The sequence below is a fragment of the Triticum dicoccoides genome, chromosome 4B (genome assembly GCF_002162155.2).
Source record: "Triticum dicoccoides isolate Atlit2015 ecotype Zavitan chromosome 4B, WEW_v2.0, whole genome shotgun sequence".
Lineage (NCBI taxonomy): Eukaryota > Viridiplantae > Streptophyta > Magnoliopsida > Poales > Poaceae > Triticum > Triticum dicoccoides.
In genome coordinates, this window is record NC_041387.1 from 26,706,019 (window position 1) to 26,763,864 (window position 57,846).

General features: G+C 45.1%; 3 protein-coding genes across 6 annotated transcripts; 1 reads left to right on the top strand and 2 right to left on the bottom strand.

The window, feature by feature from the left end:
• Positions 1 to 33,842: 33,842 nt before the first annotated feature.
• On the bottom strand, positions 33,843 to 38,467 carry LOC119294746 (linoleate 9S-lipoxygenase 1). Its single transcript, XM_037573000.1, has 7 exons — positions 38,147 to 38,467; positions 37,511 to 37,803; positions 36,255 to 36,899; positions 35,854 to 35,961; positions 35,440 to 35,750; positions 35,079 to 35,342; positions 33,843 to 34,851 (listed from the first exon to the last, which is right to left on the bottom strand). The coding sequence occupies exons 1-7, from the start codon at positions 38,337 to 38,339 to the stop codon at positions 34,080 to 34,082; spliced, it is 2,586 nt and encodes an 861-aa protein (XP_037428897.1). The 5' UTR covers positions 38,340 to 38,467; the 3' UTR covers positions 33,843 to 34,079.
• Positions 38,468 to 39,568: 1,101 nt separating this feature from the next.
• LOC119294747 (F-box protein At1g55000-like) lies at positions 39,569 to 41,610 on the bottom strand. Its single transcript, XM_037573002.1, has 2 exons — positions 41,081 to 41,610; positions 39,569 to 40,182 (listed from the first exon to the last, which is right to left on the bottom strand). Exons 1-2 carry the CDS (start codon positions 41,546 to 41,548, stop codon positions 39,808 to 39,810), a joined length of 843 nt encoding a protein of 280 aa, XP_037428899.1. The 5' UTR covers positions 41,549 to 41,610; the 3' UTR covers positions 39,569 to 39,807.
• A 280-nt stretch (positions 41,611 to 41,890) lies between these two features.
• LOC119294748 (protein ETHYLENE-INSENSITIVE 2-like) lies at positions 41,891 to 47,879 on the top strand. Of its 4 annotated transcripts, none has more exons than XM_037573004.1 (8): positions 41,891 to 43,120; positions 43,245 to 43,723; positions 43,791 to 43,877; positions 44,048 to 44,161; positions 44,262 to 44,474; positions 45,335 to 45,514; positions 45,620 to 47,015; positions 47,272 to 47,879. In XM_037573004.1, the coding sequence occupies exons 2-7, from the start codon at positions 43,472 to 43,474 to the stop codon at positions 46,994 to 46,996; spliced, it is 2,223 nt and encodes a 740-aa protein (XP_037428901.1). In that variant the 5' UTR covers positions 41,891 to 43,120; positions 43,245 to 43,471; the 3' UTR covers positions 46,997 to 47,015; positions 47,272 to 47,879. The 4 variants fall into 4 exon arrangements, with proteins under 4 accessions (XP_037428901.1, XP_037428903.1, XP_037428900.1 ...); XM_037573006.1 differs by lacking the exon at positions 47,272 to 47,879 and having other exon boundaries at positions 45,620 to 46,281; positions 46,374 to 46,502; XM_037573003.1 differs by having other exon boundaries at positions 45,620 to 47,879.
• The last annotated feature ends 9,967 nt before the right edge of the window (positions 47,880 to 57,846 follow it).

The following is a 57,846-nucleotide window of genomic DNA, read 5'->3' on the forward strand; positions in this document are numbered from 1 at the left end:
GGGGGGTAGGCGGAAGCGCGGCGGCGCGGGGATAGGCGGGGGAAGCGCCGGAACGGTCGCCGGGGGGCGCGGGCAGCGGCGGCGGCGCGGCCGGATGGGGGTGGAAGTGGGAGAGCAAGCACGCGGGAGCGGGCGCAGCAAATAAGCGGCGTGATATTGCGTTTCGGCCAGCGTGTTGAACTGCATATGCCGCGCGTGCTATTTTTGCGCGCCGCTGGAGCAACTACACCGGTTGCGCGCGCGCTAAAACACCCACTTTTCCGGCGCGGCGCTAGTTTGGCGCGGCTGTTGGAGATGCTCTCAGTCTTGCTGGTAAATAGTGTTGCCCGGCCACACTGCACTGCCTCCTGCTGAACTGGCCAACAACACCTTTGTACCATCCAGATCCTGATTCTTGTCGTAATATTCGGATTTGATTTGATGTACCCGACATATGTTCCCCGTTTCCACATGGCAAGGAAGTGTATGTGTATGTCCGTTAGCTCATGCAGCTTCTCCACTGATCAGTGAACATGGGCAAGGCGATGGGAAAGATAATGGTCGTCTTTTTCCGAAAACTGGCTATTCCTCCCCTTTTGGAGTTCCTTTCTGAAAGATAATGGAGTTACTTTACCGAAAAAGAGTTTTCCCCGTTTTATACTCCAAAGCAACCAACCAACATAGTACATATCGCGACGATGGGGCGAGCAGCACAACAAACCCAAAGACAGAAAAGAAGAAGAAACAAATGCCAACAACGGCAGCTCGATAAAGCGCGGAAGGCCCACCACCGCTCCACCCTCTGGAAACACCCCACCACAGCCCAAGGCTCCGAGTGCTGCGTACCAAGCAACAACTCCAAGAAGGAATGCAACGCCGACAACGCTGCTGCCCGGACGAGTCCTAGAGTTTTCCCCGGTATGCGGAGAAAGTGGGAGATGACAACCACCGACACCCTTCAAGAAGGAATGGTGGCACCTGCCGGTGTCACCTCATCGGAGCCGGACGAACCGGCAAGGATTTCTCACGCACACCAAACACCGCCGCCCATCCGGAGCCTACCATCCAAACCACCGCCCAATGCTCCATCGAGGTTGCCCTCACCCACGCCGTCTCACTACAAGCACCAACACGAGGCCGAGAAGACCGGAGAGAAGCGCCACGCGACGAAAGCAGCAACACCAAGGCCCGGTGGAAGGGAACCACCTCCACCGCCGTCGTGCGAGAAGCCCGTGCCTCCCGGGAATCACGCCACCGAGTGCCGCCGCCAGGACGTGCCGCAGCGCCACCCCGCCGCCGACGATGGCGCCGCCGCCTAGCCGCCCGCCAGCTCTGCGACGAGGAGCCCCGCCGCCAGCTAGACCGCCGCCGCCTAGGAGCACCCCCGGTGCAGCTCCACCCCGCGCCGGAGAGCCACCGGGAGGGGAAGGTCAGGAGGACCGCTGCCACCAACGTCCCCGGGGCCAGGCCGGCCACGGGCGCCAGCGACGGCGGCGGGAAGGAAGAGGAGAGGGGGGCGAGATCGGCGCGCAGCCGGCCACCCGCGAGGGTGACGCGGTCGCGAGAGGGGTCGTGGAGAAAGGGTTTTGAGCCCACAGGAATGGAGTTCCTTTCGTGCAAGCAGGGCCCGTCTTGACCTTGATTAAAAGCCTCGAGCAAGCGTCAAGTCATCATTCGTATTACGTAAAACCCATCTCTTTTTACACTGCTTTGTCAATGTTTATGCTATAAGCTACTACTGGTAGTCTACTTTGCATGCTCCATTAAGTAAGAAAAGAAAATAAAAGAAAAACTTGTCCACTTTGCCCACCGGAATTGGGGGCTGATCGTTAATAAAGTTAGAAGTCTGGATCAGGATTGTTTCATTGAACACGTGGGGACATAAAAGGACTAATCATACAACTATTGCAGTACTTAATCATTGCGGTTCATCTCCCACCAACGATCAGGCTCATCCATCTGTCCATCCATCCCTAGGCCATCTCAGCCATCATCATCATCATCATCCTGACTCATTACGGATTGCAATCCATTTTACCAAACACTAACTGGGATCGATTTGGTGATTATTGATCCTACACTGTCAGCACAGGATCCGTTCGGCTGCCAAGAGGGAGATACTAAGGGTATGTACAATGGTTGATAAGATAGTCTTATCTTAAGTCTTGCATGTGATTTAGAGATGACAAAAAAATTTGTCTACAATGGGTCATCTCTTAGCCTTTTCTTGAATAACTAGCAATTCCTAAAAATATGGTGAGACATATTGTGCTAAGAGATCACCTCTTGTCTTCTCTTAAATAAGAGAAGACAAGCATTTTCTTATAAGTTCTCTCTCCTCCACCTCATCATCTATCCTACGTGACACTCCTAAGATAGCACAATTGTATATGCCCTAATAAGGAGCAGAAGAGACAGACACGCACCTCCTTTTTTTTTAAGGAGCTCTAGGGATCAGACTACTGCTATTATTTCGCTTCCCATCAGACTACTAATCCACCGTTGGATTGATGGATCCCGCAACGTTTGATTGGAGCGCCCATGCAGTTACTTTGCATGTAGTGCCCGAATTGATATTTGTTTCCTGTCAAATACTCCCGTAAATCACGGTAGGGCTACAACCTTTTTTACATTACAATTAACCTCCTCATTTCTACTTCATCCGAGCTTTGAAATCTGTACGGAGAAATTGGTGCAACCGATCCGGTGCATTCTGTTGGCCTGATTCATGACAGGGAAGCAGATACTGTGGTACTCCCTCCGTCTCGGTTTATAGGGCTTGATCCATAGGATTTGAAAATTTTATTTTGCTTCTGTTTGCTACCAAATTTGCTTCCATATGAACCGGAGATTGTTTCAGTTTGGTTAGGTTTGTGTCCAATTTTTCCGTATAGATTTCAAATGACCATCGCATTGTCCCCAATGTAACAATAAATTTCAACAAACATTTTTTTAATTTTGCACATTGTTTTAAAAAATTAAATTGAAAATTTTCTTCCAAAGAAATCTTTGTTTGCATCCAAAGAAATGGGAATTTGCTTCCAGAAAAAAAAATCTTGTATTTGCATCTAAAGAAAATGAGAATCCGCTACCATATATAACAAAAATGACGCATATGATTAGGTTTTGCATCGCCTGGGTAAGATTAGATGCCATGCTTACAAAGATATATTTTTTCTTCCATATCATTATGATAATATTTCATGTATGAGAGAATGTCATCCATATGAATATAGATTTGTTTCCATAAAAAGGAAAAAGTTTTAAACTACATGGGGATATGCTTCCACGTCTGTGAAGATTTGTTTCCATTAACCCAAGAATTTGCTTCCATGGTTGTCACGAAGCAGTGCACCATCTACAGTGTGACACAAACCACGAGCAGCACTGCGAAGACCTTGTCTCTCCTCCCATCGCCTTATGGACAGATGTGCTACCTTCTTCCGTGCTTCCTGCAATCTGAGGCACACATACAACAGAGCTAACAAAATTTGATTCCAAGTCGATGACCACAACACTCAGCATTGAGATTCGATCACATAATGCACGCCCGGCCCACCATCGACCCCCACGTTATTCTCACTATCGGCAAAGCATGTTTTTTCTGCTCCCATCAACCTTGCAAAAAATTAGAAATATGAGTTGTTCGATGTGTATACACAAAGATGATTCTTATGGTATAATATAAATCATGAAAATGAAGCAAACCGAAGAAAATGTAGAAGAACAAGTGTGAAAGATATGAAGCAGGCCATACACAGTGAAGAAGCATAACTATATATACGGCGTATGAAACAAATTGTACACCATGAAGAAAAAGTGTGATCATATGAATTGTGAAAAAAATGAATGTGTCATATTCATGCAATTAATTGGGGATAATGAGTGATTAGGGGATAGCGTTGACATGAAAATCAGATAGTTTGGAAAGTTGGCACAGGAATGTTGCTGCTTCCCTCAGCCGGCATGTGGCCGGTCTGACGCATGATTCTGATCAGACGTATGGAGGTAAGTGTTTCACTTTTTTTTAATTCAACATGGGCGTGTTGGTTGACCGAGTGTTTGGGATGCGCGGTGACCAAGAGTTTCAGCTCTGGTACGTAGTTGCTGTTGCTGGTAATTATAAACAGTGTTGGCCACACTGCGCTGCCTCTTGCTAAACTGGCCAACAACACCTTTGTACCATCCCGATCCAAATTGAAGGTGTACAATCTGCGCTCTGCCTAGAATGCTACTCCCTCCGTCTCACAATATAAGAGATTTTTAGCACTACAGTAATGTAAAAAACGCTTTTATACTATGGGATGGAAGGAGTAGATTTGCAAGCGCACACGATCCTGATTGGCACCGCACACGTTTACCACGTGAAACGCTCACTGACCCACAGCGGGGCCGCACTAAATTATAGTATGATCCCCGGCAAGGTTGGCAGCTCAGCGGCCGGGCCAGAAAAATGGAAGCCGCACCACATACTCGATTCGGATTGCGACGCGCATGGCTAATTGTCTGTCCAATGTTTATTCAGCTCAACACGACGAGAAAGATGATGGCCGTCTCTTTCTGAAAACTGTTTATTCTCCCTTTTCGGGGGGTCCGTCTTGACGTGCATGGTTGCGTTGTGCCCATCTCATTATTCTTGACGAACTAGTGTAGGCTTTCTGCTGCCACTTTACATGAACAGCATATCACGGCCTTGATTAGAGCCTCGAGCAAGTGTGAAGTCATCATTCGTACGCAAAACCCACCTCTTTTTACACTGCTTTGTCAATGTTTAAGCCAAAGAAAACAAAAACTAGTCTACATTGCCTAGGATTGTTTCATTATAAACACGTGGGGGAATAAAGGACAAATTACATAACTATTGCAGTGCTTAATTATCGTCGTTGATCTCCCATCAACAATCAAGCTCACTTTTCCGGCAAAAAGCAACAACAACCAAGCCCTCTTGAAAAACGTTTGGGCATTAGTATGTAACTCGAAGAACCTCTCCTACGTATCTTCCACTGTCTCGTCTCGCTCCCGCGACGCGCTCCCTGCGTGCGTCACGGGAGGCCAGATCTGCCGCCGGCCCACTAGCTCTCCTCGTCCCAGCCCGCTCCTCGCCGCTGCCAGAGGGCGTCCGCCGGGCTAAGCCCGTGTGCAGCGCTGGAGGCGGCGGGGCAGCCCCTTTCGGTTCGGCGGGAGGCGGAGATCGCACGAAGAGCAGATCGAGGCGGAGCACACGAGCAGTTTACCCAGCTTCGGAGCTCTCCGGAGAGATAACACTCCTACTGCTGCTTGTCTGATTCTATTATGTTCTTGCTCCCGAGTGAGCTAAGTGTTTTTCTGGCTTCTGAAAGAGTCGAACCCCCTCTACGTTGCGCATGGGCCTCCTTTTATACGTTAAAGGGGTCACCGACAGGTGACAACGCAGAGAAGGGTACAAATGTAAAAAGTGAGGTGGTTGGTACAGTCACTTCTACAGTGTACTCTACCTAACCCTGACGGCAGGGGACAAGGTCATTAAATGCCCGTCTGTGTCGCCCAAACAGTGCAGAGAAGGACCGTTAGAGGCGCCACCGTTCGCCACGATGGCGATCTTGTCAGCGCTTACCGCTGGCTGCACAGCGTTCCGCCACGCGTGCCCGGAGAGGCCCCCAGGGCGACACGTTGGTGGATGCGCTGGAGCGCGGGCGCAGAGTGGCCGCCTGCCGCGGCAAGCGCCTTGCCGCGGCCGTTGTCTTGTCGGGCCCGGAAGCTTGTCGCTCGCCGAGCCTTGAGGTGCCTTGGTTGGCCTTCCCGGCAAGCTCCTCTTGCCGGGGCCTTGTCTCTTGAGCTTATAGAGGGAACACGAGAGAGAGAGAGAGAGAGATCAAACACATAGCTACTAGTACATACCCTTAGCCCCGAGGGTGAACTACTCCCTCCTCGTCATGGATAGCGCCGGGATGATGAAGATGGCCTCCGGTGATGGGATCCCCCTCCGGCAGGGTGCCGGAACAGGGTTCCGATTAGTTTTTGGTGGCTCTGGAGGCTTGCGGCGGCGGAACTCCTGATCTAGGTTCTGTTCTGGAAGTTTTTGGGTACGTAGGTATATATGGGTGCAGGAAGTACGTCGGTGGAGCTAAGGGGGTCCCACGAGGCAGGGGGCGCCCAGGGGGGCGCGCCCCACCCTCGTGAGCACCTCCCGTATCTCCTAACATGCACTCCAAGTCCATCGGGTGGCTTTCCTTCCAAAAATAACTTCTCCAATTGATTTCGTTCCGTTTTGACTCCGTCTGATATTCCTTTTCCTCGAAACACTGAAATAGGCATAGAACAGCAAATCTGGGCTGGGCCTCCGGTTAATAGGTTAGTCCCAAAAATAATATAAAAGTGGATAATAAATCCCAATATTGCCTAAAACAGTAGATAAAGTAGCATGGAGCAACCAAAAATTATAGATACGTTGGAGACGTATCACGCTGGTTCCATCATCCACCACAACTACAACAAGATGAAGGATGCTATCACAGAAGATGACCACCATATATGGGTAGAAGCGCCCTTGCCCTTGAAGAACATCTATTATGCTTCCAGGGACGCGTTTGCCACCTACGATGTATACAGGCGACTGTTGAACTTCCAAAGGGGTTCGAGAGTCTGCGCCAGCATCTCACCAAACCATCTAGGCGGTCGAGGAAGTCCGGAAGGAAGAATGAATCAAACTAAAATGTTTCTTTTATTTATCTAGCTGATGGTCTATAAACTTTATTATACTACTAGTAAGTCGTAAGTTCAAATTTCCTGCAAGTTGAATCATCCTTTATTCTAGCTGTCTTGACTAATTTGATCCGCGTTCAAGAGATATTATACTTAAGACGTTTATTTTGTTTCGGTTTCGCTAGCTATGCTACAGAATGCGATAGCCATTTTTACCAAAAAATATTTCAGATTTATAATGAATACTGTTCTCAACTGGGTTTGAATAGAGAAAATTTATTTTTTAATTGCATAAAGAAAGTTCATATTTTTTAATCAAAAGAAGGGTCGCCCCTCCCCCCTGATTTTCCATTAACAGAAATCACATGGTCTTTGAAACCCCTGATACAAACTACAGCTAGAAACTAAAGTAATCAACTAGCAGCACAAATCATACATGGTAGCAAACCCAGCCAGACTTAACATCAAGGTCCAAAAAATAAGACTACGGCAAAGGACAGAAAATATAGCTGAGAGATGCGCAGGCGACACCGCAGTACCCTGTGACTCCACACTTGCGATGAATTGTACAATTCACCTGCTACATGCTCTAGCCTGCGCATATAGACCATCAGCACCTCTTTGTTTATCACCTTCATCTGCAATATAGACCATCCCATGATCAACAAGCAAATTAGCTAAACAAGAATCATAAGATCACTATACCATTTATTTTGTAATCTCACATTATCCCGCATTACTAAACAGTGAAGAACACTAATGATGCCCTTCGCGCATGTCCAACACAAACACTCATAGGTAGTTCTACCATCTTAACTCTATGATTTAAATTGTTAATAAAACCCCTTAAAGATTCCATTTGCATTACCATCGTTCATGATTATAGCCAGGGAAACAGCAGCCAATAAAGCAACCACCTGTGTAAGCCCTATTTTGAGTTCTGAATAGGACCCAATCCTAGCATTTACTTAAATGCAACATGTCCTCCTCTCATAGTCATCATCACCCAAGATAGAATGAAGACGTAACCCCATAGATGCATAACTGCTATCAACATAGTTTTCGTACCATACCTAGTGTAAAGGACACTTTTGCGTTGTCGTGCTACTTTTGTGGCTCCTCGGTCAGCATGTTCATAACCACCTCGATCTGAAGATCTTCATGGGTGGTGGTCTTGAAACCAAAAAGAACGGCTTTATGAACGTTGAGCTCTTCACTGTCAACAAAATCACTCCATCCCTTGCCGAAGATGATGCGGCCATCATCACACTTGTGGTACTTAACCGGCATGAAATTGTCCTTGCATAGCCGAATGCCAGCAAGCCCATCTCCCGGTATCTCCCCATCTCCTGGGGTCTTCAGGGCGTCGACAACTTTCGCCCGTAATCTCTGTATGCACCATCATAGGAAGAAAAATTATCAAATATGTGAAGGAGCAGTAAACAAAAGGATCTTCAGCTACATCTACATATATTACATAAGGATCTTTAGTTATGGGAAACAAAAGGATATGCAAAAACACACATCAGTGTATTCACTAGTTTCAGCTACAATAGCATATCATTAATCTTTCTCTCCATGAAAAAACAAAGAAAATTGCATACAAAATAAAGAATACTAGTACACCAAAAACATACCATCGTCTTTCCTTCTATGTTCGACTTGGTGAAGCGGTGGACAAAGAATACACCTATATAACCTTTCTTTATCGCCAAAAGGTCATGTAGGTTACGCTCCTCTTGCTTCGTCAGATTAATTCCCTTTGTTATGACAGCTGAGTCTAGAGGATTATGCTCTTTGTTTTGATCGCATGTCCTTGGCAGGTTGCAGCAATATACCATAGGAATGTCTTTAGTCAAATCGAAGGAGACAAGGTCGCCTTCTCGCAGGTCAAAGTCTTCAACAAACCTGCACCAGTTTTCACCACCGATGATCGCCCTTGAATTCCCTTTGTACACGCCAAAATCATACATACGGCTCCCTCTCGCTTGAAAAAGCAAAGAACTGTCTGGGATGGCGCTAAACTGGCACGATCTATATATGTAGAATTAAATTGCTATCTATTTCCTACATTTTGTTAATCTTCGAAGTAGAGGGGAACAAACACAATACAAGTAAAAATTGACATGGTTATTTATACCACAGCTGAAGTGTCCCAATCTAGCCTGATGGTAAATGTCAACCCATCAGCATCGGGCCTGTTGCAGTCCTGTCGACAGGTTATACACTAAACAAAATAAAATGAAGAAAAGCAAAGGATGAGAATTTAAGAAATGGGCTTATGAATGTAAACACACTAGGCAACAATCATACAGTATAATCAACAAAGGTACTGCATCAGTAATCAACAATCATACACTTGAACTGCGCGGGTGGCTCGCCCTCCACTCCTCATAACCCCGCAACACAGTGCGTGCCCACCGCACCACAGCTTGTTCAGACATGTCCTTCTCTTGATCCTCGACCGACAGCATGGGCTCACCCCGAGCGTCGACGCGCGGCATTGGCCCCTCCTCCTCTGCAGCACAACTGAGGTAGTGTTTAGTTGACTTGCAATCTAGGACTACAAGTTAATGGCTGCCTTACATGTCAGAATTTCATGATATATCCTTTGTTTCTCTTTGGCCTTGCCAAACAGCAACAATTCACTTTTATGGAAATTGATTTTGAGCCCAGACATTTGCACAAAAGTCCCTAGAATGAATTTGAGATTTTGTACACTTTCCACCTCATCTTTGATCAAGAATATAGTGTCATCAGCATATTGTAGCATATTAATCCCCTTGTCTTCTCCTTTACTTAACACCCCTTTAACCAGAACATGTTTCAGAGCATTATTCATTAGAATGGCTAAGGCATCAACAGCTATGTCAAACAGTAAAAGGTGACATAGCATCTCCTTGCCTTAAACCTTTAAAAGTTTTAAAATATGGACCAATTTTATCATCCAATCTAACTCCAAGATGCCCCCCTCTCATAGTTTCCATTACCCAGTCACACCATTTATCAGGAAATCCTCTCATTTTTAACATTTGAATCACAAAGGGCCATTTTATTTTGTCATATGCCTTCTCAAAATCTACTTTGAATATTAGGGCATCTTCTTTATTCTTGTGGAAGGAATTCAAGGCCTCATGTAGTATTACCACCCCCTCCATTATATAGCTGCCCTTGATAAAGGCAGTTTGGGTTCTGGAGATCACAGGGGCAACACATTATGTAGATGTGTTAGGTAACTAGCTAGGTTACATGTGTTGCGCCCTGTATAGGCAATATTTTGTTCTAGATAAATTATTCTGCTAATAAATCCACCTAGGTTTGGTGAGTGTGCTAATACAAATACGTTAATACAAATACGTAGCTTGATCTTGGAATTGAATAGCCTACGTAGGTGGTTGTGAAAATATTTTCTGCAACTTAAGGATAACAACACCATGCCTTGTTTATGAAAATGTCATATTCTATGGTCATGAAGTAAATAATCTTCATTTTCTGTCATTCATGTCAGTACTGTCATTACGATGGACAAAGAATCTTTTCACATGATAATTTTAGATATTACTCCCTCCGTTTGAAAAACATTGTTGTGGTTTTAGTTTGCAATATAAATTTTTGAACACCCAAGTATGAAATCCTTGATCCGCAGCTGTGTAGTTAGATTACATTTATTGAGGCATGTATATGTTAGTTTTTGACCTATATAAAATATTCTTCTATTTATGTGGGACCAGGTAGCTGCTCTGGCTCCTAAACGGAGCAGGTGTCTCCTCTACCGCGGGTGACGCCTCCTGTGCCCGAGCCTGTGGTCGTCGGCAATGTCAACAAAGAAAATGTTAGTCATCTATCTCCTTTAATTTTTTTGTAAAATCCTAGGTGTGCTCTGGTCAGTCCTTTTGTCTATTTTTGGGGAAGGCCAGGGTTTCATTTTATCTTTGATCGATGGACTCCATATCAGTATTCTGTAGATGTGTTAGGTAACTAGCTAGGTTACATGTGTTGCGCCCTGTATAGGCAATATTTTGATCTAGATAAATTATTCTGCTAATAAATCCACCTAGGTTTGGTGACTGTGCTAATACAAATACGTAGCTTGACCTTGGAATTGAATTGCCTACGTAGGTGATTGTGAAAATATTTTCTGTAACTTAAGGATAACAACACCATGCCTTGTTTATGAAAATGTCATATTCTATGGTCATGAAGTAAATAATCTTCATTTTCTGTCATTCGTGTCAGTACCGTCATTACGATGGACAAAGAATCTTTTCACATGAAAATTTTACATATTACTCCCTCCATTTGAAAATATTGTTGTGGTTTTAGTTTGCAATATAAATTTTTGAACACCCAAGTATGAAATCCTGGATCCACAGTTGTGTAGCTAGATTACATTTATTGAGGTATGTATATGTCAGTTTTTAACCTATATAAATTATTCTGCTAATAATCCAGAACAGGTAGCTCCTCTGGCTTCTCTGCCGGAGCAGGTGGTGGCTCCTCAGCCTCAGCCGGGTGTTCGTCTGCCGTGGTTGTTGCCTCCCCTGCCCCCACCTGTGGTCGTCGCCGATGAGAACGAAGAAGAGGTTAGTCATCTATCCCCTTTATTTATTTATTTATTTATTTATTTATTTTGTAATATCCTAGGTTTTCCCTGGTGAGTACAAGGCAAATAAGGTATTAAAATGTTGAGTACATGTGTGGTTGCACTTGATCGATCTTTGGTTTACATGTTCCATAAGTGGTTGTGGCAATGATTTTAAACATTGATTATCTCTAAGCAATGGCTATTTTAGAAATAAATTGGATATCATCAATGTTTTACTTGAGTTGTTTTAATTAGTTCTTTTGTAGGGTTTTTATCATTTATGCCACCAGTTGTATCCCACTACTCAGTTTTTCCCTTAGAAGTTACAGCCGCTCAAAAATGCCATCGGTTCGTGAGATGCTTACTCAAAAATGCCATTAGATGTATCAAAAATGCCATCGTTCCGTTAGATGTTTGCTCAATAATGCCATTAGACATTGTTACTTTCATGTAAATCTTGTTGACCATCCAATGTGATAAAAAAAGCCCAGGCCCACATTTCAGTTCTCTCTATCTCACAATGATAAGTGTGGCCCCACTTGTGAGGAGTAAGTAAGCGAATAATTTTACAGGAAAATAAGAACGCTGTTGGGATCAAGTGGGCCCACACTTTATTGTAGTGAGATAGAGGGAGAGCTGGCATGTTGGTCCATAGGTATTGATGCCATTATAGCATGTCAAGATAGATTTGATATCACAATAATGATGTGTAGTGTCATTTTTGAGCATGTGTCTAACGAAGCGATGGCTTTTTTAGCAGTAGAAATTCCTAGTGGTGATACTTAGTTGTGGGACACAACTGGTGGCATAAATGATAAAATCCCTTTTTTGTAAGTACAACATTTGGGATCACTTATTATCAGAATTCATAATAATTAATTACTTTACCTAGAACATTGAATGGTTCAGAAACATTGATGGGTGGGGTATCGATCAACAGGGGAAACTTCCACGATGATAACATGGGGACTTTCAATATCCATCATCATAAGCACACAAAATTCTAACCCTAAATAGATACAGCTCACGAGCTATTTTATCTAGTCGTGCATGTAAGTTATAAGTCTTTTTTTTGCATTAGTACATCTGTATGCTACTCTGCCATGTTACATCATTAGTTCATGCATTTTTACATAACAAGTGAATTTTGTTGCACTAAAGGGTTGTTTGGTTTGTGACCAACTTTGCCAAAGATTGCCATACCTAAGGTTAGGCAAGTTTGACCAACTTAAGTGAGTGTTTGGTTCCAGCCACACCTTAGGCAAGCCACACTTAGGTCCCATATGGCATACACACAAAAAGTGTGGCAAGGTTCCCTTAGGCTTGCCAACTTGTGGCTCTCATTTTGATGAACTAACCTTAGGCAAGCTTGGGAAAAATGTGTGGCAAAATGTGGCAATGCTAGTGCTCTCTTCGACATGTATGGTTGATCCTTCATTTTTTTACTATATGGTACTGTCCCATTTAGTTGCTTATGTAGCAATTAATAAGTTATGCATTTACTTTTTCAACGTCATTTGCAGATATTTTACGTTGTCATCAATTACATTATGTTTCATAGACTATGTGCCTGCTGAATTATCATATTAAATATACTTATACAACATTTTGTACTACATGTAGGTCCTAAGTGACGATGTTGACAGCGACCAAGAAACCCAGAGGATCTTCAGGAGGCAGAAGGTGAAGCAGCTAGAGAGTGGTGAGCTCGAGAAAGCTGTGAGGCCTAGATTCGGAAACGGCTACGGATGCCCTTTCTGCAACAAGGTGATGAAAGGCGACCTGTCGAGTACCATCAACCATGCAGTCGGAACATCCCAAGGTAGCATCAAGAATGGCTACGCTTTCAGGGTGAAGCATGCCGCGTATGCCGACTACTTGATCAGGCTTCTTTGAGGCTTTAGGGAAGTGCGCACCCTCACAGCTAGAACTGATGCTCTTTTGGTTTTAACTATGCTAAGTACTACCCTATGCTATACTTTGTTGGTGAAGGTTTATGGTCGAAGTATGTGCACCAGTATTACTATGGTGCTTGCTTTTGTATATATGGAAGCGTTGAACTAAGGTAGAACTATGTTTATGGTCGAAGTATGTGCACCAGTACTACTATGGTGCTTACTTTTGGATATATGGAAGATGGTCGAACTATGTGCACCAGTACTACTAAGTGGTGCTGGCTTTTATATATATGGAAGCGTTGAACTAAGGTAGAACTATGTTAATTGGTGTGTGGTTTGGCATCTCTGCTTGTTAAACTCGTGCTCATTAATCATCGGGTCATTTAGATTAAGTAGCATAAAACCCTGATTGGCTAGGTTCGTTTGAAGCTAGTTAAGCTTGTGAGCGCTCGTTAACAGATTCTGATGTGTTATGGTATACATGATGAGTGTGTACATGCGGTTTTCAAGAAGGAAGATGGTGACTCAAAAAGGAAATGCACTAGTTTGATGCCTAAGGTGTTGATCCAAGTAATACTAGAACCATCGTGTTTGTGGCGTGTCTACATGATGATCACAAAGTCTCGATCCAAGTAATACTAGATCACTTGATGACAATTTGATCTGATGTTTTCACAAGTCTTGAGCATTAGGGTTTGTGTACACAATTTTCAATCCCCAACCCATCCACCCCGGACACGATCTTTGCATTGCATCACATAGATGTACAAAATCCAGTTCCTAGCTCCTGCCCCAAGCGCCTACGCTTGTGATTTTTTCTTCTAGGATCCTAATTAAGCGCCTAAATAAGCATCGCTGCATTGAAGGTGCCCAACACCGACCAATCAATTTTTCTCATAAGTATTTCCGCTATAGTAGGTAACTACCAATTACTCCCCGCATCTCTCCCCCTAGGTTACGCTCTAAAACCATCGCCGCCGCTCACACGCCCGCCTCCCTGCCGCCGGATATGAAATCCACTCGTGGAGGTCGATTGGCCGTCGTGACAGATCGTGGCCATGGACGTGAGGGGCCTGTCATGGACGGCGTCGTGACAGATCATGGACTTGCGGGGCTACGTCGTCGTCCATCTCATGGAACAGGATCCCCACGAGAAAGCTTTGGACTACTCGGTGTCCGACCCAGAGAAGCATCGTGTCGACGAGGTGCAATACTCTGTCGTCGATCACAAGCAGCAGCACATGCACGGCATGAACTGGAATTCCGTTATGTTAATTTTAATTTTTTTAACCCTAGATCTGTCTTCAAGTTTTAGGTTAGAGGTTAATCATTAAACCATGAATACATTGTTGAATTGGCATAATGGAATCTAGCTCTAAATATAATGTTGATCATCAGTACGTAATGATCATTATTTATTCAATCAATCTTTGAGAAATTAATGGTTCATCCACTCCACAATTTAGTGCGTTTTGGAATTATGCCAAAAGTCAGAGATCATAAAGGTTGTGCATGTTTATTGACAATTTTTTTAAAGTACATCATATGATTTATGCTTTAATATGGATTTGATATTGCTTTTTTCTCCTTAAATTATCAAAGTTAATAAATATTTACTTTAAAAATAATTTATAGGCACTACAGTATGAAACTTAGGGAATATTAGGTACAGTAAACAATGGTGCAGCTTATATCATACATAATTTAAACTTGCAGCCTTATTCTCATGATTATGAGGACATTTTCCAAGGAGAGATGGATGCACACACTCAGAAAACCCTTGAAGAATTGGAGAATGGACAGTGCAACGTGCTTAAGCGTATGGCGTATCGTTGCGCGTTCTGTGGCAAATATCTAGACCCGGCTTTCGTTAGTATTCTTGAGCACGCCGAAGGAGTTGACAAATGATACCAAATGAAGCATGGTGTGAGGGCGAAACACAAGGCGCTAGCCCAATATCTCAGGAATTTGTCGGATAAAGAGAAGGTCCGAAGAAGGCGTTATGAGAACCAGCATGCCAAAGAATAGATGAATAAACGAAACCCTGAAGAAGTTCTGGTTGGCATAAGTAGTCATTTGCGGTTGTTGTTTTTTTAAATACCAATGAATATTTTAATTATCATAGTTTTTGCTGAAATGTTAATTTTATTATATTTAATCATAAAAATGCATACAATTCAATTATTGATTTTTTCAAATATTTGTAACATTGCATTTAATAGTTTACCATTTTATTGGTTAACCATTATTTTCATATATATATATATATATATATATATATATATATATATATATATATATATATATATACTGTGGAGTGATTGAAATTATTCAAGATCAATTGGTGCACTGAAAGACTCATCCACATGCAATATGAACAGCAGTGTATTTTTAGGGTTTCTTCAAAAGAACACCTGTGGTCATGCTGATCTTTTCTGTTTGGCCAGAATTGCTAAAGCTGCCAAATCTACATCTGATCCGACCCAACACTTTGTTCCTTTTGTGGGCCTGCACAAGTGGGAGGCAGAGGGAAAAGTGGGCGATGGCCCCAACCCTACCCCCATCCCAATCCCACCCCACTTCGTTCCACTTCGTTCTTTGTAGAGACGGAGAGGAGACGCGGAGGGCGACGGCTAGGGTTTGCCAAGCCGTCACCTTGGCCGCCCCCAACATCGTCAAATCCACCGGATCCGCGAGGCCACCCACTCCCCCCTGCTCCGGCCATGATTCTGCACTGCTTCGTCGACAGCAAGGTCATACAACCGCAACTTTTCATCCCCAATCCTGGTCGCGCCGCTCGAAGCTCCGGTGGTGCCAGGTTCAAACAAGTCCACTCCAAGGTAAGATTGATCTTCCTTGCCCTTCGAATGTCGATCTGGTAGCTCCGCCCATGTTTAAATCTTACACTTGCTTGTGTGCATATTTCGGGTATTCACAGATTTACTGTCAACTAGTAGGTCATATTGCAACAAGTAATTTTACAGCAAGGTGGGTGTTGGCTAGCATACCTTGCTCGTCGACATAGCCTTCACTATGCTATCATCTTGCTTGACAGATGCTATCAAGTAGTTTTTCCCTCTGGAAAATGACCCCCCCACTGCTAGATAGAGAAAAAGTATATTCAGAGGAGCATACCCATGTTTTGGTTTGTTGGGATAGTTTGAAGACCGTGTATATGTATTTGCTGATGCTTAGTTATTAAAAACTAAAAAGGCGAGCATGGAAGAAGTCCATGAGGAAATTTGTAATGATGGAATGAGGATCGATTATAGTTTCATGTATTACTCGATGGTAGTATGATGATTAGTGCATATTTTGAAGGATTTGTCAAGTATAGACTGCTCTTGATTGGTGCATGTTTTTGATGATATGTGCACACATGTAATATTTTTGGTTGGTGCATATTTTTGTTGATTGTTGTTACTGCTTACTTGAATTATGTCAGCCTATCTCCAAGATATGGTATGGGCTTGTTGGGGTCAATGAAAATTTGCTGTTGGATTTTCTCACTGTTGGATTTTCTGCCATTATACTTCATAATCATGATTTTACTTGTTGGTATGGGTAGTAATGAGCAAATAAATAGCAAGTATACAAAAGGGTGAGTATTTGTCAGCATACCTTGCTCGTTCTCATGGCCTTCACTATGCTGTCATCTTGCTTGAGAGATTCTATCATGTCCTTATTCTCACTGGAAATTGGAAAATTAACCTCCACAACTACCTCTAAAAATGGTATGTACAGCAGCAAATGCATTATTTGTTTTGTTGGGACAATTTAAAGACATTATATTTATTACCTGATGGTACCACACAACAGCCCATCAGGAAATTTGCAGTGATCAAAGGCAGATCAGTTATAGTTTCATGTATTGCTTTATGAGAGCAGTCAATCATGGTTCATTTGTACATGGCTACTAATTGGTTGGTTACCAAGTTTTCTTGTCCAGCTCACAAAATTGTAACCTTGAAATATCCTAATTGGTTATGTCTGCCCAATGATTATGAGTCTAACCACTAGTCTTGACTAGTTGTGCGAATAGTTGTCGACTAGCTTTTTCGTGTAGATGCTTATACATGAACTACGTACTTAGGGAGAAGTATGCGAAAAGATTATTCACATTCTATATGGTGCTAACAAGTCCTAATGGAAGACTGATTTCATATATCAATAACTAACATTTGTTCATTGCAATGCATGCAACGGGTTTGAATGGCAAGGGAAACCATCCTTATCAACAGTGAAGAGAGTGATCACTGGACCACCTCGGATGATGCTTCAGATGGCAATTCACGTGGGAGTGACGGCTATAGCGCTAATGGCGACACCTCTAGCGACTATGACACTGATGATAGTTCTGATGGAGATGGAGATGTGGACCACGATCCTATCTTGGCAATACGGGGTAAAGTTCTATATGACTGGTCAGATATTAAATGAACCATGAAATATCAAAAGTTGATGTTTGAGTGACACTTGATTACCACACATTACTCTGTTTGGGTTCTAGATGACCTTCCAAATCAACATTGACTGAACTAGAGCTTACATAGAGGAGTGTTTAGTTGTTAGTTTAAAAAAATCAAATATTCAATTTGCCGATGTTTCTACGAGATATTGCTGGGTGGATGTGATTGGGTTATCTATGTCCTTCATTTCTTGATCATTGGAGTAGGCATTGATCATTAACCCAGTGCTGATGTTCTAGATCTTACGTATGAAATTATTTACTACTCTGTCATCTTAATATATTTTTTTGATACAGGTCCGAGAATCATTGTGAGAAAAGGAACTTTTGAGGATCTCATCTTCTACGGCAACCATGTATCGCTAAACGAGGATTGGTGGGACTATCTCAAATCCATAGTAAAGCAGTGCCAACCTCCCATACCATACTATGTCAGCACCGTCACTCGCTCGACAGTCATCGCAGGGAAGAACAAGATGGTAAACACTTGGACTTTTCTTTTTGCAAATCATACTTCACTAATGAAAATGCCATCATGTAGAGACAGAGAGGAGGACGGGCGTGGTTGTGCAAATCATACTTACTTTTTTTGTGTGCAAATCATACTTAATTTTTTATGTAACATTATTTACTTCCCTATGCAATCAGATGTTCTCAAAGGATTACAGTCAGGCCTACCTCAAAGATTATCTGCGAAAGCCCATGCTTGTGCCTGTCACCAATGAACATTTTGAAGGTAATAAAAAGGTCTTGTTCAAGATGGGCAAGAAGGACGGGCGTGCGATCATGACGAAGAACTGGAGAGAAGTCGTTGAGGGAGCCAGAATGGAAGAAGATCAAATGGCTATTTTCAGGTTCATGGAAAGGAGTGGAGGTGGGCTTAGGGTGAACATGGTTAGTGGCATGAGGATTCGTTGACCCATGGCAGTAGTTTGACGCTAGTTTTATAATATGTATGTAGTAGCCAGTAACTGCAAGTTGGTAGTATCAGCTTTTGGGTCCAGTAAATGCAACTTAGTAGTAATTGGTACTTGGTAGTAACTGGTACTTTGGTGGTATAACTTTTGGGTCCGACTGGGTATGAAGATCGTCTAGTAAGTGGTACTTGGCAGTAACTTGGTGGTACCCTATGTGGCGTAATGTACTTGCTATGCAAGTCTATATATATAACACATCCTAGTACCCTCCTTGATATAATTATCTCTATGGACTGCAATTATATTTCCTTTTTTTGCCACAGTGATGCTAGTATTTTTAGAATCAAATCTAACCGGGTTTCAAATGGATTGGACAATACTTTCATTTTTGAACGAGGTTTTTGTGTTGGTTAGTACGAGTTATTTTGAAAATGCGATTTGTACGTGTGTCGCACAAAAATATGCAATGCAAAACAAAAACTTGTGGGTCAAAATGCAATGCAAAAAATGATGTTTTTGTTACTTTCGAAATGGCATGGCATGCTATTTTCAAAAACAGAGCAAACCAGCATGTTTTTTTATTTGAAAAACAGTATACTAAAAACATGCTATCTTTTAGGAAGCGTAATTTTAAAAAATGTTGTTTTCAAAATCAGCACGCTACTTTCAAAACAGCATATTTCAAAAAGCATGTAATTTTAGAAATCAGCATGCGTTATATTTTTAAAATGGGGCTGTTATTTTGAAATCAGCATGCTATTTTTAAAAACAGCGTTATATTTTTAGAATGAGGCTGTTATTTCGAAATCAGCATGCTATTTTTAAAAATATCAAATTCAAAAGAACATGATTTTTTTAAATCAGCATGCTATTTTAAAAGTAGCATATTGAAAAGACCAAGCTATTTTTAAAATAAGCATGATATTTTTGAAAATAGCATGCTATTTTAAAAGTAGCATATTGAAAAAAGCATTATATTTTTACAAGTAGCATGCTATTTTTAAAATTAGCATGATATTTTTGAAATCAGCATGTTATTTTGAAAGTAGCATATTGAAAAGAGCATTATAAATTTAAAAGTAGCATGCTATTTTTGAAATCATGTTTTTAAAATCAGCATGCTATTTTTAAAATAGCATGGTATTTTAGAAACAGTATATTAAAAGCGGCATGCTATTTTTAAATCCGCATATTCATTCTATTTTATTTTCAATTGAACATGCTTTTTTCAAACGAGCATGCTATTTCTAAAATATCAGTATGCTTATTTTCTATTTGAAAATAAACGATTTTCAAGGTTATTTGAAAACGAGGTTTCTATTAACGTTCTATTTTCTTATATATATAAATTTTTGGTTTCTATTTTATATTTCAAGTATGAAAATTGACTACACTTGAACAAATTTCAGCAATATATTATGTAAAAAAATGAAAAAAATACAGAAAACCAACTTCACTAAAAATGAATTGTTTCATCGATGTTGATAAATCATAACTAGCCTATCATGTCGTCCTGTCCATAATAGAATGAGGGTGTACCAAGCAAACGAGGAATTCAGAAAAATAGTGGCAGTCCATCAAATAGGTCTAATACATTAGAAACATGGTGGATCACGGCATGGAAAACTGTCTACTTTAGTTTGTTCTCAATTTTTCAACCCCAGAAATCATTTTGTTTTCTCTGCTTGACCCTGTGCATCTAAACATCCTGTCTCTACTTCACTATAGCTTTCCTGCATGAAACAACGTTTGTTAATAGGATAGCAAAGAAGATTTGAGCATGTACAGTACACTATAACAGAAAAGACACTAACTTCACTGATTTTCTCGTCATAGCTACAGAAGCTAATTTGACAGCTCTTATTCGCTCAGCCTGTGGTACATTCCTAACAGGCCTTTTTGTCTTCATCACCCCTTTGGCCTGTTCTTTACCGCCCTTCATAGAGTCTATCCTGAAAAAGTTAACAAACGTCAACACAGTACTAGCAAATACCCGACTTCTAGAGCGGACATGTAAGTACAAACACTAACTTCACTGGCTTTCCATGCGCACCCTTGTCATCGTTATTTTTCTTCCTCCCAACATTGACATTTGGAGCGCCCTTGCGTTTCCTGCAGAAAATGAAATAGATGAATCTGCAACCAGCATTCAAAAACATGTTTAAGTACGCACAATTGTGCTGATGCCCACTTGTTTAGTTTTGTGTAGTCCTCTTCTGCAACCTCCAATGGTCTCTTCCTAGCCCTCCTCAGCCCACCATCTTCTGCATCTGAATCTCCCTCTTCTTCTGCATCTGAATCTTCCTCTTCTTCTGTACCTGAATCTTCCTCTTCTTTTGTATTTGCCTCTGTCTCTTCTTTTGTATCTGCCTCTTTCTCTTCTTCTGTATCTGACTCTGCCTCTTCTTTTTGCTTCTTCCTCCTTGTGTTATTTGATTTCCCCGATTTTTTCCTGCGTAAATTGAAGAAAAACATGTGAACACTATCCGGGAGAACATATTAACAATGTAAGCATGTATGGAAATGACCAATGAGATTAACATGTGCACTAACTTCGTTGCTTTTTTTGAATCTTCCTCTTCTTCTGTATCTGAATATGTGTCTTCTTCTGTCTCCGAGTCTTTCTCTTTTCGCTTCTTCCTCCTTGTGACCTTTGATTTCCCCGATTTGTTCCTAAGTAAATTGAAGAAAAAGAGATAACATATTAACATCGTAAGCATGTATGGAAATGAACACTGAGATAAACATGTGCACAAACTTTGTTGCTTTTTTTCCCTCTCATCCGCTCGCGCCTGGATTTAATCCTCTTGTTCGATTCTTCGGTAGTTGGTCTCCCTTTTGGAACTATTTTGATTGGATTTTCCACGTCATCAGTGCAGCATTCGTGAGCAACAGAGAAGTATGCCGGCAAAGGAACAAACGATTTATGGCCTTCATCGAAATCAGTTTTTTCTCCATCAACCAATATACTCCGGAGGAGCTCCATCACCTGTTATGACTGTGAATCGCTAGCTGCCGCTATGAATAAAGCGTCACTAGCCATGTTGCGTATTTGATGATACTTATTCATGTGATCAGACCATACATGAGTATTCGCAGTCCTCGAAGAAGGGAACGCTGGCTTGGCATGCATTGTCCATCTTTTCTTGAATTTTTTTTTTGGAAATATGCGTACACCAAGATGATCCAGAACGCAGAATATATGTGTGCATGGGTAATCCTGACTTTCCAACTTTTTACATTTACAAGCTGCATCATCCAGTCTTGCTCCTGTAAACAGACAAGTCACATGATATATAAAATCCACAGGCTTAGCATCCACGCCTTGTGCATCCAACTTTTTTGCATCCAACTCCTCACTGTCCTTACCTTCCAAGGCATTGGGATCCTTAGCATCCAGGTTCTTGGCATGCAAGTTCACACCATCCTTGCCTTCCAAGTCATTGGGATCCTCAGCATCCAAGTTTTTTGCATGCAAGTCCTCAGCATCCTTACCTTCCAAGTCATTGGGATCCTCAGCATCCAAGTTTTTTGCATGTAAGTTCTCAGCATCCGTACCTTGCAAGTCATTGGGATCCTCAGCATCCATTTTTTTGCATGCAAGTCCTCAGCATCCTTACCTTCCTTACCTTGCAATTCTGTAGCATCCCTGCCATATGGGACTTTATCATATGGGCCTTTGCGCAAAACTCCAAACACGACCAAACTGTCACATGCTACCCGGTCCGTGACGTGCCAATTTGTCCCTTCGACAATCTGATGCTTTACCTTTGGAAACATCACAGTTGTATAAATATAAGAGGCAGCAATCTCCAGAGGGTGTGCATTCAGCTTAGTGAAGGGTATCGTATTATTGGGGAACGTAGTAATTTCAAAAAATTTCCTACGCACACGCAAGATCATGGTGATGGCATAGCAACGAGAGGGGAGATTAATGTCCACGTACCCTCGTAGACCGTAAGCGGAAGCGTTATGACAACGCGGTTGATGTAGTCATACGTCTTCACGATCCGACCGATCCAAGCACCGAACGTACGGCACCTCCGAGTTCAGCACACGTTCAGCTTGATGACGATCCTCGGACTCCGATCCAGCAAAGTGTCGGAGATGAGTTTCGTCAGCACGACGACGTGGTGACGATGATGATGTTCTACCGGCGCAGGGCTTCGCCTAAACTCCGCGACGATATGACCGAGGTGGAATATGGTGGAGGGGGGCACCGCACACGGCTAAGGAACAATCACGAAGATCAACTTGTGTGTCATGGGGTGCCCTCCTGCCCCCGTATATAAAGGAGCAAGGGGGGAGGAGGCCGACCCTAGGAGGGGGCGCGCCAAGTGTGGAGTCCTACTAGGACTCCCTAGTCCTAGTAGGATTCCACCTCCCTTGTTGGAGTAGGAGAAGGGGAAAGAGGGGGAGAGGAAGAAGGAAAGGGGGGCTGCGCCCCTTGTCCAATTCGGACCAGAGGGGGGGCGCAGGCCTCCTCCTTCCTTTTGGCCTCTCTCCTCTATTCCCGTATGGCCTAAGAAGGCCCATATACTCCCCGGCGAATTCCCGTAACTCTCCGGTGCTCCGAAAAATACCCGAATCACTCGGAACCTTTCCGAACTCCGAATATAGTCGTCCAATATATCGATCTTTACGTCTCGGCCATTTCGAGACTCCTCGTCATGTCCCCAATCTCATCCGGGACTCCGAACTCCTTCGGTACATCAAAACTCATAAAATCATAATATAACTATCATCGAAACCTTAAGCGTGCGGACCCTACGGGTTCGAGAACTATGTAGACATGACCTAGAACTATTCTTGGTCAATAACCAATAGCGGAACCTGGATGCCCATATTGGTTCCTACATATTCTACGAAGATCTTTATCGGTCAAACCGCATAACAACATACTTTGTTCCCTTTGTCATCGGTATGTTACTTGCCCGAGATTCGATCGTCCGTATCTAATACCTAGTTCAATCTCGTTACCGGCAAGTCTCTTTACTCGTTACGTAATGCATCATTCCGTAACTAACTCATTAGCTACATTGCTTGCAAGGCTTATAGTGATGTGCATTACCGAGAGGGCCCAGAGATACCTCTCCGACAATCGGAGTGACAAAACCTAATCTCGAAATACGCCAACCCAACATGTACCTTTGGAGACACCTGTAGTACTCCTTTATAATCACCCAGTTATGTTGTGACGTTTGGTAGCACCCAAAGTGTTCCTCCGGTAAACGGGAGTTGCATAATCTCATAGTTACAGGAACATGTATAAGTCATGAAGAAAGCAATAGCAACATACTAAACGATCAAGTGCTAGGCTAACGGAATGGGTCATGTCAATCACATCATTCTCCTAATGATGTGATCCCATTAATCAAATGACAACACATGTCTATGGTTAGGAAACATAACCATCTTTGATTAATGAGCTAGTCAAGTAGAGGCATACTAGTGACTATATGTTTGTCTATGTATTCACACGTGTATCATGTTTCCGGTTAATACAATTCTAGCATGAATAATAAACATTTATCATGATATAAGGAAATAAATAATAACTTTATTATTGCCTCTAGGGCATATTTCCTTCAGTCTCCCACTTGCACTAGAGTCAATAATCTAGTTCACATCATCATGTGATTCAACACCAATATTCACATCTGTATGTGATTAACACCCATAGTTCACATCGTCATGTGATCAACACCCAAAGGGTTTACTAGAGTCAATAATCTAGTTCACATCGCTATGTGATTAACACCCAAAGAGTACTAAGGTATGATCATGTTTTGCTCGTGAGAGAAGTTTAGTCAACGGGTCTGTCATATTACAGAGTCGTATGTATTTTGCAAATATTCTATGTCTACAATGCTTTGCACGGAGCTACTCTAGCTAATTGCTCCAACTTTCAATATGTATCCAGATTGAGACTTAGAGTCATCTGGATCGGTGTAAAAGCTTGCATCGATGTAACTCTTTACGACGAACTCTTTTATCACCTCCATAATCGAGAAACATATCCTTATTCTACTAAGGATAATTTTGACCAATGTCCAGTGATCTACTCTTAGATCACTATTGTACTCCCTTGCCAAACCAGGGCAGAGTATACAATAGGTCTGGTCCATAGCATGGCATACTTTTATAGAACCTATGACTGATGCATAGGGAATGCCTTTCATTCTCTTTCTATTTTCTGCCGTGGTTGGGTCTTGAGTCTTACTCAATTTCACACCTTTACAACACAGGCAAGAACTCTTTCTTTGACTGTTCCATTTTGAACTATTTCAAAATCTTGACAAGGTATGTACTTATTGAAAAACTTATCAAGCGTCTTGATCTATCTCAATAGATCTTGATGCTCAATACGTAAGTAGCTTTACTGAGGTCTTTCCTTTAAAGAACTCCTTTCAAATACTCCTTTATGCTTTCCAGAAAATTCTACATCATTTCCGATCAACAATATGTTACTCACATATATTTATCAGAAAGGCGGTAGTGCTCCCACTCACTTTATTGTAAATACAGGCTTCACCGTAAGTCTGTATAGAACTATATGCTTTGATCAACTTATCAATGCGTATATTCCAACTCTGAGATGCTTGCACTAGTCCATAGATGGATCGCTGGAGCTTGCACATTTTGTTAGCACATTTAGGATTGACAAAACCTTCTGGTTGCATCATATACAACTCTTCTTTAATAAATCCATGAAGGAATGCAGTTTTGACATCCATTTGCCAAATTTCATAATCATAAAATGCAGCAATTGCTAACATGATTCGGACAGAATTAAGCATCGCTACGGGTGAGTAAATCTCATTGTATTCAACACCTTGAACTTGTTGAAAAACCTTTCACAACAAGTCGAGCTTTGTAGATAGTAACACTACTATCAGTGTCCGTCTTCCACTTGAAGATCCATTTATTTTCTATGGCTTGCCGATCATCGGGCAACTCCACCAAAGTCCACACTTTGTTCTCATACATGGATCCCATCTCAGATTTCATGGCCTCAAGCCATTTCGCGGAATCTGGGCTCATCATCGCTTCCTCGTAGTTCGTAGGTTCATCATGGTCTAGTAACATGACTTTCAGAACAGGATTACCGTACCACTCTGGTGTGGATCTTACTCTGGAAGACCTACGAGGTTTGGTAGCAACTTGATCTAAAGTTTCATGATCATCATCATTAGCTTCCTCACTAATTGGTGTAGGAATCACAGGAACTGATTTCTGTGATGAACTACTTTCCAATAAGGGAGAAGGTACAATTACCTCATCAAGTTCTACTTTCCTCCCACTCACTTCTTTCGAGACAAACTTTTTCTCTAGAAAGGATCCATCTTAGCAATGAATAACTTGCCTTCGGATCTGTGATAGAAGGTGTACCCAATAGTTACCTTTGGGTATTCTATGAAGACACACTTCTCCGATTTGGGTTCGAGCTTATCAGGTTGAAAACATTTTTCATATAAGCATCGCAACTCCAAGCTTTAAGAAACGACAGCTTAGGTTTACTGCTAAACCATAGTTCATACGGTGTCGTCTCAACGGATTTAGATGTTGCCCTATTAAACGTGAATGCAGTTGTCTCTAATGCATAACCCCAAAATGATAGTGGTAAACCGATAAGAGACATCATAGATCGCTCCATATCTAGTAAAGTACGATTACAACGTTCGTACACACCATTACATTGTGGTGTTCCAGGTGGCGTGAGTTGCGAAACTATTTCACATTGTTTCAAATGAAGACCAAACTCATAACTCAAATATTCGTCTCCACGATCAGATCATAGAAACTTTATTTTCTTGTTACGATGATTTTTCCACTTCACTCTGAAATTCTTTGAACTTTTCAACTATTTCAGACTTATGTTTCATCAAGTAGATATACCCATATCTGCTCAAATCATCTATGAAGGTCAGAAAATAACGATACACGCCGCGAGCCTTAACACTCATCGGATCGCATACATCGGTATGTATTATTTCCAATAAGTCAGTAGCTCGTTCCATTGTTCCGGAGGACGGAGTTTTAGTCATCTTGCCCAAAAGGCACGGTTCGCAAGCATCAAATGAGTCATAACCAAGTGATTCCAAAAATCCATCTGGAGTTTCTTCACGCGCTTTACACCGATATGACCCAAACGGCAATGCCACAAATAAGTTGCACTATCATTATTAACTTTGCATCTTTTGGCATCAATATTATGAATATGTGTATCACTACGATCGAGATCCAACAAACTATTTTCATTGGGTGTATGACCATCGAAGGTTTTATTCATGTAAACAGAACAACAATTATTCTTTGTCTTTAAATGAATAACCGTATCGCAATGAACATGATCAAATCATATTCATGCTCAACGCAAACGCCAAATAACATTTATTTAGGTTCAACAATAATCTCGAAAGTGTAGGGAGAGTGTGATGATGATCATATCAATCTTGGAACCACTTCCAATACACATCGTCACTTCACCCTCAACTAGTCTCTGTTTATTCTGTAACTCCTGTTTCGAATCACTAATTTTTAGCAACCGAACAAGTATCAAATACTCAGGGGCTACTATAAACACTAGTAAGGTACACATCAATAATCTGTATATCAAATATACCCTTGTTCACTCTGCCATCCTTCTTATCCACCAAATATTCAGGGTATTTCCGTTTCCAGTGACCATTTCCTTTGTAGTGTAAGCACTCAGTTTCAGGCTTTGGTTCAGCTTTGGGCTTCTTCGTGGGAGTGACAACTTGCTTGTCATTCTTAGTTGAAGTTCCCTTTCTTTCCCTTTGCCCTTTTCTTGAAACTGGTGGTCTTGTCAATCATCAACACTTGATGCTCTTTTCTTGATTTCTACCTTCGTCGATTTCAGCATCACAAAGAGCTCGGGAATCGTTTTCGTCATCCCTTGCATTATAGTTCATCACGAAGTTCCAGTAACTTGGTAATGGTGACTAGAGAACTCTGCCAATCACTATCTTATCTGGAAGATTAACTCCCACTTGATTTAAGCGATTGTAGTACTCAGACAATCTAAGCACTTGCTCACTAGTTGAGCGATTCTCCTCCATTTTTTAGCTATAGAACTTGTTGGAGACTTCATATCTCTCAACTCGGGTATTTGCTTGAAATATTAACTTCAACTCCTGGAACATCTCATATGGTCCATGATGTTCAAAACGTCTTTGAAGTCCCGATTCTAAGCCGTTAAGCATGGTGCACTAAACTATCAAGTAGTCATCATATTGAGCTAGCCAAACATTCATAACGTCTGCATCTGCTCCTGCAATAGGTCTGTCACCTAGCGGTGCATTAAGGACATAGTTCTTCTGTGCAGCAATGAGGATAAACCTCAGATCACGGACCAATCTGCATCATTGCTACTAACATCTTTCAACACAATTTTCTCTAGGAACATATCAAAATAAACATATGAAAGCAACAACGCAAGCTATTGATCTACAACATAATTTGCAAAATACTACCAGAACTAAGTTCATGATAAATTTAAGTTCAATTAATCATATTACTTAAGAACTCCCACTTAGATAGACATCCCTCTAATCTTCTAAGTGATTACGTGACCCATATTAACTACACCATGTCTGATCGTCACGTGAGATGGAGTAGTTTCAACGGTGAACATCAATATGTTGATCATATCTACTATATGATTCACGCTCGACCTTTCGGTCTCCGTGTTCTGAGGCCATATCTGCATATGCTAGGCTCGTCAAGTTTAACCTGAGTATTCTGCGTGTGCAAAATTGGCTTGCACCCATTGTAGATGGACGTTGAGCTTATCACACCCGATCATCACGTGGTGCCTGGGCACGACGAACTTTGGCAATGGTGCATACTCAGGTAGAACACTTCTTGATAATTTAGTGAGAGGTCATCTTAAAATGCTACCGTCAATCAAAGCAAGATAAGATGCATAAAGGATAAACATCACATGCAATCAATATAAGTGATATGATATGGCCATCATCATCTTGTGCTTGTGATCTCCATCTCCAGAGCACCGTCATGATCACCATCGTCACCGGCGCGACACCTTGATCTCCATCGTAGCATCGTTGTCGTCTCGCCAACTATTTCTTCTACGACTATCGCTACCGCTTAGTGATAAAGTAAAGCAATTACAGGGCGTTTGCATTTCATACAATAAAGCGACAACCATATGGCTCCTGCCAGTTGCCGATAACTCGGTTGCAAAACATGATCATCTCATACAATAAAATATAGCATCACGTCTTGACCATATCACATCACAACATGCCCTGCAAAAACAAGTTAGACGTCCTATACTTTGTTGTTGCAAGTTTTACGTGGCTGCTACGGGCTTAGCAAGAACCATTCTTACCTACGCATCATAACCACAACGATAGTTCGTCAAGTTAGTGTTGTTTTAACCTTCGCAAGGACCGGGCGTAGCCACACTCGGTTCAACTAAAGTTGGAGAAACTGACACCCGCCAGCCACCTGTGTGCAAAGCACGTCGGTAGGACCAGTCTCGCGTAAGCGTATGCGTAATGTCAGTCCAGGCCGCTTCATCCAACAATACCGCCGAACCAAAGTATGACATGCTGGTAAGCAGTATGACTTGTATCGCCCACAACTCACTTGTGTTCTACTCGTGCATATAACATCAACGCATAAAACCTAGGCTCTGATACCACTGTTGGGGAACGTAGTAATTTCAAAAAAATTCTACGCACACGCAAGATCATGGTGATGGCATAGCAACGAGAGGGGAGAGTAATGTCCATGTACCCTCGTAGACCGTAAGCGGAAGCGTTATGACAACGCGGTTGATGTAGTCATACGTCTTCACGATCCGACCGATCCAAGCACCGAACGTACGGCACCTCCGAGTTCAGCACACGTTCAGCTCGATGACGATCCCCGGACTCCGATCCAGCAAAGTGTCGGGGATGAGTTTCGTCAGCACGACGGCGTGGTGACGATGATGATGTTCTACCGGCGCAGGGCTTCGCCTAAACTCCGCGACGATATGACTGAGGTGGAATATGGTGGAGGGGGGCACCGCACACGGCTAAGGAACGATCACGAAGATCAACTTGTGTGTCATGGGGTGCCCTCCTGCCCCCGTATATAAAGGAGCAAGGGGGGAGGAGGCCGGCCCTAGGAGGGGGCGCGCCAAGTGTGGAGTCCTACTAGGACTCACCTCCCTTGTTGGAGTAGGAAAAGGGGAAAGAGGGGGAGAGGAAGAAGGAAAGGGGGGCTGCACCCCTTGTCCAATTCGGACCAGAGGGGGGGCGCAGGCCTCCTTCCTTTTGGCCTCTCTCCTCTAATCCCGTATGGCCTAAGAAGGCCCATATACTCCCCGGCGAATTCCCGTAACTCTCCGGTACTCCGAAAAATACCCGAATCACTCGGAACCTTTCCGAACTCCGAATATAGTCGTTCAATATATCGATCTTTATGTCTCGACCATTTCGAGACTCCTCGTCATGTCCCCGATCTCATCCGGGACTCCGAACTCCTTCGGTACATCAAAACTCATAAACTCATAATATAACTATCATCGAAACCTTAAGCGTGCGGACCCTACGGGTTCGAGAACTATGTAGACATGACCTAGAACTATTCTTGGTCAATAACCAATAGCGGAACCTGGATGCCCATATTGGCTCCTACATATTCTACGAAAATCTTTATCGATCAAACCGCATAACAACATACTTTGTTCCCTTTGTCATTGGTATGTTACTTGCCCGAGATTTGATCGTCGGTATCTAATACCTAGTTCAATCTCGTTACCGGCAAGTTTCTTTACTCGTTACGTAATGCATCATTTCGTAACTAACTCATTAGCTACATTGCTTGCAAGGCTTATAGTGATGTCCATTACCGAGAGGGCCCAGAGATACCTCTCCGACAATCGGAGTGACAAAACCTAATCTCGAAATACGCCAACCCAACATGTACCTTTGGAGACACCTGTAGTACTCCTTTATAATCATCCAGTTACGTTGTGACGTTTGGTAGCACCCAAAGTGTTCCTCCGGTAAACGGGAGTTACATAATCTCATAGTTACAGGAACATGTATAAGTCATGAAGAAAGCAATAGCAACATACTAAACGATCAAGTGCTAGGCTAACGGAATGGGTCATGTCAATCACATCATTCTCCTAATGATGTGATCCCATTAATCAAATGACAAGACATGTCTATGGTTAGGAAACATAACCATCTTTGATTAATGAGCTAGTCAAGTAGAGGCATACTAGTGACTATATGTTTGTCTATGTATTCACACGTGTATCATGTTTCCGGTTAATACAATTCTAATATGAATAATAAACATTTATCATGATATAAGGAAATAAATAATAACTTTATTATTGCCTCTAGGGCATATTTCCTTCACGTATGTGTTGCTACTGCGTCTAATGTTGCTTCATTCTTACGCATTATGGATACACAGTGCTCAACATGCTGCAACAAATCAACAAGCTGCATCTTCCTGTTCAGGTGCACATGAAGCCTTGAGTTGAGAGACTCACTCCTCTGATTACTCATCATTCCTAGGAAATATCTACCCTTTGTGTACGCAGCAGCCCATTTGTGTCGCAGCTCGTACATCCTGTTAACCCATGACGACCTCTTTCCCGTTGGTTTTATTTTGAACCGAACCTTATAAGCCTCCCATCTTTTCTCAAACTCATCAACATCCCAACGACGGTAAATGAATTCCCTAAACTCCTCAAGCTTTTTATTGCGAAGGTGCATCATCATATTCTCCTCGATATGCCACGTGCACAAACGATGATCTGTTCCAGTCCAGACAGTAGCTATTGCTTTAGCCATTGAACCGTCCCCATCGGTGATTGCTGAAATGGGTGCCCTCTGGGACATTGCCTCCAAAAATACATGAAGAAGCCACTGGTATGATGCAACCGTCTCGTCTGACACTAGACCAACCCCAAACAACATTGTGCTGCGGTGATGGTTCAGACCAACAAATGGAACAAACGGAAGCCTGTACTTGTTAGACCGGTATGTATTGTCGAACACCCCGACACCACCAAAGGCAACATAGTCAATCCGAGATTGTGAATCAGCCCAGAATATGTTCCTCAAATGGCCTTCTTTGTCTTTTGTGTATTTGAAAAAGAATTCCGGGTCTGCTTTTTTCTGTGCAATCATATAGGTAAGCAAATATCTAGCGTCACTGCCTTCTATCTTCCGCTTCTTCTGGATTGAAACATGGTTGTATAGGTCTCGATCTATAAATCCAAGCTTGTCGGGACCTCCAGCATTCTTCTCCATTACATTCATAATCCGATGTGTTCGAAGTCCACCAACAGCATACTCGATGACATCGGCCTTTTGTGCGTCAGTCATTCTACGATGAGCCGATAAGTAGGGAGTCAGGTCAGCAGGGACAAACAGATGGTTATGCTTGTCAACAAAATTCTTGACGAACCAGAGGCCAGTACTATCTTGTAGCTCAACCTAAAAAAGAGCGGGACACCCACACCGAGAAAGACCCCTCGGTGTTATTTTCTATCAGCTCTGTTAAAGTGCTTAAGGGCCCGCCAACCTTGTTTGCAGCACTTGTATGTCCTTCTGTATGCATTTTGTTTCGGACCTGGACCCCTGTACTTCAGATCATCCTTTCTAACACCAAACCCTTTTTTTCTCGCATAGCCTACGTAGAACATGTAGGCTTCTTCTTCAGTCCTGAAAGTCTTCTTCACAATCTCTATGTATTCCATACACTCATTCAGATCTGAACCAGCCATGCCTTTAATATCAATTCCTTTACTTTGCATGTGTACATCATCCAGGTCTATGCCATCTTTGCCTGCATCCTCATTATCGTTATCATCCGTGCGCATACCATCCATTCCTTTGCCTTCGTTTCGTCTATCACCCATGTCCTTGTCATCCTTGCCTATATTCCCCAAGTTTTTGCCATCATTGCCTTTATCATCCATGTCGTTATGCTGCCAACGAAAACAGATAGTCAATATTACAGATGGATAGCATACATAATAATTATCTAATACTCTGCTTAAATAATCAATTTAATTTTTCATATCAGATTCCTGTACCAAACTCAGTCCTTCAAAAGTTGTAAGTAAGTATAAAATATTCCCTGACTAAATCTAGAAATATTTAATTGATTGTACTTGTTGTAACTGATGATCTCCTAACTAAATCCAAAGTGCACGAATCTTTCAAGTCCCAAGATATATCCACCCTGATAGATCAATTATCTGCAAACTCCATTCAAAATTGTGTCCTAACTGAATCCAAAATTATCACCTAACTAAATCCAAATTATCTCGTCACTAAGTCGAAAATATCTCCAAACTCCATACAAAAATAATTATCTCCTAACTAAATCCAAAATATCTGGAAACTCAATTCAGAAGCATCTCCTAACTAAATCCAAAATAACTTTCTTTGAATCCAAATCTGCTGACAAATTCTCATGGCACACAACCCTAACTAAGTGTTTTAATATGTCCTAGCTAAATCCGACTTACACTTCCTTTGAAAAAAATCTTTTCACAACTTTCTGAAACCATAAACCCTAACTAACTACATCAACATGTCCTAGCTAAATCCAACTTACACTCCCTTTCAATAGAAATCTCGTCACAACTTTCTGAAACCATAAACCCTAAACCTCACATGACATATCCTAAACCCTAATCAAATCCGACCCCTATTGGTACTATAAGCATAAGGGACCAGCAAAGATTTGAGATGGCTAGGCACTTACAGCGAAGATCCGGCGTGAAAAAGTTGATGCACGTCGATGAGGATGATGTGGCCTCTCGGGTCGGGGAAGGTGGTGTCCGCTCGGGGAAGGAGGGGAGGCTCGTCGGAAGATCTGGCGCCGCGACCCGAGTGGGGTGACTTCCGATGGAGGGGGAGGGGGAGTAGGAGCAGGAGGAAGGAGTGACACGGCGAGTGCGATCGGCGGCGATCGAAGGAGACGGGGGCGATCGGCGGCGATCTAGGGCGCCGGAGGCGATCGACGGCGATCGAGGGCGCCGAGGTTAGGGCTCGAGAGGAGGAGAGAGGACGAACCGCTCGAACCAAATTTCAAAAGAGTACGCATGATGATTGGACCTCTATAATGAAGTGTTTTTTAATGCAATTAATTTAATCGAAAAATTTCGGACGAGAATACCCCTGGACTTAATTGGGCCGAGAATACCCCTGCACCGTAAAAATCTCCCTTATTAATTACTTGCCACATCAATTGCCTGGATATGTGTGATGTTACCATCTAGTATGTAACTCCATTGTAGGTAGTTTCAGTGGAACATATGTACTTTATTTATTGCCAAATGCATGAGGATTAACGCTTAGCATCGAACAGTTGCTGACACGAGCTCACACATATCCAGTCTCACATACACAACACCAGTCTGTTGACACGTTCCCGTTCCCGTACGTGTCGAACACTCTTTATTCGCACTCATCACTAAGAACGTCGAACGCCGCCTTGCCGTGGTTGGCGCCGGAGAAGTATGTAGCAATGAATGCTCAGATGGAGATGCTGTTGGGGATGCCCTTGGCGGTGAGGCCGGCGGCGGCGCCCTTGTGGTCGGAGGTGTTGGGGTAGAGCAGCATGTAGGGGAACTTGGCCGGGCCGTTCCGGTTCTTCAACTCCGGGTCGTGGTTCATGCCCACCACCTTGCTCTCGATCTCCACCAGCCGCTCGCTGAACCGCTTGAAAACCTCCAGGGCCTTGGGGTCCGAGGTCCACTCCGGCGTGTCGCGCTGCCCCAGGTACAACTCGTCAGAGGAGTGTTTGGACAACACCTCCAACAGCGAGATGCCAATGATGGTCTGGATCTGGCTGGTGATGGTGTGGATGAAGGCCCGCTCTGGGTCGCGCTCTAACTCCGCGTACTCGTCCGTCCCGGGCTCCGGCATGCGGCGCCGGCTCACCGTCGGCCGGTTCGGGAGGAACCCCGCGTATGGGTACTGCCCGAAGTTGACCGCCGCGTGCAGCGCCGATCCGATCCAGATGATGGTGGTGCACGCCTTGGCCAGCTCGCCCACGGCTTGCATCCTCGGCCACCATGGCGCGTCCTTGAGGTCGCCGTGCCCAACCTCGCGCGCCTCCTTCCACCACGCCTGCAGCTCCACGTCGCCCTGCACCACGCCGTCGTCCGGGTAGTAGATGGCCAGGTACTCGCTCACGTACTGCTCGATGGCGTGCCAGATCGCAAGCCCGTCCGCCGCGTACGGGTAGTCTGACACCAGCAGCCGCACCTTGTACGGGCTCGACGGGTCCTCCACCGCCATGCCCCTGCATTATTTTTGTTATGCACCACGTACACGTCATCAGTCATCGAAAAGCAGGATTTGTAACACACTTTCACTAGTACTTCCTCGGTAAATTAATATAAGAACGTTTAGATCACTAATACCCTCGGTAAACTAATATAAAGTGTTTAGATCCCTACTTTAGTGATCTAAACATTCTTATATTAGTTTACAGAGAGAGAGAGTACATTGTACTAGGTAAGTAGGTACCTCTTGATGAGATCGTTGGGCAGGCCCTGCTCCGTGAACTTCCAGTCCTTGTACACCACGGACGACATCCCCAGCGCGAACTTGCCCGGGAACACCGTCATCTCAAAGATGCCGCCGGCGTTGATGAGCGTCTGCCGCGCCAGCGCGTTGATGGTCATGGTGTCGCGGTAGTGCGGGCTCAGCAGCTTGTGCACCGGGTGCGTCACGCTGAGCTGCCGGTTCGTCGAGATCACGAACGGCTCCATCACCGCGTGGGTGTTCAGCCTACACGTTTCAATCGTAGTACGTCAGTTGTGCATCTACAGATTGAATAACACCGGGTCAGTGTCGCCATTGTTTGGTTAGTCCGTAGTGCACGTACCAGTGGCTGACGAGCTGGTGCCACCCGGAGTCGTTGACGGCGACGTAGGCCTTGGCGAACTCCCACACCCAGCCTTCGACGGAGCCGCTCGGCACCGGCGTGTACACCTTGCTCTTGGCGGTGGTGAGGCCGCCCTGGATGACAGGCTCGCTGAGCTCGATGGCGAGCGGCGTGAGCCTGCCGTCGCCGCGCAGGAAGAAGAGGGTCCTGGTGGCGTAGATGAAGTTGCCGGGCAGGTTGTTGACGTCGATCAGGAACGGCATGAACCGGTCGTGGTGATCAAGGATGTACAGCCTGTTGCTTTCCAGCGCCTGCATGCAACAAGTTGCAACATGCCAAAGTTAATTACACCTGCTCCAATCAATTCACGGTGGATCGCGATGGGTTGGCCAACTCGATCGTGTATATTATTACCTGCTGCACGGTGAGGCCCTCGAGGTTCTTCTCGATGTGTGCCGCCGTGATGGTGCTGGTGTGGTCACCAAACTTGCTAGGGTCCAGGCTACTTTTTGGCGGGAACTCCTGCATGCATGCATGCATGTAACCCAACATAAATTAAGATTTGCACGCTCTCACCATGGACAACATACATATCCAACACATACTCCTGGTTTATTGGTTTATTGGTCATCTTCCTATCTAGCGACAAATTTTGACTACAGTTTTAACTAATAAAATGTCATTCATGTTATAAAAAATTATACCTTTGAAAACTATGTTCCCGTACGAACCTAATCACATAATTTTTGTGACATGTATTAACATTTTATTATTTAAATCTATGATCAATTTTTGACATGAAATTGTTGACTGACCGTGAGACGCGTGATCATGACCGGGTTGACGCCGGCGAGCACCTCCCGGGCGAACTCCTCGTCGGTCCTCCACGCCTGCTTGTCCGCCTGGATGATGTGGGGGACGGGGAGCTTGAGCAGCGAGTCGCCGCCCACGGGGAGGAGGTCCTTGATGAGCTGGAGCGGGAACTGCTTGCGCAGCTCCTCGAGGGCGGGGACGTTGGGCAGCTTGATGCCGCCCTCGTAGAGGTTGATGATGTCCTGGAAGGAGTCGAACTCGCCGGGGGTGGTGTCGACGTAGGTGCGCACCGCCGGCAGGATGCCCTGCGTGATGGCCTTGATGGAGTAGCCCAGGAAGTCGGACGTCTTGAGGTGGCCGAACTTCTCGTCCCGCGGCACGTAGATCTGCTCTAGCAGCGACAGCCGGCTCTCCAGGTTGGGATCGTTGGCGTTGGGCTTGCGCCCGGTGCGTCCGCGGCGCGGGTAGGGGTGGTCGGCGCTGCCGCCGAGGACGGGGCGGCCCTCGCCGAGGTCGTTGTAGACGTCGTAGCGGTAGACGCGGTCGTGCTCCTGGTAGGGGCCCTGCTGGTCGTCGCCCCGCAGGTTACGGAGCTCGTCGTCGCGGTACGGCTTCAGCGCCGCCGGCATCTGGCTCGGCAGGTACGTCTGCGCGTACATACACATACCAAAAACATTGTCATTCACATGGCCAATGAAGCCGACCGATGGCTTGCTCATAACAAAAGAAGTCCCGTACGTACGTTGCTACTTGCTAGCTGTAGTACTTGAATTAAAAGATGAATTTGCTTTGCCAGCTACAGTACGGTTGTAGTAATCGCCTTTTCTTTTCACGTGCTTGTGTCATTGTTTCAGAAAGGTAAACCTGATCGAGTGCTACTACTGTATCATGTATCATCTTTCTAAAAATTTCTTGGGGTCCGGCCATGTTAATGATCGAGGTCGTCTCATGGAAAGGATGAGGTCGTGGATTCATGTGAGCTCACGTACGTACGTGTCTCCCTCAGTGTTCTTCTCTTATCCCAAAGAAAGAAGCCAACCCAGCAGCAGGTCGCAGCACTTGGTCAGTCAAGTGCAACAGTTTTCTTCACCTACCACATTCATTCAATCTTCTGCTGCACCTAGCCGTATCCTATCTTTTTTCTACCAACACGGAATAAATTCTGCACCTACTAATCTTATCTTATCTCAAAGAGGACTTAATGACCATGAATGAGGAAGCCAGTGAAAAGGAAACGAGAGGAAAGCTCACAACTCACATCGTTGGCGAAGAAGACACGGCTGTAGGTGTAGCTGGAGGCGGGGTAGATCCATGAGTTGGCGACGAAGGAGAGGTTGCCGCGGCCGGGGACGTCGTGGAGGGTGACGGTCTTGAGCAGGAACTCGGAGCTGTGGTGGTTGTTGACGATGATGGCGCCCGGCACGCCCAGCTTCTCCACCTCCCAGTCGAAGGTGAGGCCGAACTTGGACTCCCCCGTGGTCAGCGACGGCAGGCTCGTCACCCACTGCTCCAGCTCCGCCTCCGCGCCCACCTTCCCGCGCCCGCCGTTGTCTGCACGGAGCACGGTCTCGCATGGTTAGAGCATCTGCCCACGGTGCTTTTTCCATCGCTAGCTACGTCTTTGTGCTTTAGTTTAGGTTGTGTTTGTTGCTTTTGTCTTTTGACGACGTGTCCTTGCTTGTTCTATTGCTTTGTCTGAAGCATCTGGTGCTCTGTAAGCTCTGGTGCACGCACCATGCTCTCGTCTCTTCTTTCCATGCCCATGCTCAGCTAAAGACGACCGACCGACCATGGCTATCTATCTATCATTCTCTAGCCCATCGAGATACATCCATGGCCGCCCACACGAAAGAAAGAAATACTCTAGTAAAAACAGGAGGAGACGCTTGCTTACCGTGGTCGACGAGGGTGGAGCTGATGAGCTGGCAGGTGACGCCCTTGCCGATGAACTCGCCGATGCCGTCCATGATGGTGGCGCCGAAGTCGGTGAGGTCCAGCACGTTCTTGCGCATCAGCACCACCGTGCCCTTGAGCCGCGCGCTCTTGTTCGCCCCCGTCAGGCTGTCGATCAGCCCGCCCAGTATCATCTTACTGCTATTTCTTCAGTACTGCCACTCCCTTCAATTGCACTGCTAGTGCTGCTGTTCGGTGGAGAGCTCTCAGATCTGTGCGGAGATGGCTGTGTGTTGTGTGAGCTGTGTGAGGAGGTCGCAGCGCGGGCCGGCCAATTTATTTATAGGGGGGTAGGGGTGCGGCGAGAGCGCGCGCGTACCCAGCGCTGGGCACGGAGGGAGCTTCGTACACGAGTTTATTTGGCCTGGCTGTTACTCCTACGTGGATGGCGTGGGAGATTTCCGTGCCCGCCCGCGCTTGTTGCGATGGATCCATCGGCCCGTCGTTTTCGGCACGTAGCGGCTGGCTCGATCGGACTATCCGCAGCGCCACACGGCGACGCGCCCGGCTTGTGTTTCGCATGCCGTGCTCGACCTCCAGCTCCAAGGCCGGGGCATCGCGTCGCTGCGACGAGGATATTTTTTCTGCGTCCGGTCTCCGGTGCATTTGGCGGTCAAACGTAGCGCGTCCGTCCGCCAGCGGTGGGACGCGACATACATGCATGCGGACCGAGAGCGACCGGCGACGCGTCGGCCGTGTGAATAGTTCGCGAGCTGTGCATGCATGGGGCTGAAACAATGTATTGTGCTGTTTCTAACCGCCGTATGCGACCAATCGGACACGCTCACACACATGCGCATACCCTGTTTCTATTTCTATGAGGACACGCTCGACCTATCAGCTGGCTTACTCGCTATCATCTCAACCGATCAAGAAAAGTAAAGAATAGAGGCTTTGCTTTTGCCATCCGTCCCTAATTAATCATATACTCACTCCGTTCCAATATATAGTGCTTCCTCTATTCCCGTGCTTCAACTATAACCATAAATTTAACCAATGAGACCGACTGCTGCGACGGGAGCAAAAGTTATACCAGTGAATTCGTATTCAAAAGAAATTTTCAATTTTCAGTTATATAATTTTTTTCTCCCGCCGCAGTTGGTCTCGTTGGTTAAAGTTATGATCAAAGTTGGACCTAGAAAAGTGCGGGCACACTATATTTTGGAATGGAGGGAGTAGTACGCATTATCTCGTTGTACGGAAAAGGGTCTAGTATAGGAGTTTTCCTTCTTCCAATTTTACAGGAATACAACAAGTTGTCCTTCACTGCTTCACCCATTTAAAAAGCTGGAGATTGTAGGTGCAAGTTACAGTTTCGAGTGAAGTAAAACTTTGGTCACAAAATGAGCGAGGACAAGAACGATTCGAGCTGATGAATGTTCATTTTCAAGTGCAAATGCTATACAGTGCTTGCTACAATTATCCCATTTTAAGTTAACCTTACAGAGGTCCACAGTTCCACATTACTATATTACACATAGGAGAGGGCAAACCAATAATGGTTCAAGCAGCCAAGTAGGTAGAAATCATCAAAATGATACATGTATATGTATATTCACCTACACACAAATACCCCTGCATATACTTCCCACTGACCTGCATCTATTGGCCTGCTTGTCGCTGCTCCCACCTAAGGTCCTCCGAGAACTCCATCATAGCAGCTCTCGGATCGCCACCTGTGACGGACAGGTAGTACTCGGCAGTTCCGTCATCGACATGCAAGCTCCGCCTCACCGACTCGAGAATCTGTTTGCTTCGCCTTTTTGCAGCTGCAGCGTTTGCTACGGATTCTGCGTTTCCATTCGGGTGGCCCTCGGGGTAAAAGACCGCGACCTCTCTCTTTGCGTTGTGATCCATCTCAATGTAGCATGTGCTACCCAGCAAGATTTCTGGATTACTGATTGGTATAAGAAGCCTCTCCCTTGAGTAGATACCATGGTCACTCATCATATTGTTGAACCGTTTGATATCGGTCACCTGCTTGAAATTCACAGAATATCAAATAAGGTTAGATGAAGAATAGAGAAGGTTTGCTCACACATGGACAGTACAGCTGTATATCTTTCGGAAACAATGGAATGATATAAATTAGCAGCATTCAGGCACTCACAAATGTTCACTGTTACAAATTTAAGTTGCGTTGACAGCTTTGTAAATAACAGAAATCCAACAAGTTTGAACATGCGTGTGGTCAATGTTCGGATTAGCTCTATATCAGCAACAGTGAACATAAAAAGGGTTATCAGCTCAAGGTGCATGGGCATTCTACATCCTTACTATCAATTGTTGAGACGTTATGGAAACCAAACCTTGAGAGCTAACTCAATTAATTTAAGACCTAACAAAGTAGAGTAATTCACTACAGCCTCACTATTAATTACAGTACAACATTCAACATTTTAATTGATACAACCAAGCAACGAGTACTGACAGAATTATGGAAGCAGTGCATCCATCATCAAACGTTGTATCATGAGCATTATCAGATAGCCAACGATCAAAACGTGATGAGCTATGCCAACAACAACGGCGGTGAGTTCTGCGACAGTGAAAACGTTGATTGTTTTCCATGACCAGAAATTATTGTAGTGACTTGCAACTTTTGCTTATTTTACATTACGCTATCTGTTAGACAATCAATTATGACCTCCATAGTTCTAGTTCAAGTTGCAGGAACTCCATCCTGTGATAAGAACTCCATCCTGTGAGTACTATGGGCTTTGATACTGCTACGGAGTCTGCCAATTTCAGCATGGGTTGGTGTTGCCTCGTCAGGCAGCAAGGCAGCACAAAGTAGGATTCAGCTAACATCAATATACCTGAAGAATAAGCTTCAGACGGGGAGGATGGACAGATAGAGAGATAGATATGATACCTGGACGGAGTACTTGAGCGCGACGCCGGGGACGGTGTCCCCGCGACGGACGGCGTGCGAGAGCGCGAAGCGGGCGAGGGAGGCGGCGCGCCAGAAGGCCCTGGTGGCCGGGTCGCCGAGGACGCGGCGCACCCCCCAGGGCGCGCGGAAGGCGGCCTCGAGCACGGCGCGGTCGGAGGCGACCGCGCGCCAGAGGCGGCAGACGCAGGCCGCCCGCGCGACGTCCGCGGGCGGGAGCCGGTGCAGGACCGCCCGCAGGAGGTCGGCCGGGAAGTCGCCGCCGCTCACCGCGGACGGCGCCTCCGGATCGGGTTCGGTGGGGGAGGAGGCGGGGAGGGCGCGGCTGCTCATGGCGATCGGGAGGAGGATCGCGCGGGTGGATGGATGGGGGAAGGAGGCGAGGCGGCGTGTGCGGACGGGGGAAGAAGGCGAGGCAGGGGAAATGGAGAGATGTGGTTGGTGCTCCATAGCGGTGCGTGCACAGCTCGCGGACCGCACCACAGCAGCCCGGCGTTGCACCCACCGCAGAATTCCTCCACGCCTTGTGTTATCTTCTCTTTTTTTTTTTTTTGGCAAAGGATACAGTGGATTTTATTAGTTCAAAGTATATAAAATTTAAAACACTGTCTGCCACATGGCGCAGCTAATAACAAGGGAAACGTTCCCTGCCGGCAGACCGGCCGAAGTTTCAGCCGGACTCACGGTCGATATGGATTGAACGCGTCAGATCTACCTTTTTTTTGGGCCCAACCTTATCTATTCGATGGGTTTTTCTTCTCCTACTCGTCTTCTCCACTCGCACCTCTGCCTTATTCCCTCGCCCACCATCCCGTCAAGCGAGCAAGGTTGCGGCGCTACTGCTGCACGCGCTCGGCCACAGCTACCTCCCGCCGCAAGCCGGTACGGAGACCCGAGGGGTTGTCGGGCCGGTATGCTGCGACCCGCCGACATTGATGCTGGAAGCGTTGTCCCTGGATGCGACGACCCCGCGGGCGTGAATACTGGGAGCGGCCGCTGGGATGCTGGGTCTTCCCGACGACGATGCTACAACCGGCAGGGGCGGTTGCTACAACCTCACGCCAACCGGCACAGGCGGGTGCTACATCCGGGGACCAGCGAGCTACAACCCAGCAATGGTGCAGGTGCTACAACCTCACGCTGAAAAGCTGCACCCAGCACGTACGGGCGCTACATCTGATGGCTCGGCGAGCTACAATCGTCAGGCCGGCAAGGTACAACCGCTGGCCGGCAAGCTGCGACATACACGGACAACCTCACAATGGCAAGCTGCAACCGGCACGAGCAGTGCTACAACCTTTGTCCAGCGAGCTGCAAGCGACACAATGGCGAGCTTCAACCTGGTGGGTCACCATGCCGGCGATAGAGACCATGTCCGCGGGGTGCTACAACCATGATGGTGAGTTTGCTGGAACCGGCCTTTGTTTTTGTTAGGACACTTCTTAAATTAAAATTTTCAAACGGGTATCATGGGGCACAATGATGGTATCACCCGATATTCTTCCGTGGGCGGGGTCACGAGAGCAAGAGATGGCAAAATTCGTATAGGACAGGTACAATGACCAAAGTGATTTTGATGAACAAGTCTAGTGACCAGAGTGCAATTTTTTTTTTACTCATAGAAAAGTTAAAAACAAGCTACCCTCAAACTCTGTCGACCTGGAGCTGCCACGTACACCCATCGAACTCCCATGATCATTCCAAGTTGTCGCCTTGCCTAGGACGACGCAGTAGAAACGGCCCCACAGACTTCGTCCCCATCCGCACGCAGAATACCGGAAACACCCCTCGCCGCTGAACGTGCAGCCTCCGCCCTTATCCTCTTCCTCTGTTTTTTCCCCACTTTACCCCCCACCCTTCCCGGGGGCGGCGGCGAGGCCACCCATCACCGCATTGCCTACTTCTTCCGCCCCGGCTTCCCCGCTCGTCTCATCTCGGCTCCGACTCCCACGCCACGCCACGCCATCGCCCTCGAACCTTCTCTCCGCGGAGCACGCCAGGTCGACTGCTGCTTCAGAGCTGGTGACGACCACTAACCACCTCGCATTGTCCTAAGATTTCCTTCCGTTCTCGTCTTTGTTTTGATTGCCGTGGTAAGTCTGATTCAGATGTTTCTGTGTGGAAATGGATGCTCCCATCCTTCCAGCTCTCTGTGAATCTGTTTGCTGGCGCAGTGGAGCACTCTGTTCATTTTTTCCAACCAGGTTGGTTGTTGGTTCAGTTCAAGGTGATGCCCGCCTCTGGTGCCGCTGCCTCGCAAGCTTTGTGCAGGTAGTTTGACTGGACTGTTTGGACCACAAGGAGTGTTGTGTTCTCTGAATTCTGAGGACGTGAATCGGATAAACAGCTGGGCGTGATTCTTGGTGATATTCCATGGAAGCCGTGCACGGCATACAGTCCCTGGCTTCAGGAGACGGCCATCATCACCTTTCCCGGACGCTTGGGCCGGCGCTGCTCATCTCCGTCGGGTATATTGATCTTGGCAAGTGGGTGGCGACGGTCGACGCCGGGACTCGGTTCGGGTACGACCTCGTGCTGCTGGTGCTCCTTTTCAACTTCTCCTCGGTTCTGTATCAGTATATGTCCACCTGCATCGGCATGGTCACCGACAAGAATCTCGCTCAGGTGCCCGATCCCCCTGAACCATACAGTTCTTGGTTCTTACTTGTAATGCTTTTATATGGATTTCAAGGTTTCCGGCCAGGAGTACAGTCGGTTTATATGTGGCGGCCTTGGTCTCCAGGCAGGATTGTCTTTGCTTACTTCAGAACTAACCATGGTATATCTACAAATTTGAGGCAAATCTTCTTGTTTGTCAAAGCTTCATTCTAGAATATTTTGTATTTGCCATGCTATGTGTACTGACTTGTATAATAACTAGTCCATTACCTTGTGAGAATGTGCGTAAGTCCTGACTTTTCTGAACACTTAATATTTTGTCTCTTTCAGATTTCAGGCATAGCAGTTGGATTCAACCTTGTATTTGATCACGATGATCTCATCACGGGTATTATTTTTGCATGCGTTGTAATCAATCTGCTGCCATTTCTTTTATCCTCTCGGGTAAGTTTATTACTGACCCTGGAACTAGTAATTCTCGATAGCGTTATCTAACTCGTCTGTGCCCTATGTGCTTTTGACATATTATTTCTGACCATTCTAGGACAAGAGGATGTCTGGAACGTTAAATGCCTGCATAGCGGGCTTTACGATTCTCTGTTTTGTGCTTGGCTTGTTAATCAGTCAACCAGAGATACCTCTCCATGTGAATGTGATGTTCCCCAAGTTGAGTGGTGAAAGTGCTTACTCATTGATGGCACTTATGGGTGCAAACGTAATATCGCACAATTTTTATGTTCATTCATCAGTTGTTCAGGTATTTTCCAATGCCTCTTGCTCATACATAGTTTAAATTGTCCACATATTTGGATTTACATTTGAAGGTGCAGTAGCTGCGTCAAACTGTCTTCCATTATGGGTTGTGTGGTTTTATGTTGCACCTTGTGTTGATATCTGGAGCAGTTTGGTTGCATGGTTTGTGTGTCATATTTCATAGTTTCAGATACAGATTATGCCATCGACGCGGTGCTGAATACTTAGTAAGAAGTGTTCATCCCCAATAGGGGCAATTACCCCCAAAAAAGACTAAATAGTTGGGCTTTGGGCTTTATGCTTGTGCTTGGTGTCATATCTCAAGTAGCTTCCGCATAGCGTTTGATTTGTTTCCTGTCATTATACTTGACAGAATTATCATCTATACCAATGGGAATAGTGCTTCAACTATACTTCTATGATCATCGAATCAATTATGGGGTATTTGGTTCAAGGATGGGGTGAGTGGAAGATCCATCATTTTTCATCCCTCGTAAGCACAAACTAACAAAAATGAGGATGAAGTCATCCCCAAAAATTTATCGGATGATCAGTTGATCACAAGATGAACCAACCAATCTTCACATGAAGAGGTGGTCCTCCAATTGAAGTATTAATGTTTCCAGGGTTCTCAGGCACTGTACTTTTTTGCTAAATCCACACTCTTCAACTGTTAGAAAGTCTGGAAAACTGTTAAAATTTGATTATGATGGTTCAGACATATTATACAACACATCAGGTATTACATGGCAATGCACTTTGTACTCCCTGATTCTACAGTTATTTACAAACAGGTTCATTTTACTATTCTTTCCTGCTTATTTGAGTTATCATTTCAAGTTAATTCAGATATCCTACATGCAGGTTCAGAGGAGGTCTCATGTTCTTACCCTCCGTACCCTGTTTCATGACCACCTTTTTTCTATATTATTCATTTCTACTGGAGTTTTTCTTGTGAACTATGTTCTGCTGAGCTCAGCAGCATCGGAATCTAGTCACAATGTGATCCACTCCTTTCACGATGCTGTAGATCTGATGAACCAGGTTTGTGATTCCAGTTTCTAAAGTATAAATCCAAATATTAAAATTAAGTTCTAAGTGTACGTTGAAGTTTCTTCCTGAGTTTCTCTGGGTTCTTGTCTTCTGCAGATATTTACAAATCCCATGGCTCCACTCGTGTTACTAGCGGTTCTTCTCTTTTCGAGCCACATTATTTCGTTGACAGCTGTCATCGCCAGTCATGCAGTTATGGAGAATTTCTTTGGTGCAAACCTGTCTCTTTTTGCACATCATGTGCTACTCAAGGTTCTTGCCATGATTCCTACTATGTATTGTGCAAAAGTAGCAGGCTCTGAAGGGATATATCAGTTACTCATTCTGTGTCCGGTAATCCAGGGCATGACCCTGCCCTCCTCTACCATTCCTGTTTTCCGTATCGCCTCATCAAGGTCAATAATGGGCAACTACAGGATATCTTTATATGTTGAGATACTAGCCTTCCTTGCGTTTCTTCTTATGTTGTTTACAAATATCATTTTCGCGGCGGAAATCCTGTTCGGTGACAGCAGCTGGACAAACAACCTGAAAGGGAACACTGAAAGCCCTGTCATAATTCACCATACTGTACTTATTATAATGTCTTGTGCATCTATTGCTTTTACACTTTTCCTGGCTGTGACTCCAATAAAATCAGCCAGCAGTGAAGCTGAAACTCAGGAGTGGCATGTGCACTCTCCGAAGGAAGCACTGGACACTACTCATCACAGAGTAGATACTTATCCGGAATATATTGCACATGAAGAAATTCAAAGGTATTCTATTGATGCTGTTCCAAGGGATTCATTGAGAAGTCATCAGAAATCAGCTTTGGAGGAGCATACTGACGGTTCTGAAACCACTGCAGAATCCGATAACGGGGCTCAACATATGGCGACCATTCCTGAGGCTGCCCCCGGAATGTCAAGCAACATCGAGGAGTCAAAATCAGTTGTTGGGGCTGACTTTACAGGTTCAACGCCAAATGTCTCTACTGCCACCGCAGTAGGACAGAGTTCAGCAGAGAATAACCAAATGAAGAGCACAGCTGAGAAAGATGTTCAAGTAGAAGCAGATGTTTGCACAGACAAGGACAATGAGACTTCACATAATGTGAGCTCCAGTAATAAGTCCACTGGAGGCAAAGCACCCTCTTTATCTTCCGGTGATCCACCACCCCTTGCTATGAGCAGATATAAAGACACTGATGCTGTTAGTGGCAGTGGTGGCCTCTCAAGGCAGCCTGGTTTGGGCCGTGCTGCAAGGAGACAGTTAGCAGCAATTCTCGATGAGTTCTGGGGGCGTTTTTTTGATTATCATGGCAAGCCGACACAAGAAGGTGATGCTGAAAGGATCCACCTTTTGCTTGGACTGGACTTGACAATAGATGGTTCAGCTGGGAGAACGGATAACCAAAACACCCAAGCTTCCAAGAACCCCTTAATGAGAGATGCAGTGCCTGGAGCCATGGGTGCTGGAACTGTTACATGACATAATTGAACTTAACATGGTTGGTTGGAACGTACTGTTGAGCATATATCAGTGTCATGTCATTCTCATCGTGTATTCCCCTGCAAATGTGAGGTTTTCAGTAGAAAAAGAATGCTTCTCCCAACAACAAAAAATCATCGATACATCTGAGCCAGTTCTATTTGGCAGTTGATGTTTCTAAGATGAAATTTACAGATGCCAAGCTATTCTTATACCTACTTTGCACATTTTGGCATCCAGATTTTATGACATCTTGCTTACTTCATTTGATGTAGGGGATCCTTGATCCTGCATTTTGCAAGCCTCGGAAACCCGTCACCGGGTGCCCATGCCTCGAGAAAGCACGTCTAGTCGGCAAGCCCATGTCCAGTAACTTCACCGCCGCAGCTGACATCTTGCTGTTGATCAAAGATGTTGAGCAAGCAGTTTCTGGCCGGAGGGGTCGAAGCGGCACGGTGGCGGGAGATGTTGCCTTCCCTAAAGGGAAGGAAAACCTTGCTTCTGTGCTCAAGCGATACAAGCGCAGGCTCTCGAGCAACAAGCCGCCTGCCGGATCATAGCTGTCACTCAGCCTGTTACCAAGCCTCTGTAGACTGTAGCTGCTTCTCGTATATTGGTTTTTTCTGCTGCACGCCGTACGCCTGGAGGCTTTTCGGTCTTGGTTCGGTAATGGCAATCGACTGTAAGTCTGTGACACTGGTTTTGCCCATATAAATGTTCTACAAGGGCAAGGTGCGGTCACTGTAGCTGCTTCGAGCGAGATGTACAAAAAAGCGTTGGTATTTTGTTGAAGTGGCGCGCTGTAAATTTGACTGTTACTCAAATTCCTCTTGTCGCTAAATCTTTGTATTTCGATGTTTCCGCGGTTCTCGCCGCCCCTTTCCACGAACAAGTTACTGAGAACCCTAGGGTCCAGGAAATGTCCTGACTGATGCACCGCGATCGTTTCTGATCTCTTGTGGTCCATCATCATTCATAATGCACTCTTGGCAGACAATTTCCACCTACACACTTGCTTGTTTGGTTGGTTTTCCATCTCTGGCATTGATTGTTATATACTCTCTGAATAAAATTCTTAGAGCAACTCTAGCATCCCCGGTCTTAAAAATCCAAAATGTATCCCTTACCCTATTTCTTTTACATTTTTTAAAAGATCTAGCAGATCTCCTGTCCTAAAAATCCAAAACCTTTTGAACACAAACTAGCAAATCTCCTAAAACCGTTTGAACAAAAGCTGATTTCAAATGCGCATTTAAACTATCTCATTTGATAATTCAATTTATTTACCACATTAACCTCGTACATAGCATTATTGAACCGCCCATTGCCTATTACATGACATCGAACTAGGTTAAGTATCGACATAAAACATATAAAAACTATTCGAGGGTGTCAAGTTTGCTAAATGTGTCATCCACGCGGCATCAGTTTTCACTTGCACGGATGGAAGGTTGACAACTGGCATGTGGCAACTTCTTGACAAAACCCCACCAAAAGGTCATCTCTTCTAATTTTGTGTGCAAAGGACAATGTGGAGCATATCTTCTTTAATTGCATCCTTGCCAAGTTCATGTGAAGTTGTGTGCCTGATTGGCTCAATGTTACTGGCGACTCTAAGAAATTTTTCCCTTTGTGGTCTCCTCGCTCCACTGTCGGCTCATCCTAAGCGTATTCTCTAGGTTGCTTTTACTGGGTTGGTCCCTTTGAACTACTAGGGATAAATTTACCATTGAACATATGTTCCCTACTAACCCATCTGATTGCTTGTTTAAACTGATCTCTCTCTTACATAGTGGCGGTCCGTTTGCTAAGGCGTCTGTCGCGGACGACATGGACAACTTGATTCCCAAGATTAACTTATCTGCCTCCTTGTCTTTGGCGCCGGATTAGAGATCTTCTTTGGTGTCCCCTAATATAGTTGGGGCCTGCGTGTTGTTCTCATCTTTGTTGGTTGTGTTGAACTTTATATTTTGCTTACACTAGAAGAAAGTCCGTGCGTTGCAACGGGGCCACATTAACTTTAAGAGTTCAATATGACGACATTGGTGACCTTTTTTAACATCAAATTCTCACACACACACACTCTCCCTCCCTGTTTCTTCCTCACTCTCTCTCCCCCTCTCCCTCTCTCTAACACACACACATATCCATCTTATTGGATACGGGACCATAATCCATCTATTTCACACACACACGCTAGTGCATAACAATATGGATTATGTGTATTATATTTGCCACCAGAACTAAGGGAATTAATTTCATGTAAATCGGCCAGCCACAACTCCAAGAATACACGGAGGAGGTGGCCCGGGTCAGCGTCGGCGCCGTCCAGCGCGGGCCACGGGCCCGCTTCCAAGTGCACGTGCAATGCACGTCTTCACAAATATTATAACCAGATGTGAGAAATCACATACTAACACGATGTTGCAATCAATTTGTAATTAAAGAAGCCAAAAGTCTTTTTTTCTTAAATCAGAATTCCTTATGATGGAGTTTAAACAAACCCCACAATAACATGATCAATTTTTTTTGCTCTACTTATCACCTAATTAAGCAAAATGCATGACTTATGAAGCGGATAAGAAATCATGTTAACTTGGAACTAAAATTCCAACAAAAGAGTGAGTAACAAACCTTGTTATCATTGCTCTGAAGTCTGAACCTCCCCCTATTTGTTAGTGAAATGCGAGTATGCTTCGAACATATGCTTTTACATCTGAAAGAGCTACAAAATATGTTAACCTACCTATGTGCACTTCCTAAATCAAGAGGATAAAATTATTTATCTCGTCAATATAAAATACTAAACATTAGTTCGAATTGAATAATACAGCAGAATTGTCATTTCTGACTTTTCATCCATCACTGAATACGAAAGAAAGGGACAATGTCCACTAACCATGCAAATATTCTGACCATGGGATATTTAGGCTGGCGTATATGGGAAATCAAAGCTAAAAATGACTCGATGAGTTAGGGATACATCAATAAATATTGTAAAAAGTGATAAAAACAAATCTGCAGTAACTCGCGACCCCACGAACTCGTATTCGCAATGAGCAAGTTAGTGAGGCCGCCACGGTAGGCTAGCACCAAAGGACAAGGGCAACAACCGCCTTTCCATCCAACCTACTGATTCTGCTGGCGCTACTTTCATCCTAAGCCCATGAGTACCGCTAGTGTGTTGCCACGTACGGAGAAACTACGAACTGAAATTTTCATCCAAATCATGAAAAATGTTAATGTTCCTCTCCTCTCCCATCCCTCGTGTGAACATACCCAATTCGTGGTTGGCTCGCTACATTCAGCGTAGCTCTGATGTGCACTGCCCTCGCTCTTGATTAGTTGTCGCAGTGCCACGCATCTACGCCAACAAGCTGGGGAAACAAATGCAAATGTTACACCGAGTCAAAATCAACCATCCCACAATCGTAACAATAGAAAAACTACTGCTTGGCTCCCAGATCCATCTCGATAGCCCTTGATCTGGCTGCTGAGCTTCTCCTAGCCGCCTCAACATCACGTCATTACCAAACATGTAGTGGATGCCTAGTGGGACAAGGATTAAGAAATAACATGAGGTGAAAAATACGATGGCTGTCAATTCCATAAGACGATCCAAGTAATTGGACAAAACAGATTGGGAGCATCTTGTATAATCTCAAAAAAGCAACTAAAAATATGAGAAATGAATTGATGAAAATCAGCCCCTGCTCTCATTCATGCTCGCTTTTGTAATGGGAGGCAAGGAATGGGGATACTGGGAGAAGAAAGGATCACATGGACGGCAAGCCTCCACCACCGGCAAGTGTGGTTGCTTCACATCCAATCTCCACGGCCGCCGCCTTCATGGGGACGAACTCCCATGTTCACAACCAGGCTCCCAATCGGTCGCTGCCTCGCCGACCTTGACGACGAAGTAGTCCCTCCCTTCGATCCCATTCGCAGCGGAGGCAACACCCATCCCAGCGGACGGGTCCGCGGTGAGATCCCTACTGGATTGTGGTCGCGCCTCCCCAAACCTCACCGCGGGACACATGAGAGGGCGTCGTTGCCATGGTCAGGCTTGGATGGGGAAAGGAGGCGACATAGCAGCAACGACGCCTTCGCCGGGATTGGTGGCGACGGCGGCGACGAGCGAGCGGGAGGACGGCGGCGGCGAGAGAGTAGGATGGTGGTGGTGGCAGTCCATCGGCCACCGTGATGTGAGAGGAGGATGGGGATGGGGCCGCGATCTGGACGTATGGAGCGGTCGAGAGGAGGGGAAGCAGGCGGCTGGGTTTTTTCCGTCGTGCGGGGTTTGGGGGAGGTCAAACGAGAGGGTTTTTTTCGTGCGGGAGGCAGAGCAACGAGGGCGGATGTAGGGAGACGGGACGCGGTCGGTTGGCAGGAAAAGGAAAGCTACGCATTTTTTAGGCAGTATAGATGATTGATGATAAGAAAGGGAAAATCACATCAATATAAGGAAATATCCCATCAATACTTGATTGACTACGATTTATTTTTTATATGGTAACTAATCTGATGGGTTTATGTGGTTGGTGAAGCGAAAAGGCAGGTGGGAGGGAGACGAAATAAAACCAGCAAAATAAAACCAACGAAAGTGGTGAGGCGAAATAAAACCAGCGAAAAATAACCGGCGGACTATTCACCAACTGCTCCATTAGGAGTAGAGACTTGATACTCTTGAATGACGTGTATGGCTCCCTTTGCCATGTAGTATGGCTTTATTTATAAAGTCGGGCTATCGCCTTTTCTCCAAAAAGCTCAGCTCGACTCGTTAGTCATCGAGTTTAAGTTGATCCAAGCCGAGTCACAAGCTACTCATTTAGCTCACGAGCTCCGAGTTCTAAGTCCAGTCCTACTCCCATGCTACACGAGGCTTAAATGAAGAGGCAAATTAATAGAGCGGAGGGAGATACTACTAGCATGTATGAGCAGATGAAGCAATGACTGATCTGATCCGATCTGATATCCCTGTACAAGCTGGGACGTTGGCACGTCACGTCCAGTCCAGATGGAATCAATCACTTGAAGGCAGCAGCTAGCTGCCTGTTCCAAGTTGGAATGACGCCGATGATCCCGCATGTTCATTCAATCAGCGTCTGAGTTGAATGGGGGCGGGCCTTCCCCCGTCCTCAGGATGAGCGCCGCGCCTTTACAGTTAGTTAGTTGATGATGGCGTCCAGCGCGGGGTCGTTTTCGCGGCGGCCACGCACGCACGTCGCTGCCGGCGCCGGACAGGCCAGCGCTGCTCGCCGTCCTTGCCACAGATAGGACCTGTTGCATGCCTGCTGTTCGTCATCAACCGGTGGGGCGGAGGTCAGATGTTGATCCTGTCGGACAGATCGGTTGGTGGTGGCCCTGGCTGTTGGCCTGTTGGAACTACTGTGCTGTGCTGGTGGTACCGCCATCGCCATGGCCTTCAATTCTCCGTCCACGTCTACTAGCTGGTACCCTTTTCGCTTGGTCCGTGGATTGATGTCTACGGCTCGTACCCCTCTTCGTTTACAACTACTCCTAATGTAAAATGGCGTTGTACATGTTTACTGTAGTCTTGGGTGGCGGCATAGGTTAACGACGATGTGCAATTTTTCAGTTGTTCATCTGAAATTGGTTGTTCTAGATCGACCAAGTCGCGCATGATGATAGTACAACGAAGTAGATACAGCGGCCCTTGCAGACATGCAGCTCTTCAACAGGTCCGGCTATCCTCCATGATCCTCTTAGATTAGGTTATAGACTCATTGTCTCAGGATTCGTAGGTGGCGGGGATGGTTTCGTGCTCGCACGACACACAGGGCGACGCACGGGACGAGAGATGGCGCGTATCTTACGCCGCCGATCTGCAGCACCGCTCGCTCACGTTCCATGATGGCGAGTTGATTCTCCGGCGTGATGCTCTCCGGCTTAATCTGGTGGATGACCGCGGAGTCATAGTGGATGCGCGTTTCCTCCGTGCAGGGGAATTCATAGACATTGGTGACATTATCTCGCTGCCGTGTCATTTTGCGAGGATAAGGGAGCGATCCCCGGCGGTGAGCGCGTCTCCAGTGGGTGTGACACACGGCACGATCCATGGTGCGGTACACGGGGGGCATGTGGAGATCCAGGCGGGCGCGGACCGGGTCGGGGTGGCCCCGCACCTCACCAACCGCCTGCTAATGGCGGCGGGACGCGTGGGAGCCCCTTCATGGCCGCCCGACCGACAGGCGGGGCCCAACACCAGGCCGAGCGTGGCGCCTTCTAGAGCGGAGGGGGCGAGGGGAGTCGCCTCATTTCCCCCACCTACCTCCACTACGCGAGACGCACACCTCGCGCCTCTCTTCAAGCATCTATGGGAGGGCCCTAGGGTTTCCTTCCCCAATCCTCTCCTCCCTGATTCCTTTGGCTGGTGGCGGGGCAAGGCTGGCGGTGACGACCGATCCTTCGCCCAAGTGACTGCGGCGGAGCAGGCAGGGGGTGCGCCGCGCGCCTCGATGGGAGATCGGGGCGGGGGGAGATCTGGTGGTTGGCGCGACAACACAGCGCGTGGAGGGTTCGGAGGTGGGCGAAGGGCTCCGCTGCCAAATCAGTCTCGACACATGGTGTGGCAGCGGCCAGATCCGCCACCGGCGACGTCGGGAGATTCGAGATCTGGTGATGGTGAAGTTGGAGACAGATGGGAAGCTGCTGCGCGTGCCATGAGCGGCGCGACCAAGGAGAAGACGGCGGGCTCCAAGGAGCCGCCTCCGCATCCTGCACCTGGGCAAGCAACGACCAAGGGCAATGCCGAGATCTGCATCAACTGTTCCCTCCCAGGTCATTTCGCTCCTCGCTGTCCTACTATTCGCTGCGAAAAATGCAACAAATTAGGTCATATGGCTCAGCTTTGCCAAGTTCTGAGGCCTTGGGAATGCATTCCTCTCATGTGTGGGTTTCAGTCGCCTGGTCAGGGATTCTTCTATATTTCTGATATGTGTGCTGCTAAACATAGTGCAGAGAAAACTAATAATGTGGTGATTACTATAGTGGAGGGTGATGCTACTGTTAAAGACATTGAGCAGGAATTTAATGCTATATTTGCCAAAAAAACCTGGGAAAAAGAAATGGCGCTGTACGACCCGCTCTATTGGCCCTGCTCAGTATGTGATGCGATTCCCTAATGCTAGTGAAGTAGAAAGGGCATGTTGTTATGGAAAACGCTTGCCTCTGAAGGAAGGGAACATTGTTGTATGTATTACTCCTTGGACTGCTTCTATTGGAGCCAAAGGCATTATGGAGAAAGCATGGGTTAGGGTTCGCAACATTCCCATAGAGAAAAGATGCACTGAACATATAGCTTATGCTGGAGCTCTAGTTGGGATTACTTTAGAAGTTGATGAATCGTCCGTTCATAAACCTGAATATGCTAGAATCCTTCTCGGTTGTAGAGAGGTTGAGAAAATTCCCCCTTCAGCTGAAGGAATGCTGGGAGAACAGTATTATGATTTTTTCTATGAAGTTGAAAAAGTTGTGACTGTGGGTGCTGAGAAAAGTCAGTCCTATACTGCTGTGGATAGCAGTGCATCTCCTTCCTTCCCCAAGAAAGCGAGGATGGACTCATATCCTGCTTCTTCCATGGGGCAGGGGGAGACGAATACAACCGTGACTGGTAATTTTTCCTCTCAGAACTATGGTAAGGGTATGCAGAGGCTTCCGGCAGTGGCTGAGAGTGAAGAAGAAGATGAGAGTGAGGAAGGTAACAACACCGAGCTTCTGATTGAGACTATGGCCAGAGAACATGCGGCTGAAAAAATGTCTTATTGTGGATCTCAATCTGATAAAAAATCATGTGAGAATGTCTCTGAGGATTTGAAAGTGGAAGAGATGACTGAATCTCCCAGTAATGAGATCAGTGTGCATCAAGGTGCTTGGGGAATGATTACTCCTGTTCCACCCTCACCTCTGTTTATGTGTCACGATGTGAATACTTATGGGAATGCTTTTCCTCCCTTGTCAGACTATGTGGTTTGGCCCTCCCTGCGTCACATTGTGCCTCTCGAAGAGGGTTTCATGGAAGGAGGAGAAAACTGCAGTGTCTATACAGTTGAATCTCCCTCTGGATCCCCAATTCATGGCTGCATGAGTCAGGGAGAAGATATCTCGCGCAGACAGAAGCAGAAGTTGGAGAAGGTGGGAGATGTGGCCACCAACAGAATGAAGAAGCGCAATCTGGAAGGTACGAATATGCCCAGCTCAAAAAATCAATTTCATGCTTTATCTGACTCTGCCATTATACTGCGTGCATCTTTGATGGGGGTACAAATACCTGATGATGACTTTGCTACTGTTGATATTTTACGTGAATTAGAACTTTCTAGATGTCTGTTGCAGGATAAAAACATCGATAGTAATTCGCAAAAAATAACTGTCAGTGATGGGTTTGGCAATGATGTGCCCCTCTCTTTAACATGGGACGATGATAGTGGAGATATTGAAGAACCATTCATCCTGGTTCAATCTAAAAACAAGAAAAAGAAGTATCACTGTAAGAAATCGGTGGTGGTTTTATCTCCCAATAAATCCAGCGGGCCTGTGACTAGAAGTCAACAGAAAAAGGGGGTGGGTAAGGCTGCTATGGAACCTGACAGACCTACCAGAGTGAGAGATAAACCCGATCGGTATAAATGAAAGGGGGTTTTTGGAATTGTAGGGGAGTGGGTAAAAAAGGCATGTCCACCTGCCTCATTGACATGATAAGTACCAATGAATTGGATTTTATTGGACTTCAGGAAACTATGAAGAAGTCGTATACTCCTGCTTTCTTTAGGAAAATTGACCCTTATCAGAAGTTTCATTGGGAATGGATCCCTTCAAGGGGGAAATCTGGTGGCATTCTTTGTGGGCTTAACAAGGAAAAATTTGATATCCTTACGACTAAGTGTGGTAAATATATCTTGCAGCTGAACCTGTTCGATAAGAACAAAAATTGTAGCTGGGCCTTGATGACTGTGTATGGTGCTGCACATGATGAACAGAAGCCTGAATTCATTGCTGAACTGTCATCTATGTGTCACAGCAGTAATATTCCTTATCTAGTTGGGGAGATTTTAATATCATTCGGCATGGTGGGGAGAAGAACAAAAAAACATCTATGTCCCACTTCTCGGAGGTGTTTAATTCTGTTATTCATCTACTTGGGTTGAGAGAGATTTATATGACTGGTGGGTGTTACACCTGGTCAAATAAACAAGAAATCCCAACTTTGGAAAAGCTAGATAGAGTTCTCATGTCTCCTGAGTGGGAGGATCTATACCCTCTTGCTTCTGTACATAAGTTGGTCAAGGATATACCAGATCACAACCCTTTGTTAGTGGATGGTGGGAGTGCCTCCTCTAGAACACCAGGTAGCAGGTGTTTTAAATTTGATAATGCTTGGCTCAGTAATCCAGAATTCTTCCCTCTGGTTTCTGAGATCTGGTCGAGGCCTGTATACACTTCAAACCCCATTGACTCCTTGAATATTAAACTTAAGAGGATTAAGAAGTTTTTTAAGGGCTGGGGATCTAATTTGTTTGGTCACAATAAGATCAGGAGAAAAATTATCAAGCTCGAGTTGCAGGAGCTTGAAAAACTGGAAGAGACTGATGGTTTATGTGGGGATGCCTACACTAGGAAGTTGGATATTCTAGTGGAGCTTAATAAGATGTATGTGGAAGAAGAACTACACTGGCATCAATTCTCTAATGAGAGGTGGCTTCTGAAAGGAGACAATAACACTGGTTTCTTCCATAAAGTAGCCAATGGCCGTCGTAGGAAAAACTCCATGATCTCCCTGGAGTGTGGGTCCACTATTATTGAGGGCACTAAAAACCTTCTGGTCCATGCTACTGAATACTATAAATCCTTATTTGGTCTAGCTCCTGGCAATTTATGTCAGATAGATGCTGCTCTATGGTCTAAGGATGAGATGATTACAGGTGACAATGAGGAATTAACTCGACCTTTTTCGTTAGAAGAAATCAAGAAAGCCTTGTTTAGCATGAATTCTAACCGTGCCCCTGGTCCAGATGATATTCCTGTAGAATTCTATCAACACTGCTGGGAGGTAGTAGCCCAAGACCTTCTATGCTTATTTGATTGGTTTCATGATGGCAAGCTAGATGTACAACGACTTAACTATGGCATCATAACCTTGTTGCCTAAGTCAACTGATGCTAGTAGGATCCAACAATATAGACCCATTTGTCTATTGCGCTGCCCCTACAAACTACTTACAAAAGCCATGGATATTAGAGCTAGCAAATATGCACACAAGCTGTTTAGTATTCACCAGAATGCTTTTATTAAGGGGAGACACATAGTGGATGGAATCCTATCTCTCCATGAAATTTTGCATTATACTCATTTCAGAAGGCAGGTGGGAGTGGTTTTGAAACTTGACTTTGAAAAAGCATATGACAAAGTCAATTGGGACTTTTTGCTTGACTGTCATAGGAAACGTGGGTTTAATTCTAAGTGGTGTGGGTGGGTCTCACAAATACTGAAGAATGGCACAGTTAGTGTCAAGATCAATGATGAAGTGGGACCTTACATCCAAAGTGCTAAGGGGGTGAGGCAGGGGGATCCTCACTCCCCTTTCCTGTTTAATATTGCGGCTGACTGTCTGACCAAAATGGTACTTACAGCACAAAAAATGGCCTCATTAAAGGTTTAGCTGCTGATCTTATTGAGAATGGGGTTTGCATCCTGCAATACGCGAATGACACAGTACTTTGTTTTGAGCATGATATTGACAAAGCTGTGAATATCAAGCTCTTGCTTTATCTCTTCGAACTTATGTCTGGGCTTAAGATCAATTTTGAGAAGAGTGAAATATTTAGTATCGG

Bases quoted from the DNA above. Each gene is read 5' to 3' on its own strand.
- LOC119294746 (XM_037573000.1), bottom strand. From the start codon at position 38,339: ATGATACTGGGCGGGCTGATCGACAGCCTGACGGGGGCGAACAAGAGC. The intron at 35,751-35,853 runs GTAATAATATAC...TGTTGCATGCAG, and splicing joins AGGGCCTCACCGTGCAGCAG to GCGCTGGAAAGCAACAGGCT. The intron at 34,852-35,078 runs GTACCTACTTAC...AAAATAATGCAG, and splicing joins CCCAACGATCTCATCAAGAG to GGGCATGGCGGTGGAGGACC.
- LOC119294747 (XM_037573002.1), bottom strand. From the start codon at position 41,548: ATGGAGCACCAACCACATCTCTCCATTTCCCCTGCCTCGCCTTCTTCC. The intron at 40,183-41,080 runs GTATCATATCTA...AATTTCAAGCAG, and splicing joins CGCTCAAGTACTCCGTCCAG to GTGACCGATATCAAACGGTT.
- LOC119294748 (XM_037573003.1), top strand. From the start codon at position 43,472: ATGGAAGCCGTGCACGGCATACAGTCCCTGGCTTCAGGAGACGGCCAT. The intron at 43,724-43,790 runs GTGCCCGATCCC...ATGGATTTCAAG, and splicing joins CCGACAAGAATCTCGCTCAG to GTTTCCGGCCAGGAGTACAG. The intron at 43,878-44,047 runs GTATATCTACAA...TGTCTCTTTCAG, and splicing joins TTACTTCAGAACTAACCATG to ATTTCAGGCATAGCAGTTGG.